Source organism: Trichechus manatus, unplaced genomic scaffold, assembly GCF_000243295.1.
Source record: "Trichechus manatus latirostris isolate Lorelei unplaced genomic scaffold, TriManLat1.0 scaffold00120, whole genome shotgun sequence".
Taxonomy (NCBI): Eukaryota; Metazoa; Chordata; class Mammalia; order Sirenia; family Trichechidae; genus Trichechus; species Trichechus manatus.
The window spans coordinates 7,757,925-7,829,860 of record NW_004444056.1 but is presented as its reverse complement, the minus strand read 5'-3'; the positions used below and the strand labels follow the sequence as shown (position 1 = coordinate 7,829,860).

At 45.2% G+C, this 71,936-nt stretch overlaps 1 protein-coding gene and 2 pseudogenes across 1 annotated transcript; 2 read left to right on the top strand and 1 right to left on the bottom strand.

The window, feature by feature from the left end:
- LOC101349222 (serine/threonine-protein kinase MARK2 pseudogene) overlaps window positions 1–3,074 on the top strand; it is a 4,484-nt pseudogene extending 1,410 nt beyond the window's left edge.
- Window positions 3,075–24,976: 21,902 nt separating this feature from the next.
- Window positions 24,977–28,930, bottom strand: LOC111822018 (serine/threonine-protein kinase MARK2 pseudogene; annotated as a pseudogene).
- LOC101348964 (zinc finger protein 883-like) lies at window positions 28,711–52,045 on the top strand. Its single transcript, XM_023738640.1, has 5 exons — window positions 28,711–28,808; window positions 36,111–36,357; window positions 46,053–46,179; window positions 47,317–47,467; window positions 49,504–52,045. The coding sequence occupies exons 2-5, from the start codon at window positions 36,355–36,357 to the stop codon at window positions 51,023–51,025; spliced, it is 1,803 nt and encodes a 600-aa protein (XP_023594408.1). The 5' UTR covers window positions 28,711–28,808; window positions 36,111–36,354; the 3' UTR covers window positions 51,026–52,045.
- Window positions 52,046–71,936: the final 19,891 nt, after the last annotated feature.

Genomic DNA, 71,936 nt, shown 5'->3' with positions numbered 1-71,936 from the left:
CTAAGCAAAGATGTCACTTTGCACACTAAAGTACACCTGACGAAAGCCATGGTATTTTCAATCGCCTATATGCATGCCAAAGGTTGACAATGAATGAGGAAGACAAAAGAATTGATGCTTTTGAATTCATGGTGTTGGTGAAGAATATTAACTATATCATGGATTGCCAGAAGAACAAACAAATCTGTCTTGGAAGAAGCACAGCCAGAACGCTCTTTAGAAGCTAAGTTGGCAAGACTTGGTCTCACGTACTTTGGACATGTTATCAGGAGGGATCAGCTGCTGGAGAAGGATATCTTGCTTTGTAAAGTAGAAGGTCAGCAAAAAAGAGGAAGACACTCAAGGAGGTGGATTGACGCAGTGGATGCAACAATGGGCTCAAACATAGCAACTATTGTGAGGATGGCACAGGACCGGGCACTGTTTTGTTCTGTTATACGTGAGGTCACTATGAGTTGGAACCGACTCGATGGAACCAAACAACAACAATAATCTTTAAGGGAGCAGATTGCCAGGTCTTCCCCCAACACCAGCCTCTGGATGGGTTTGATCCACCAGCCTTTCTGTTAGCAGCTTAATGTTTAACCAGGAGCCACGAGGGCTCCTTAAACAACGTTTACTGTGGCCTTTATCCCATCTATTAGGCTTGCCGCCCCCTTGGGATCAGGGTACTGTGGGTTTGCATTCTTTAATACCATCTATGATTGTTCGGGAGCCCTGGTGGCACAGTGGTTAAGCGCTTAGCTGCTAACCAAAAGGTCGGCAGTTTGAATCCACCAGCCTCTCCTTGGAAACCCTATGCGGTAGTTCTACTCTGTCCTATAGGCTCGCTCTGAGTTAGAAATGGAAACCCTGGTGGCATAGTGGTTAAGAGCTATGGCTGCTAACCAAAAGGTCAGCAGTTTGAATCCAGCAGGCACTCCTTGGAAACTCTATGGGGCAGTTCTACTCTGTATTACAGGGTTGCTATGAGTCAGCAACGGGTTTGCTTTTGTCGGAATTAACTCAACAGCAACGGGTTTGGTTTTTTTGATTTTTTTATGATTGTTCAAAAGTGAGCTATGGGTCCTGTGTCAACCAGAACATTCTCCTCCATTTCACAATACAGGTGCTCCATGACTTATGACAAGGTTATGTTCCGATGCCTCCATCATATGTCGGTTCTGCCCTAAGTGGAATACCTTTTTTTTTTTTAGTTTTCATTATTATTGCCTTTTATTATCAGTGTCTTTGTAATACAATCTTTATTTGTCAGCGTCAGCGTTAGAACAATGAAGTCAGACTCCTAATGACTGGTTGGTGTAATTCATTAGAGCTGAACATTGCCCAACATTCTATCTGTTACGACTCCCTGCACCCACACCGACACAGATACTACTGTAGACCAGGCCACAGCCTGGTATATGGCACTATTTTGATCAGCAAATCATGACATTGAACATCTGCAAGTGAACATCTGAGAATGATAACATCAGCACATTACCTGCTGCAGCGCTGTGTGTCGTACATATTACTAACAATAAGATGTACAAAAAAGAAAAGGACGGTCATAAGTGTGGTTCATCGTCACTAGAATCCTAAGTCAGGGACTACCTGTATTCTAAACCAGTGAGACTGATCCTAAGGTAGCCACTCTCACAACCTATTTTAATATGGTTCCTCAAGAAGCTAGTGGTAGGAATTCACAAAATAAGATTTGGGACTATCAGCCCAGGTAATAGGAAGTCAGGTTTCTCATTGTCATATTTGTCCTGCACCTTTCTAAATCCCTCCTCACTAGGGAGAATAAAACAGATTTGTTTAGGGTCCTTCACTGTTGAGTAACAACTACCCAACTTGTGAGGGTGCTGCATGAAGAAAAACTTGTTTGACCCCATCGATACTCATTTTATTCCTCCCATTTCTTAATAACTGGTTAAAGGTCTCCACCCTGCTGGGAGGAATTCCTTTCTCTTCCCTTTCTCTTTCCCCTTGTTTTGCCCATTCTCTTACAAATCAGTCCAAACTCCTGTCTTATCTGTTGTTTCAGTATTTGGAAGTAGCTCTGAGGCCAGTGGCTGTAGCTCAGGCTGCACATAATCTAAGCTTGCCCCAGGGTCAAAATCTCCCCCAGTACATTCCTTTGTAGGGACCGTGGGGATAGAGGGTAGCATCAGTCAGAATTCAAGCTTGACCCAGAATCAGGGTTCACCTCAAAATTTTGTTTACTTTCATTAAAATTTACCCATTGGTAGGGGCCCTCAGGTTAGAGGCTGTAGCTCAGATCAGCCTGATCTAAGCTTGGCTGAGCATCAGGGTCAAGATCATTGGCAAGACTAAATAGAACTCCTCCTGCCTTTGGAAACTCTCCGATGAAGTAAGAATAGTGAGGACTTTGAATCATCCTAACATAGTTATTTGAAGAGATCACGAATGAGAAAACTACTTTTTATGGCGTACACTAATGGAGGAGAGTGCTTGATTACCTAGAGGCTCATGGAAATGGGAAAGAAAAAGTGACCCAAGTAAATTCTGCCAGTGTCTGCTGTGCAGTACGGTCACCAGAAGTTTAGTGTGCATAGAGAGTTAAAAGCAGAAAACCTGCCCTTGGATGCTGTTATGACATCAAGGTTGCAGATGTCATCTTCAGAAACGATTTCACCTTTGGCAAAAAGCTGGATACCTTTTGTAGCAGTCTGCATTATTCTGCCCCAGAACTCTTCCAGGGCTAAAGTACAATGAAACCGCAGTGGATATGTGGAGCATGGGAGTCACTGTGTATACACTTGTCAGCAGATGCCTATCTTTTGATGGACGGAACTTCAGGTAGCTGCAGAAGCAGATACTGAATGGAAAATATCATGTTCCCTTCTACACATTCATGGAGTGTGAAAATCTGCACAAAAATGTTTCATCCTCAATCCCAGTAAGAGATGTACTTCAAAGCAAATCATGAAAGCTCCATGGATGAATGTTGGCCATAAAGATTATGAACTAAAGCCTTACATGGAGCTACTCACTGACTACAAGGACCCTGACAAACTGAGTCAATGGCGTCCATGGGTTACACATGGAAGAGATCTGAGCCTCACTGATGGACCAGGGCTCAAACTGCTAGCTCCCTATCTCACCTAGAGGAGGAGAAGACCAGCTGTGTGCACAGTGAGCGTTCTCAACCAGCACAAATCAAGGCAAGAATGTTCTTATTTGGAGGCTGGTTTTGGCCAGGCCTCCATCTAGAATAGCAAATACAACCTAACTATGAGACAGTCCAGGACCTCCAGGGCTTCTGCCTCAGGCTCCCCAGCCCTGCTTTTCCTGCACCAGGAATCCAGTTTGGCCCCAGTGCCACCCACCCAGGCCTCTGGATTGTGCCCCACAAAGAGTATCTATAAGATGCAGCATCCCAGAAGCCCAGAAGTCCAGCATGTCTCTCTGGCTTTCTCCTCAGCCCACCACATCACTGCAGTGGTGGAGGGAGCCCCAGGCAGAACCAATTTTCCCCAGGATGCGTCCAATAGAAACTGCATGCATGCTTGGCACCTTGACAGGTGTGTGACCAGCAGAATTTTCCCTATGGTATGACCCCAACCTCTTCCTCTGGAATGACCCAGGATCTGCAGGGGGCCACTGGAAGTTTCTTCAAGATTATAAGAAAAAATCTGTCTTCAGCTGTGCCAGAAGGAACCTGAATAAACTCAAATGTAAGGACTGATTCTGAAACCTCCAGAGGCCAAGCCGTGTTCCCTAAACATCACATCAGGATCAAGATCAGCTCCCAGTCCCCGCTGCTGTGCATGGCTGGCAAATGAGGCCAGGAGAACTTCGTATAGTGCAGGGCGGTCTCATGCAAACTCCCTGGGCAGTCTCTTAATGGTGTTCAACCAAAGAGGATACCTGGCACCGCCACGGCCTTCAACATCATTGACTGCCTCCAAAACAACCCAGGAACTTAAGCTTTAAAGGCCGCCAAAATTCACCTGGGAGAATACAGCAGAGGCCGGCCAGTCCTTGCTGCCAACCAACCACTTCACCTCCACCTGGGCAAAACTGGACAGGTGTGTTTCCTCTGGGGAAATTCTTCACTCCCTTCCCTTCTCTATGTTTTTTAACTTGTCTGTGGGGGAGGAGAGATGGATCTATAGAAATATAAATATAGAAAATAAATATAAGAATAATCCAAATGAGAACAAATAGAAGTTACTTATTCAAAGCTTGCTATAGCAAGGGCTTCAGCCACCATTGCTTGCATTTGGCAGAGACTCCAAGGCCAGCAGGGATTGGGAAAGCTTTGTAGTGAAAGAATGGAAAGGCTCCAGGTGTGCTCTGGCCTTCTTACTTCCCGCTCCATGGAGATGGTGGAGTCGGATCTATGGGGTTTCCCAGGAGGGTGGCTCAGAGCTGGAACACTCAGTCCAGGATGGTGGAGTTCCCTGTCAAGCCCTCCCCAAGTCAACATCAGCTTCTACTTTCTCTTCTTCTCCCTCCTTCCAAGCAAAGCACCAGAGGTGGCCTTCCCCTAACCTCAGGTTTCTGGACTGGGGACCTGTGCAGCTGCGGACTGGGCAAGGTACAGCCCTGAGCAGGTGGGGCTGGTGGCTGCTCTGGGGCTGCTCATGTGAGGTGGAGGGGCTCTGAACTCCCTCCACACTGAAACCTCTGCCTTCTTTCCATCCCCAGATCTGCGCATTTTCTTCCACAAGCTGTTGTGCAAGGGATATTTGTCCCTCTTCTCCAGAGTCTCTGCCATCGCCTCCCCACAGTCCTTCTGGGTAGAAGAGGGGCCCAATACATGGGTGGGAGTTGGGAGGGGACTCTGGGGCCTAATGACTCCTCCTACTCCCAGGGGGCAGATTGAGCTACTCCACTCCGCAGTGACAGGGACAGTGAGCATTCTCTGTTTTAGGAGAGACTTTGTCTGAAAGACTCACCCCCTCCAATCCTCTCCCCACACCTTGCCCTTCCTTGGCATTGATCTGGGCACCTTGCACAGCAGTGACTTCCTCCCACCCCCACCCAGTGTGTGATCTCTTGGTCCTCCCTTCCTTCCCTTCCTGACACTTTTGCCCCTCAGCTTGCTAACATCATCCTGCTTGGTGTGGGAGAGGGTGGTGATGGGCACTGGACTTGTGGTGGCTGCCGCATTTCATACTTAATTTTTTGAGAAATTGGGGTAGCACATCATACATGGAAGTTGTCTCTACTCTCACCTGGGCTGTGCATTTTTTGACAGGGTTATATATTTTTATTTTTTTAAAATATTGACAGCTTCGCGCTCTCATCACCTTCTCTTTTCCTTCCCCTCAGCAGCAGATGGAGCCCTTGGGTTCCAGAAGGACTCACATAAGTCATCCCCGACTCAGTGGAGTTTCTGGTCAGGCTGGTCAGGAGGACCATGAGGAAGCTTGAGGAGGCCGGACACATGGAGACCCTAGGACAGGAAGCGGGGAAGGGGTCTTGGTCCTCCCTTTCCACCAGGCCTTCCTGACCCCCACAGGAGCCCCCCACCCCCCACAGTCCTGCTCTTAGACCTCAGCCAGACAGTGACATGCTTTGTAGTTTTCTCTGCATTCTGTGAGTTATAGGTATTAATCTCTAATATTACTTCTACAGAAGCCTGTTGCCATGGTACCCAGAAAACCATGTGAAGCAGAGCTCAGAGGAGCCAAGCTCTCTGTGCCTAGGGCTCCCCTCAGCCTCACCATACCCCAGAGCTCCAGTGTGGGAAGGGTGCTTAGTGACCACCTGATCATGCCTCATTTTACATGTGGGGAAACTGAGGCTCAGAGAGGTGAAGGAAGCTACCTAAGGTTCTACAGCTGGTGAGGGACCGGTCAGGAGGCAAGCCCAGGCCTGCCTGACAGACCGTGGGATCCAGCACAGGGCTGGTGCTCAGGGGCGCGCCATGGTATGGCACCAAGCTTTCTCAGCCTGAGCCAGAGAAGCGGAAGGGGCGAGATGAGTCATCGGTTCTGTCGGGTCTCAGCCTCTGAGCTGGTAGTGGAGAGAGCACTGAACTGGGAATCTGGGTCCTGTGTCTACTCTAAGGCGACTACTGCCCTCTGAGTCCCTTTGTACAAACCTTTCTCCCTGTGGCCGCCTTTCCCCCATCTGCTCTAGTGCACTCTGCTTCCTCCCTGAAGGCAGACAGTCGTGCTGGTCACAACTCCCTGGTTTGCCCCCATTATCTGGGATGGGACCTTTGACTCTGCCATCCTGGACACGCTGTTCAGAAACACCAACATCAGGCTGACTGTGTTTACCATCAAAAGGTAAGTCCGGGGGAGGTGGAGGAGGAAAAGGGAGAACTAGAAAGGGTCCTAGAGTGGGCGGGAGGCTCCTTCGTGCCACCCTTTTCCGGTCCAGGTGCTTGCTCACCACGGAGGGAGGAGGCAGAGCAGCTCTGCAGTAGGTGGGCGTGCTGGGATCTCCACGGCACAGGTAGGCCCTTGCTCAAATGGCAGCCCCTCTGCCTGGAGTCAGCAGGCAGCTTACTCTGTGGGGACGTGAGGCCAAGGACGCTTAGGTGTCCCAATCCGCGCCCTGGGATCTTCATCTAAGCACAGCCAATAAGGGGTGCTCCCTATCCCATCCTAACCGAGAGGCAAACTGAGGCTTAGCCAGACATCTGAACCAAACCTGTTGTCCTCCCATCAATTCCTACTCATGGTGACCCCATGTGTGTCAGAGCAGAACTATGCTCCATAGGGTTTTCAATGTCTGATTTTTTGAGAGCAGATCGCCAGGCCTTTCTTAAGGCCTGACAATCTACTTCCAAAAAAAGATCAAGTGCCTCTGGATGGATTGAAATCTCCAACCCTTCAGTTAGCAGCCAAGTGTGGTAACAATTTCACCACCCAGGGACTTTGACCACAGCACACTTTCTCCTAAATATGTCCATGTGCAAATCCTTAACTAGAATTCAGTGTGTGTTTACAGTGTCCCTTCTGTGAAAGTTAAATGTACAATGAAGAGCAATATCTTAATTCTATGTTTGCTGAGTTTTGATAAATGCATACAACTGTGTGTCAGAAATCCCTATCGACTCATAGGAAATCACCATCACCCCCAGAAAGTTCCCCCATGCCCCTTCCCAGTAGGCCCCTGCCCCTACTTCCTCAACGGCAACTACTCTTCTGATTTTTCCCCACCATGAGATGGGTTTTACCTACTGGGATCATAAAGCCTGCACTCTTTGTGTTAGCCTTCTCTCCCTTAGCATAATTATTTTGAGATTCATCATGATTTTGCCTGTATCAGTAGCACTTACTTTTTTTCTGCTGAGTAGTATCCCGTTGTGTGGTATACTACAGCTTGTTTATTCGTTCCCCTTTTGATGGACACCTGGGTTTTTCCAGTTTTGGCTATCATGCGTAAAGCCTCTATGAGTGTTGTTGGACAGGTCTTTTGTGTGGACATGTGATACATTCTTTCTTGGTTAAAGACTTAGGAGTCGAATTGTTCAGTCAAAGATTACATGTGTGTTTAGTTGTATTAAAAAACAAAACCAAACCAAAACCATTGCCAGGTCTTTTTCCAAGTCGACTGTAGCATTTTACATTCCCACCAACAATACCTGGGAATTGTAGTTGTGCACATGCTTACCAACGTTTGATGACCTGAGTTGCCTGTAAACTTGTATACTTGGGTCTGTGTACACGTGTGTGAGTAGGCCTGTGGGGTATATGCCTGGAAGTGGAGTTGGGGGAAGGATATGCATACTCAAGATCTAGATACAGTTTCTCACAGTGGCCTCTAAAAGGGTTAAACCATTGACATTCCCACTAGCAGGACACGAGAGTCCTTTGTCCCCACATCCTCAACCGCACTGAATTTTTCACTTATTCACTTGTTCAGAAGCTATTTATTAAATAGCTGTTATGTACCAGATGATGGGGAAAAGGCAGTCAACCAAACACATAAAGTCCCTGCTCTCATGCAGCTATATTCTAGTGCAAGAAGACAGAAGAACAAGTAAACACAAATACAAAACACACCAGAGGGTGATATGGGCTTTAAAAACATAACGAAGGCTGAATAACGAGATCCAGAGTGACTTGTGTTGGTATTTATTTAAGTATGTGTCTGTTTGCTCTTTTTTCTTTTTTATCAAGTTATAGTTTCCACATAGGGAAACACACACATCTCAGCACGAGAACTTGCTGAATTGTCACATCTGCAGGCTTCTGCGTGAGCACCTGCAGAGGGAGCTATAGAGCACCTGCAGCCCAGGGCTTGAATCAGCAGGTCTTCTCTTGGTGAATTGATTGTGAGCAGAGGAATGAAAGCTGTAGGGGTGAGCTTAGCAGGGAACGGCTTCCAGGCAGGGGGAACAGGAGGAGCAAAGGCCCTGGATCATGTGTAGCATGTGTCCAGATCATCAAGGAGTTGGCTGCCCAGAGCAGGGGGATGGAGGAGAAGGGGAAAGAGGTCAGAGCCGACAGTGTAGGACCTGGTAGACCACTATAGGGCCTCAAATGGCTTTTCTTCTTTTCTTAAGAGACACGAAGCTGTTGGAGGGTCTAGAGCTTTGGAGTAACATTAGATATTAACAACTTTTTGCACTTTTGCAAACCTTATGCATAAATGAAATATCTTGTTCTTGTGAATATTTGTTCACACCAAGCAAATTTGAATGTCCCTGCATATGCCCAGTACAGTTGGGCCACATCGTTTGTAGTGAGTAGAATGGCTACCATTTTATGAGACAGTTTTGTCTAAGTCTCCTTCTTTTGCTGCTGTTCATTCTGTTTAACTCCTGCCCTCTCTTTCCTGGTCTTAGATACATAGTCTTCCTGAAGCTGTTCCTGGAGACTGCAGACAAGTACTTTATGGTGGGACACAAGGTCAACTACTACGTCTTCACTGACTGGCCGGCTGAGGTCCCGCACGTACTCCTGCAGGAAGGCTGGCAGGTGGTGGACCTCGAGGTCTGCGACTACCCCCATGGACAGGGCGTGTCCATGCACCGCATGGAGATGATCAGCAACTTCTCCGAACAGCGCTTCCTCCGTGAGGTGGACTACCTGGTGTATTTAGATGTGGACTTGAAGCTCAGCTCATCGTCTGTGGTCTTAAAAACCTGTGAGCAGCCATCTAAGATACTACACTTGGCTCGCCCCTTCGGCAGCAAGGGAGAATGAAGAAAACAAGATACAAAGGAAAGATTAGTCCAAAGGACTAATGGATCACAACTACCACAGCCTCCACCAGACTGAGTCCAGTACAACTAGATGGTGCCCGGCTACCACCACTGACTGCTCTGACAGGGATTACAACAGAGGGTCCCGGACAGAGCTGGAGAAAAATGTAGGACAACATTCTAACTCAGAAAAAAAGACCAGACACTGGCCTGACAGTGGTTGGAGAAACCCTGAGAGTATGACATCCAGAAACACTATTAGCTCAGTAATGAAGTCACTCCTGAAGTTCAACCTTCATCCAAAGATTAGACAGCCCCATAAAACAAAGCGAGACTAATGGGGCACAACAGTCCAGGGACAAGGAATAGAAGGCAGGAGGGGACAGGAAAGCTGGTAATAGGGAATCCAAGGTTAAGAAGGGACAGTGTTGACATGTTGTGGGGTTGTTAACTATTGTCATAAAGCAACATGTGTACTAACTGTTTAATGAGAAACTATTAGTTCTATAAACCTTCATCTAAAGTACAATCAAAAATAAATACAATTTTAAAAAAGAGTTTATTTTTTAAACTTTGGAGTCATCTGTTTGACTCTGATTGTGCTAGGCGTAAGGGTGTGTGTAGTCATGTATGCGTGCTTTTTATTCTGCTTCTGGTTTGTTGAGGTTCTTGAATCTGTAAATGTGTGTTTTTCACCAAATTTGGGAAGTTTCTGGCCGTTATTTCTTCAAATATTGTTTCTTGACAGGCATCTTGACCCTTCAGACTTTCTCTCTTTACATACCTGGGCTTCTGACCCCTCCCACATCCTTATTTACCAAAACTAGGCTGCTTCCTAAGCCCTCTCTCCCCTCGTTACCCACATCTGGGTGATATTCTGGCCCCATCCACATGCTTACTCTTCACAACTGTGCCTTCTCTCCCAGCCCACCTCCTCACCTCACCCCTCCTTCCTCCTCAGTTCCTAACATTGGGCATTCGACAGCCCCTCAAGGCTCCCAATTACCCAATCCTAGGCCTTCTCCTGGCCCCGCCCACCTTCTCACCCCCGCATAGCGAAACCTTCCCACCTCCTCACTTTCCAAGTTCAAGTTGGGTTGGTTCCTGACTCCTCCCACCTTCTCATTGGCCACACCTTGGCTTTCACCTGCCCCTCCCTTTTCTTCCCCTCCCATACATGGAATGCTCCTGACCCCGCCCACCTCCTCACTTCCCACACCTGTGCCTTCTCCTGACACTTTCCACCTCCTTTCTCTGCAGACCTTTGCTGTCTGTTGACCCCTCCATCTTCTCAACATCCCCGCGCTGCCTCCCAACCCCTCGACCCCTCGCACCTCCTCAACGGGCACATCTGGTCTTGCACTGGACCCTCCCACCTACTCACTCTCTACACAAGTGGCTTCTACTGACTCACTTCCCGCCTTACTCCCGACACCTCAGTGGCTTCCGCACTGCCACACCTGTGCACTCACTGACCCCTCCCACCTCATCACTACCACACCTGATGGTGGTGTCCTGCCCCCCCCCCCCCCCTTCTCACTTCCCCTACTGGGTCTGATCCCTTCCATCTCCTGAGTCAACACACTAGTGCTGCCTCCGGTGCCCTAATGACTCCTTGTTACCCACATGTGGGCCTTCTCGAGGCCTCTCCCACCTCCTCAGCCCCCATAGCTTGTCTGCCTCTTGACCCCTTCCAACTCTCACTCCCCACACCTGGACTGTGTCCTCACCCTTCCCACCTCCTCTTTCCCCATCCCTGGGATTTATCCTGTGGGCAGGCACTCACAGAAACACCTGTCCACAAATTCTCACGGCAGCACTACTCCCTCCATCAGTCAAAAGCTGGATACAGCCCAATGTCTGTCAACAGATGACTGGATGAACAAAGTTTGGTCCCTCTACATAATGAGATACCATAGAGCCTTAAAAGGAATTAGAAACTGACGAGTGTTACAATGTGGATGAACCTCCAACACGTGAAGCTAAGTGAAAGAAGCAGATACAAAAGACCACATATTTCCATTCAGACAAGAAATCCAGAGCAGGTAAACCCATAGACACAGAAAACCAATCAGTGGTTGTCATGTGCTAGGGTGAGGGGGCATGAAGAGGACTGCTTAATGGGAACAGGGTGATGACAATGTCCTGAAGTGGATAGATACTGGTGATGATTGAATAGGATTGTGAAAGTATATTTGTTGTTGTTGTTGTTAAGTGCCATCCAGTTGGTTCGACTCATAGGGACCCTATAGGACAGAGCAGAATTGCCCCATAGGGTTTCCAAGGAGTGGCTGGTAGATTTGAACTGCTGACCTTTTGGTTAGCTGCTGAGTTCATAGGCACTACTCTACTAGGACGTACATAAAGTCACTATTTTACACATTTAAACTCTTAAAACACAACTTTATTAAATGAGAAATCTACCAGCTAAAATAGTATAAACTATAAACAATAAGGTTAAATAGTATAGACTATAAATACTACAAATAAACCACAGCAATAATGACTCAAATGAGAGTAGAAAGGGTCCAGTTCTGGAGCCAATGTTCCCTCACTGAGGATGAGGAGCTGCTGTGGGAGAGATGGGGCAACTGGTGGCCTTGGAGCTGGTTCTAGAGGTGGCCCATGTTCAGAATCCAGCCCTCCAGCAGCCTCTTCTTTTAGTGACAGCGCTGGAACAAGTGATGGAATAGCTGGTGCTCCATGGGGCTCCAATGTTAATACAGAAGGAGGATTGACATCTGGAGGTGGTCAAGGAGCCACTTCTGGAGGTGGTCCAGGATAGGAATCCATCCCTCTAGTGGGCTCTCCATCTGGTGCCAGTGATGAAGCTGTGGATGGAGGGCCTGGTGTTCAGTCTCGCTCCGATGTTGGTTCAGGATCTACCTCACCGGGGGGCAAGAGCGGGTTCTGGACTTGGCCCAGCATAGGAAACTGGCTTCTCAGCAGGCTCTTCATCTGGTGTCTGTACCAGAGCTGAGGATGGAGGAACAGGGGCTACATTGAGCCCCAGGTCTGGTGCACAAGCCTGATCAACATCAGCCGGTGATCCTGGTGCCAGTTCTGGAGGTGGCCCAGGAAAAGAATCTGGCTTTCCAGCATGCTCTTCATCAGGTGCCTGGGCTGGAGCTGGATATGGACGCCCTGGGGCTACACTGATCTCCAGTGTTGCTGCAGGGGCAGGATGGATGTCAGCCAGTGGTCCTGGTGCCGGTGATGGAGGACCTGGTGTTCTATCCAGCTTGGGTGTTGGTTCAGGAGCAGGATCAACTTCACCAGGTGGTACAGGAAACGGTTCTAGAGGTGGCCTAGAAAGAATCCAGCCCTCCAGCAGGCTCTCCATCTGATGTTGATGCTGGTGACCGAAGACTTGATTCTCTATCGAGCTCTGGTATTGGTGTTGAAGTAGGGCCACCTGGAGGTGACTCTAGATCATCAGCTACATTTAGACCTGGTGCAGGCCCTGAGGTTGGAGATAAAAGCAGAAATGATCACCAACATGACTTCCTTTCCTTGTGCCTTCCCAACAATGGAAAACATCCTACTGCCATGAAGAGAAGCCCAAGCCCAAGTTTTCCACCCCAGGAAGTCTTTCCAGACTGCAGTCCACCAGAGGAAGAGCTGAGGTTACTCTGAGCTCTGGCCCATCTCCAGCCTCTGGGGGTCCTCCCTGTGGGACCCACACCTTGTCCCCTTCACAAGCTCACATGCAGGCATGCCCAGTCCTCCTCACCCTCTGGCTCTGCCTCAGTGGGCTCCAGGTGACCCAGCTGGGCACAGAGAAGGTGGGCACGTTGCTCCAGCTCTGAGCCCGGCAGGTTCACCTTCAGGTACTCCACCAGGAGCTTCAGGGAGGGGAAGTACGAGGGCTGGTCAAAATCCTCCAAATATTCATTGAGCCATGTGTTCAGGATGAAAGAGATGGCGCTGGGGATGGGTGGTGAAGAGCAGGGTCAGAGGCCTGGCCTTTCCCACCACACTACACTCGCAGGGCACCCCTGCAAGAGGCCAGGTCCCTAGGTCTGCCCTGTCCTCCCAAAGGCCAGCTACATGCTGCACCATGCCCTCTGGCTGTCGTGGCAGTGGCAGGCCTGGTCACTAAGCAAGGGGCTAGCACAGAGGCTCTGTCCCAGGGAGCTCCCCATCAGTGGTCGGACCAACTCTCGCTCCTCAGGAAGCCTGATTTACGTCCCTTTCTGTCTCCTGACCCCCTCCTCAATGGACAGTAAACCCCCAAGGGCAGGGAGGCTTGTGTCTGTGTGTTCACTTCACAGCCTGGCACACAGTAGTGCTCCACAAATATCTGATGCTGAGGACACGTGGAGTCTGTCCCTGCCCCAGGCTGCACAGATCCTGGGTCCCCTCCACCTGGAGCATGTGCATCAGCGTGCTGCCTGGCTCTCTGCACGCACATGAGGGTCTCTTCTCCCATGGTCACTTTTCTCCCGAGGGGCAGGTGCCCCACATGCAGCTGAGCAGCCATAAGGGGTGTGCAGGATTCAGGAGCAGGTTTCTTCCCCCACCTACTGGTCTGGTCCCTGATCGGGGAGGGGACAACCAGAGATTGGAGGGGAAAGTGGGGATGGAGGGGGAGGATTCCCTCAGGGGCTGGTCTGAGCCCCCAGCCTTCCCTCTGCTCCCCAGAATACCAAGGCTGCACCACAGCTCTGCGTGACTGCTTTCCTCCAGCAGGGGGAGCCGCTGAACTGATTCCTCCAGGGGATCTACATGTGTGGGACCCAGGGTCTACCTACCCTAAATCCAGACACAGGCTCCCTACACTCCCCCACCCTTCCGTGGAGACAGCAGCCCCACCTTCTCCACGCAAAGTCCACTCACTCTTTCAGCTCCTCCTGGGGTTCGCCGTCCCTGGCTGAATGGGGGCAGTTGAATCCATACCTACAGGAGGCGTGAGGACGTCACATCTAATGCACCGTGGACACTACCTGCTTACGATGCCTAGTGTTCCTGTCTGACTCCCCAACTAGAATGAAGGCCCAGGTGTGCCGGGCTTCCTTTCTGCTTTGTTCACTGAACAGTGCTAAGTGCCTAGAAGAGTGTCTGCAACAGTAGGGGCTTCACAGATAATTGTTGAATGAATGAACCCAACCAGCACCTTCCCGGATATCTGAGCGGACCTGGGGCCCCACTGCCAGCCCCCAGGTTTTGCTCTTCCGCCTACACCAAGGACAAGGACCCACTAAATGGAATCTCAACCCTCTTTACAAATGGGAAGTAGGTTTGCTCAAGGGCACACAGTCAGTGAGGAGTGAGGCAAACAGCTTCTTCATGGAGGACAGGAAAACAAGGAATGTGTATACCCCAGCCCCTCCAGCAGCCTTGTCCGCAGAGCTGGACTCTAAGTACACACTTTCCACGGCTTATCCCATGTGGTCCTGACAGTAATCTAGCAGGTTGGGCCTTTACCGCCCCACTTCTCGGAGGAGTAAACTGAGGCTCAAAGTGACCAAGTGACATTCCCCAGACACAAGCGGCTGGGGGTAGAGTCCCTACTGGGCTGTGGAGGGTGGGGAGCTCACCTTTGGAACAACAGGTACAGGACCTGCTGGGAGGTGGTGAAGGTTCTGTATATTCCCAGGAAGACATGGATGAAGGAGAGGTCACCCTCCAGAAAGGCGGGTACGAGGTGCTCTACCAGCTGCTCCAGTGAGCCTGCCTTGAAAGTCCGCACCACACAGGTCTCACACAGGTCCTGGTTTGACCCACAGACACACTAGGGTGGGACAGAGGAGGGACATGCCATCAGAGGCAGTCTCATAAACCCCCAGGAGGGACAGGATCTCAGACCTCTGTGACCTGTGTCAGAAGGTGGGACACGAGTCCCTCCAGCAAAACACAGTAGGATAGATGGGTCAGCACATGAGGACACACCTAAGTGTTCCTGCAGCCCTGTTGAAAGGGCAGCAGAAGGAGTCAGTCCAGGGCCAGCAGCAGTGAAAGGCTGAATCACTGTGGGAACCAGCCTCCCTTCTGGAATGTTCTGCAGCTGAGTCAGGACACTGCTCCTGACCTGGAGAGGTCACAGTGACGTGTTCCCCGAGATAACAAGTTGTAGATAAAGATGTATCATAGCCTGACACCCCACGCCTCAGGGTAGAAGAAGCCAGCTCAGCGTGAGGATGTGTGAGGCTGGGAGAACGTGGGGAAGGACAGTCCAGCTGACTGCTGCCTGGGGCCCTGGGGTTGAGAGTTAAACTCTGAAACAGGAGCAACATGGAAAAAGACACCTGGGCCGATGTGAAGTGAAAACAGTCTGAAATACTCTTTTCTGATATTCCTACAAACATGGGAAAAGTGGCTCTGCACCTGGCCAAGGTGGGGAGTGCAGTGTGGGGAGGCGGGAAGGGTGGTGGCCGATTCCTTTGGGAGGGACCTGGGAAGGAGCTGGGGGTCTCCAGGGCACAGTCTCAGCCCCAGGCCCCCTCTAGTCATCTGGGGCCTCTGGTTGGGTCCCCTACACACTCACCCAGAGCCTGTGCCAGCCTTTTGGGGCCACTTTCTTGGTGTAGACGGAGGAGATGATGCTGTTCTTCTTCTCCATTGTGGATCTTCTGTGGGGGGTTCTGCAGAGACAGAACCTCAGCTTCCTCTCAGCTTCCTCCTTCCCTCTCTGCCCCTTCAGGCCCTTGTGCCCCCTGGGCCTCAGAGGAGCTCCTAGTCCCCCACCTACATCACATGCTGGGCAGGTCAGCTTGGGGCTACACCATCCAGCTCTGTCAAAGTTCAGTGACCAGGGATAGAAATAGCATCCTCTGAGTGTTGCCACAGGATCTGGAAGGAGCTGGGCTGGCACAGGGTCAGCAGTGGCCCAGTCAAGGCCAGCAGCTAGGACCAAGGGGCGCCTGCCCCACCAGGGCTGGCTGGAGCTCAGAGACGTCCAGGTGAGAGTGCCGACTCGGCCTGTGACCCCCTGACCTTCCCTCCCTAATGCCCTGGTGTGAAATGGGGTTCCTGGGCAGACTTAGGTCCCAGCGTCCTATGTGATCGGGGATTGGGGCAAGGAGGTGAAGCAGTCTCCACCTTTGCCACCCCAGCCCCTAGTCTCCAAGGCACCAGACCTGATGGACTAGGCCCACCTACCACCCTAATACAGGTCAGTTCCAGGCCCATGAACCCAGTGATGGTGAGAGGCCATGGGGATGGACCTGGGGAGCTCTCAGTGAGTGCTAGTCATGAAAAAGCAGCAGCAGCACCATTTTCATCCTCCTCCTCATCACCTCTCCCCTCCCAAATCTCCCCAAATCATGTGGCCCCTCCTTCCCTGACCCACACCCACTTCCCTCCCATTTGGATCCTGCATTGTCCAACAACTTTCTGTCTCCTCGGTTCTTTCGTCATTTCCTCCCTGCACCCGTTAGCAGGGACCCCATGAGGACAAGGGCTGGCATGTCCTGGGGGCTGATATGACCTGGGGAGGGGTGTGGGGCTGCCCAGGTGGGGTCACAGTGGTGGCCTGGTCTGGATTGCCATTCTGGGCCACCCTATGTTACCTTCAGTTTCTTTTCAGTAAATGGCCATATCCTTCGAGTATGGGGACCGAAAACATGTCTCGGCCTTTGTGAAAGTGTCCAACTCCTGGATTTCTCAAGTTTCGATATGAGGGAAGATGAGTGACAACGAGAAAACATGTTCCTAGCTCGAGTGTCTCCACTCAAGGGAGCTGGGTATGGGGCTGTCTCTAGGATGTGGGGGCCTGGTTACCAGGGTTCCAAGTTCTATGTACTCCATCACCAAGGAAGTGAGGTCATATCCTGAGTCCCTTGACCTGGGACCGACCTCAGGTAACATCTCCCAAAGGTCCCTCTGGGCTGCTGAATGCTTATCTCTCCTCATGCCACCTCCATAACTGTGCACAGTGACACCAACACAGCCCCCACAGAACCCAGGGAAGGCCTGGGTGCAGCCAGGGCATCAGCTTTGAGCAGACAGAGCTGGGTTCAGACACTGCTCATCCCTCTTAAACAGCACCCTGGACAAATCTTTGTGCTTCTCAGAGCCTCCTCAGTCTCCCCACTACACAGTGGGGATCATTGTAGCATCTTCATCCTAGGGACGTCAGCAGGTGTATGTGAGATAACACCTATAAATCCATAGGTTGGTGTCACATGAAGTGAATGCAAAAACTCAGAGATGGGAGAATTTCAAGCAGGGGTAGGAAGCAGCACGGAGTACACCTCTAAACAGGGCTGGGTTCTGGTGGTGTGAGCTTCGGAAGTCTCTTCCCCTCCTGGCCTCATTTCCTTATCTGTACCAGGAGGGTTTGGAATTAAATGAACATCAGATATTTCCACCCTCTGTCTGGCTTAAAACCCTCCAATAACTTCCATTATTTATAATCTGACCCAGTGTCTCATCTCGGACTAGGGGGTGGGCAGCCTGCACGATGGCTCCCAATGATCCCGCCTTCTGGTCTCCACATCCTGTTTGACTCCTTTCCGCAGTGTGGGCTGGACTCAGGGACTTGCTTCTCAAGAATGATGTCGTTGTTAGGTACCACCAAGTCAACTTCAACTCATACTGAGCTCATTTGAGGCAACATCTCTTAGGACTGTCTTAGGCTTACTCTGTCTCTGTCATCTCTCTCTCTCTCTGTCACCTCTCTCCCCCACTCCAAGAAGCAGCTGTGATATATGACCTGCCCTATGAGGCCCACATGACAATGACCCGAGGACTCTGATCAACAGAGAGGAACGGAGGCCCCCTGTCTGACTGCTCCCAAGATGAAGTCCTGCCCATAACTTGGACTGAGCAGGGGGCAGATCCTCCCCAGTTGAGCCTCAGTTGAGATCACAGCCCCAGCCTCATGAGAGAACTTGGGGCAGAGTCACCAGCTGAGCTGTGCCCACATTCCTGGTCCACAGAGACTGTGAGAACATTAGTTTGTTTTTCTGAGTTGCTAAGTTTTGGGGTGATGTTGTCAAGAGCAGGAGATAGCTCCTCTAGTCCACAAGGTCCTGGGACCCGGACCTGCCCTCCTCCTCCCTGTCTCCTCTCCTCTTCTCTCCAGCTTGATCCAGCCACACAGGCCACTTTCCAACCCCCTCTCTGTTCAAACGTCTGCCTCTGAATCTCTGCAGCTGCCGTGTCTTCTTCCTGGCACAGTGTCCCCAGACTCGTTCAGGGCTGGCCCCTCCTGTCATTCTGGTCACACATAAATGTCACCTCAGTGAGGCCTCTGGACCCCCACCCAGTGGCCCCCAGTCATCTCTCGCTGCACCCTGCTTTATTTTCTCTATGGAATATGCTCTTTTCTTTCCCATGTATTTGTCTCCATGCTTTTGTGCCTCTCCCCTCCACTGTGAGCGCCTGGGGCAGGGACCACGTGGGTCATTTTCACTTCCCACCCAGGACCTAACACAGACCTGGCCCAGGGTGAGAGCTCAGGGCGCAGCTGCTGAATGAATAAATGAGAGGATCTGATTCACTTCCCACTCAGACCAGTTAGGATTGTTGGCATGGATGGTAACATTAGGGGGTGCAACTCCGAGACAGGGGGATGGCTAGAATGACCTTGGGGTGACTGTCCCCTGGTCCAGCTGCTCCAGCAAAGCCCAGAGGGCACCACAGACAGGAGAGGCTGCTGCCTCCTCTTGGTCATCACTAGCACTGCAGCCCCAGACAGGAAAACTCACCACAAAACACACTCCTGTGTTCAGGTGTCGTGGGGGCTGCAGCTCTCCTGGGTCCCCAAGGGGTGAAGAAGCGGGACCAGCAGGTTCACAGGTGGTGTGGGGGACTCAGGAGACTCCCTTGTCCCCTCTTTACCTCCACTGGCCCTGGGGTGTCCAGCTCACTCATGAGGCACCCTCCCCACATTCAGAGCAAAGACGCCAGTTCTTCAGAAGGACCCCAAGTCTCCACCTGGGACTGATCCTGACCCTAGACATGGCCTCATGGTCCACAGCTCTGCACTGCTCTGCCCGACCCCAAGGCCCCAGCTCCTACACCTCAGTGCTCTTGCTGGGGGAATGTTCTGTACCAGGAAGTAGAAAGCATTTTCCCAGGACCTGAGAGCACAGTGGGTCATCGAAAGAGAACAAAGGCCAGCAGACACTTCTCCAAGCATGGAAACCCTGGGGATCACCCACTCCAAGCACCCCAATTTACAAAGGAGGAAAGAGGCCTTCTCTCTTGCAGCCCTCTCCACTGTGGGTGGGGCTCATCCTAGCTTCAGGGGCCCAGAGTGGTGACTGCAGGATGAGGCCCTGTCCTCTCTGGGTTGACCTGGGCATGGCTGGCCCAGGCAGATCCCTGGGAATTTCAGGGTTCCCCTCATTTCATCCCAGCATCTCCCCCCCACCCATGCTGTGGGCTGTGGGCATGTAGCTAGGAGACTGGAAGCCAGTGTCCCAAGACAGCACTGCCTCCACCGTCTCTCTTCTTTCCCAGGGGTCACCTCCATGGTGTCCTCTCCTCCTCTGACCCTAGCCTATGTCCCCACCTTTCAAGTTAGTGTGTGTGGGGGGTGGGAGTGGGGGTGAGAGGAAAACAGCCCCACAAGGGGAGGGGATGAGCAGGGTTCCCCACATCTTAGGGCTCTCAATCTCAAAGCAAATCCCATGAGAGGGGCTGAGCCCTGGCCTAGGAGGCCGGAACCTTCCTCATCCTCTGGACTCTGCCCACCTCTGTGTCCTGGGTTTCCCCTGTCTTTCTCTTGGACTCAGTTTCCCAAGTGTACACTGAGGGTTTGAACCAGGAACTGCTTCAGTGCTCGCTCAGGGAGGATGCGGGGTCATGACTGTCACACTGCGGTGGGTGTCGGTGGAAGGTGGGGTGAGCACAGCATGTGGCCCCCTTAGCGTGAGTGATGTGAGTGAACACTGCCTGGGGCAGTTAGGCCGATGTCCACAGCCCTGTGCTAAGGGGCCCTGTGTGGCCTGGGGCAGCGTGTGTAAGTGACTCGACACCAGTGCCTGCCCAAACAAACTGCTCTGCTCCTGGGAGTTGCATGTGGGCTCACCACTAACTTCACCATCTCTGTGCCTCCCACCTGCATGGGGTCTGGGTTTCTGGGGCTATCCCCCCAGGAGGGCCTCAGGGCACTGGGCTGGGTGGCGTGGGGAGCCTGAGGATCTGGGAGATACTGAGTACCCCCACTGCCTGGGTCTGCTCTCTGGAGCACCACCAGGGGCCCCCGAGCCTGTTACTCCTCACCTTCTGCCCAGGCCTCATCTCTCAGTCCCCCTGAGCCCTTCCCTGGACCAGAACTAGGCCACAAAGTGCTCCTGGGTGATGCTGTCATTGTCGCAGGCCACCTGGAGCAGCTGGGTTTCAGCATTCCATCTCGTCCTGGGCTACGGGGAGGGCAGGGTGCTGAGAGCATGGGTGGGGTGCTGGGTGGGGCAGAGGCCAGGAGCTGGATCTGTGCTCCAGTGGGACCTCCTCCTCCCACTCCCATCCAGGCCCTGCCTGCTGTCAGAGCTGGGAGCAAACAGTCCCTTCTCCAGGAAGTTGTCCTGGATTCCACCCCCATCCCCACTTCCAGTGAGGCGGGTCTCCCCCTCTCTGTGCATCAACTCTCCCCATAATTCTAAGAGGAAGGGTCATGTCAGGGGAGGGGGTCCCAGTTCCACCCCACCCCCCTCAAACAGCATCAAAGCTGCACGCCTTCCTTCTCTTCTGGAAGCTGGTCATTCTCCCAGGAGGCAGACCCCATGTCCCTCAGAGAGGGTCCCCAGGGCCATGACCAAGCCCCCCAAAGCCCGTCCCTCTCATGCTGCACTACCGAGGGAGGCCACCAGGGGGCAGAGCACATGTACACACCTGGACTTGAACAGAGGTGGGGATCTGGGTGCCAGGGCAGGGGGACCGAGGGCAGAGACACAGAAGACTTTTAGATCAACCCTCTCTCCTGTCACTTGGAAGGACTGAGGCCTTGGGCAGGGAGACACTGAAGGCCGTTCACATGGTCCGTGACGCTTACTCCTCCGTAGATGAACATGTCCAACCAGGACCCATGGTGTTCTCTCTCCATTTCTATCTGTCTCTCTGTCTCCCTCTCTCATGATTTTTGTCTCTCTCTGTCTGTCTCTCCCTGTGTCTCTGTCTCTCTCTGCCTTTCTCTTCTCTCCTTCTCTCTCCTCGGACTAAACACACACACACACACACACTTCTCCATCCATCATCCACTTTCCAAGCCCGAATCACGACATCATCCTTAATGTCTCCTTTCCCCTCACCCCTAATGCTCACAGCACTAATGGTCCTCTTGGCTTTGCCTCTACAGTGGATCCCAGGCCATCCCTTCTCTCCGTCTCCACTCTCCACTCTCGTCCTGGTCACCATCTACTCATGCACCACGGAGCACAGCAGTCTCTGGGCTCTTCCTCATAATGGTTCTCTAGTGAGGACTCTCTACTGCTGGTCTCTGGACTGTTCCACCCTTAACCCTCTGTAATCCTTTCTTCACACAGTGGCTAGAAGAAGCTAAAAACTCAAATCAAGTTATGCTTCTACCTAAAACGTTCCAGTAGCTCCCTTTGCACCCTCACTACCATCACCAGAGAGAGGTTCCTCTCTAACCTACTGCTGAGTCTCCTTGTGTCCCAAGAAAAGGCCATCCTTTCTCTGGGCCTGGTTTTAGGCTCTGTAAAATGAGCCAGGCTGCAGGACTGTTGTGTGGGGGTGGGAGGGCAAGTAGCTTCCACCACTTCACCTGCTTTTTTCGGATGGGTAGATCAAGGCTCCATCCAAGACTTCAACACTTAAGTTGCAGTGTCTTGCCTGTGAAGAATGCAGTGAATACATTTCCTATACGGGGTTCCCTCTGCAAATTCACCTGGAATCCTTTTTCTTTTTGAGCTCTAGCCCAAGGAGCCACTTCTTCAGTGGTGATACTTAGCTTTCTGAAACTGTGTGTGCGTGTGTGTGTGTGTGCGTGTGTGTGCAAGGATCCTTGGATCTTTAAAAGACGCTTCTAAAATTATATTTAAAGTTAGAAAAATTTTTAAAATCCTGACTGAAAAGAGCATGATCATAAACACATCTTTTTAAAACACAGGTTTGTGAACATGTTCTGGATGCTGATGCTGTTGGTTCCGTCTCGTAGGCTAACATCCAAGGTAAAATATACTCTGCTGCAAGGTGGATGCTGGATAAGGGTGAATACAAATCCATATTTCTAAAGTCTTCTGTTTCGTGGGCTTTTCGTGCATTTCAACCGGGACTCCTCAGGGATGTGAGGTTTCACTTTGTCACGTGTGGGACAAATGCTCATACAAGGGCCAGGAGGAGCCTCAGCGCTGCCATTTTCTTTGTGTTCACTGGAGCTGGGATGGTTTGAAGGGTCTTCCCTGTGTGGTTTCCTGCAAGAACGTTTCACACTTATGTCCACTGGGTGGGAGTTGTCTAGGTAAACTAGACAGAGGGATCTGTCAGTCTGTAGAGCCAGGCCCCTGGTAACCACCCAGAAGCGCAGTGCCCAGAAAGTGCTCCATGGGTTTGGGGAAGAGTGACCTGCTGACCCTCTTGAGGAGTGGGAACCCCCTGCCCTCTGGGCTTCTCACTAGCACCACACATGAGACTTGACCATCAGTCATGACCGAGGGAGGACTCACATTGAAACATTTATGACAGAAGTTCTAATAGTTTATTCCCTCACCCCAGTGGACTGTCTTGGGCGTCCAGGCACTGAGCATACTGTGGAGACCCCTCGTCCACCTCCATCGAGGATACAGCTGCTTTTCCTTCCTCCTGACCACGGAAGGTTCCTCTCCTAAGTTTCCCTCCCTCGTCATAAAAAAATGCACAGCCCAGATGAGAGTACAGCCAACTTCTGTGTATGACTCCCTACTCCAATTTCTCAAGAAATAGCAGAGAAATAAAGTAAGAAATGCAGCAGCCACCACAAGTCAAGTGCTGGTCACCACCCCCTCCCACACCAAGCAGGATGATGTTAGCAAGCTGAGGGTCAATAGTGTCAGGAAGGGAAGGAAAGCAGGACCAAGAGATCACATAATGGGTGGTGGTGGGAGGAAGTCACTGCTGTGCAAGGTGCCCAGATCAATGCCAAGGAAGGGGAAGGTATGGGGAGAGAAATGGAAGTGGTGAGTCTTTCAGACAAAGGATCTCCTAAAACAGACAATGCTCGCTGTGCCTGTCACTGGGGAGTGGAGTAGCCAGATCTGCCCTCTGGGAGGTGGAGGAGCCATTAGGCCCCGGAGTCGCCTCCCCACTCCCACCCATGTATCAGGCCCCTCTTCTACCCTGGAGGACTGTGGGGAGGCGATGGCAGAGACTCTGGAGGACGGGGACAAATATCCCTTGCACAACAGCTTGTGGAAGAAAATGCGCAGATCTGGGGATGGAGAGAAGGCAGAGGTTTCAGTCTGGAGGGAGTTCAGAGCCCCTCCACCTCACATGAGCAGCCCCAGAGCAGCCACCAGCCCCACCTGCTCAGGGCTGTACCTTGCCCAGTCCACAGCTGCACAGGTCCCCAGTCCAGAAACCTGAGGTTAGGGGAAGGCCCTCTGGTGCTTTGCTTGGAAGGAGGGAGAAGAAGAGAAGGTAGAAGCTGACGTTGACTTGGGGAGGGCTTGACAGGGAACTCCACCATCCTGGACTGAGTGTTCCAGCTCTGAGCCACCCTCCTGGGAAACCCCATAGATCCGACTCCACTGTCTCCATGAAGCAGGAAGTAAGAAGGCCAGAGCACACCTGGAGCCTTTCCATTCTACACTGCAAAGCTTTCCCAATCCCTACTGGCCTTGGAGTCTCTGCCAAATGCAAGAAATGGTGGCTGACGCCCTTGCTATAGCAACTTTGAATAAATAGTTTTTTTTTTTTGCTCTCATTTGGGTTGTCTTTGTATATTTCTACAAAACCATCTCCCCTCCCCCACAGACAAGGTAGAAAAGACAGAGAAGGGAAGGGAGTGAAGAAGTTCCCCAGAGGAAACACACCTATCCAGTCTGAGCAGTTTTGTCCAGGTGGAGGCAAAGCGCTTGGTTGGCAGCAAAAGCCAACTGGCCTCTGTTGTATTCTCCAATGTGACTTCTGGTAGCCTTTAAAGGTTAAGTTCCTTGGTTGTTTCGGAGGTAATGATGTTGAAGGCCATGGAAGTGCCAGGTATCTTCTTCGGTTGAACCCCACTGAGAGACAACCCAGGGAGTTTGCACGTCTCAGCCCTCCACTATATGACATCCTCTTGGCCCCACTTGCCAGCCATGTGTAGCAGCGGGGACTGGGATCTGATCTTCATCCTCAGGTGAAGTCTAGGGAACACGGCCTGGCCTCTGGAGGTTTCAGCATCAGTCCTTACATTCAAGTTCATTCAGGTTCCTTCTGGCACAGCTGAAGACAGATTTCTTCTTATAATCTTGAAGAACCTTCCAGTGGCCCCCTGCAGATCCTGGGTCATTCCAGAGGAAGAGGCTGGGGTCATACCATAGGGAATGTTCTGCTGGTCACACACCTGTCAAGGTGCCAAGCATGCATGCAGTTTCTATTGGAAACTGGGTTCTGCCTGGGGCTCCCTCCACCACTGCAGTGATGTGGTGGGCTGAGGAGAAAGCCAGAGAGACATGCTGGACTTCTGGGCTTCTGGGATGCTGCATCTTATAGATACTGTTTGTAGGGCACAACCTAGATGCCTTGATGGGCAGCACTGGGGCCAAATTGGATTCCTGGTGCAGGAAAAGCAGGGCTGGGGAGTCTGAGGCAGAGAAGCCCTGGAGGTCCTGGACTGTCTCATAGTTAGGTTGTATTTGCTATTCTAGATGGAGGTCTGGCCAAAGCTGGCCTCCAAATAAGGACATTCTTGCCTTGATTTGTGCTGGTTGAGAACTCTTGCTGGGCCCAAGGCTGGTCTTCTCCTCCTCTAGGCGAGACAAGGAGCTAGCAGTTTAAGCCCTGGTCCATCAGTGAGGCCCAGATCTCTTCCATGTGTAACACATGGACACCATCGACTCAGGTTGCCAGGGTCTTTGCAGTCAGTGAGTAGCTCCATGTAAGGCTTTAGTTCATAATCTTTATGGCCCACATTCATCCATGGAGCTTTCATGATTTGCTTTGAAGTACATCTCTTATTGGGATTGAGGATGAGACATTTCTTCAGCAGATTTTCACACTCCATGAACGTATAGAAGGGAATATGATATTTCCCATTCAGCATCTGTTCCTGCAGCTACTTGAAGTTCCGTCCATCAAAAGACAGGCATCTGCTGACACATGTATATACAATGACTCCCATGCTCCACATATCCACTGTGGTTTCATTGTACTTTTAGCCCTGGAAGAGTTCTGGGGCAGAATAATGCAGACTGCTAGAAAAGGTATCCAGCTTTTTGTCAAAGGTGAATTCCTTGCTGAAAACAACATCTGCAATCTTGATGTCATAACAGCATCCAAGAGCAGGTTTTCTGCTTTTATCTCTATGCTCACTAAACTTCTGGTGACCGTACTGCACAGCAGACACTGGCAGAATTTACTTGGGTCACTTTTTCTTTCACATTTCCATGAGCCATTAGGTAATGAATCACACTCCTCCATTAGTGTACTTCATAAAAAGTAGAGTCTCTCATTCTTGATCTCTTCAAATAACTATGTTAGCATGATTCAGTCTTCACTATTCTCACTTCATGGGAGAGTTTCCAAAGGCAGGAGGAGTTCTGTTTGGTCTTGCCAATGATCTTGACCCTGATGCTCAGCCAAGCTTGGATCAGGCTGATCTGAGCTACAGCCTCTAACCTGAGGGCCCCTACCAATGGGTAAATTTTAATGAAAGTAAACAAAAGTTTTGAGGTGAACCCTGATTCTGGGTCAAGCTTGAATTCTGATTGATCCTACCCTCTATCTCTGGGTCCCTACGAAGGAATGTGCTGGGGCAGATTCTGACCCTGGGGCAAGCTTAGATTATGTTCAACCTGAGCTACAACCACTAGTCTCAGAGCTACTTCCAAATACTGAAACAATAGATAAGACAGGAGGTTGGAATGATTCATAAGAGAATGGGCAAAACAAGGGGAAAGAGAAAGGGAAGAGACAGGAATTCATCTCAGCGGGGTGGAGATCTTTAACCAGTTATTAAGAAATGGGAGGAATAAAATGAGTATCGATGGGGTCAAACAAGTTTTTCTCCGTGCAGCACCCTCACAAGTTGGGTAGTTGTTACTCAGCAATGAAGGACCCTAAACAAATCTACTTTATTCTCCTTAGTGTGGAGGGATTCAGAAAGGTGTAGGACAAATACGATGATGAGAAACCTGACTTCCTATTGCCTGGGGTGATAGTCCCAAATCTTATTTTGTGAATTCCTACCACTAGCTTCTTGAGGAACCACATTAAAATAGGTTGTGAGAGTGGCTACCTTAGGATCAGTCCCACTGGTTTAGAATTCAGGTGGTCCCTGACTTAGGATTCTAGTGATGATGAACCACACTTAACACTGTCCTTTTTTTTTTTTTTAACATCTTATTGTTAGTAATATGTACAACATACAGTGTTGTAGCATGTAATGTGCTGTTATTATTCTCAGGTGTTCACTTGCAGATGCTCAACGTTATGATTTACTGATCAAAACACTGCTGTATAGCAGACTGTGGCCTGGTCTACAATGATATCTGTGTTGGTGTGGGTGCAGGGAGTCGTAACAGATAGAATGTTGGGCAATGTTCAACTCTACTGAGCTACACTAGACAGTCATTAGGAGTCTGACTTCATTGTTCCGACACTTACGCTGACAAATCAAGATCGTATTATACAGACACTGATAATAAAAGGCAATACTAACGAAAACTGAAAAAAAAAAAAAAAATGGTATTCCACTTAGGTCAGAACTGACATATGATGGAGTCATCGGAACATAACCTTGTTTTAAGTCGTGGAGCACCTGTATAGTGAAAATGGAGGAGAATGTTTTAGTTGACACAGGACCCATAGCTCACTCCTGAACAATCATAAAAAAATGAAAATTCAAACCCATTGTTGTTGAGTCGATTCCGACTCAAAAAAAAAAGAAAAAGAAAAAGAAAAAATTCAAACCTGTTGCTGACTCATAGCAACCCTATAATACAGGGTAGAAATGCCCCGTAGAGTTTCCAAGAAGCAGCTGGTGGATTCAAACTGCTGACCTTTTGGTTAGCACCCACAGCTTTTAACCACTATGCCACCAGGGTTTCCAATTCTAACTCAGAGCGAAGCTATAGGACAGAGTAGAACTGCTGCATAGGGTTTCCAAGGAGAGGCTGGTGGATTCAAACTGCTGACCTTTTGGTTAGCAGCTGAGCGCTTAACCACTGTGCCACCAGGGCTCCTGAACAATCATAGATGGTATTAAAGAATGCAAACCCACAGTACCCTGATCCCAAGGGGGCAGCAAGCCTAATAGATGGGATGAAGGCCACAGTAAACGTTGTTTAAGGAGCCCTGGTGTCTCCTGGTTAAACGTTCGGCTGCTAACTGAAAGGCTGGTGGATCAAACCCATCCAGAAGCTGGTGTAGGGAGAAGACCTGGCAATCTGCTCCCTTAAAGATTATTGTTGTTGTTTGGTTCCATCGAGTCGGTTCCAACTCATAGTGACCTCACGTATAACAGAACAAAACAGTGCCCGGTCCTGTGCCATCCTCATAATAGTTGCTATGTTTGAGTCCATTGTTGCATCCACTGCGTCAGTCCACCTCATTGAGGGTCTTCCTCTTTTTTGCTGAGCTTGTACTTGACAAAGCAAGATATCCTTCTCCAGGAACTGGTCCCTCGTGATAACATGTCCAAAGTACGTGAGAGCAAGTCTCGCCAACTTAGCTTCTAAAGAGCATTCTGGCTGTGCTTCTACCAAGACAGATTTGTTTGTTCTTCTGGCAATCCATGATATGTTTAATATTCTTCACCAACACCATTAACTCAAAAGCATCAATTCTTTGGTCTTCCTTATTCATTTTCCAGCTTTCACATTCTTATGAGGCGATCGAAAATACCATGGCTTTCGTCAGGTGCAGTTTAGTCTGCAAAGTGACATCTTTGCTTACAGTCTAGGAAACGTGACCAGCTCGGTTGCCAGTTTGAACTCACCAGCCGCTCCTTGGAAACCCTATGGGGTCGTTCTAGACTGTCCTATAGGGTCACTATGAGTCAGAATCAACTCAATTGCATCGGGTCTGGTTTTTTTTTTTTTTTTTTAAATGTCGTATAGGTTCACTGAGAGAATAGACTCCAGGACACCCGAAAACAACCACCTCATGGTAGGAGGAAAACACGTCAGCTTCCAATATATGTGACCCACACACTCTGCTCTTTTAGTTAAATTATTTGAAACGTTAAACAAAAGCAGCACTGGTTCAAAAAGAGGAGAATCGAGTTCCGTTGGAAAGACAGAAACTGAGAGCCCAGACGTGGGCGTGGCGGGAGGGAAGCTCCTACGAAGCCTGCCCTACTCCTTGCCCCACCCTCGCCAGACAAAACCCCGCCCCACCCCTCTCCTTACCGTCCTAGACCCCGCCCCGCCCCCGGAACAGGGCAGCCCCGCCCCCTGCATAGCCAGACCGCGCCAGCGCGCAGTCCCGCCCCGCCCCCTGCACAGGACAGCCCCGCCCCCTGCACAGCCAGACCGCGCCAGCGCGCAGTCCCGCCCCGCCCCCTGTCCAGCGTGGCTCAGCTGCCTGCACAGCCCCGCTCTCCGCACCATTTCCTGTCGACACCGAGAGGCTGGCTGAGAGCGACGATCTCTAGAGGGTGAGTGGATGTCGTCTCTCTAGTTAACACCCGGGCTTCGCGTCCTCTTCACCGCCGCTTTCTCCCCGCTCGGGGTGCGAGAGCCCCTGCGGACGTTCAAGTCTCAGCACCCGCCCCGCCATCGTCCAGGATCCGCGTCCGTTTCCGGTGAAAGCAGCTCCGAGCGGGTCCGTCCGGCCTTCCCGCCTCCGGCCCGGGGACCCGCGCGCCCCCGTTGCTGTCGGAGCCCCCCACCGACCCCTCCCCACCTCGCGCCCCGAAAGGCCCCGCGGGGGCTTGTCGTCTGCGTCCCCGCCGCGTCCCCTGGGCTCGCAGGGCGGCGCCGGCCGCGCCCCACGGCCCCAGGACGCGAGTCAGAAAGTTTCTTTGTCATTTTAAGTCAAATAATCTGTTTCTTCCTTTCATTCCTGAAGCTTATCATTTCTTTAATGTTCTGTTGATATTTACTTAATTTTTACTCCGATTCTTGGGTTTCCTTTTTCCCTCTGTAGGTTTACAGATTCAAATAACCAGTTTATCCCAACTCCCGTTTTTTTTTGAAGGTTCGTGGGTGGCCCAAACGGTGTGCGCAGGTGTTCTAACCTATAGTGGTTAAGAGCTGTGGCTGCTAACCGAAATGTCTGCAGCTCGAGTCCACCAGACGGTCTTTGGAAACCCTATGGGGCAGTTCTGCTGGGTCCTATAGAGTCGCTGTGAGTCGGAAATGCCTTGATGGCAATGGTTGTTTTGTTTTTTACTCACCTAGAAAAAGATGGTTTAAATCCACCCAGTAGCACTGGGGAAGAGAAGCCTATGCTTTTGTGAAGATTATAGCTAAGAAAACCCTATGATAGAGCAGTTCTGTGCTGTGACACGTGGAGTTGTCAGCAATCCAGTTAACGTAGGGAAATGGGTTTTTTCTTTCTTCGTTTTTTAATATTATCTTTGTAAAGATACGTTTATTTCAAGATCACTGCTTTGACCACATTCCCTGGTTTTGAGTACTTTGATTCTTCATGGTGACAGTGACTCTAAATTGGTTGTTTACCAGTTGTCGCATAGGTTATAAAAACTTTTCCTGTAATCAGATTCTAAGTACAGAAACTATCTTTTGCTTTTCGATTTGTTTAGTTTTGCTTCCATTATCTGATTTTTGTTTACTTTCATTTTGATTTCACTGTGCAAGAACTGTGGCCTATCTAATATCCCCCCCCCCGCTTTTTTTTTTGAGCTTGTTTCATAGCTTTATTTCTAATTGAAGACAACACAATATCCAGTAGTATAAATTTTATATACAGTAAGATACCATCTTAATTTGGAATTAGCTGACATTTTCTTTATGACTCAATACATGATCATGTTTGATGAATGTTCAATCAGTGTATCCAAGTGTCTTTGATAAAAGTTTAATTTGTATTCACTAATTTGTTGTTGTTATGTGCCCTGCGGTTGATTCTGACTGGTAGTGATACCATGTGATACCATGTGAACTGCCGCATAGGGTTTTCCAGGCTGTAATCTTTATGGGAGAAGATCAGCAGGTCTTGGGTTTGAACCGCCAACCTTTCCTTTAGCAGCTGAGGGTTTCACCCTGTGCCACCGGGGCTCCTTATTGCACCACCAGGGCTGCTTATTCACTAATTTACATATACTAACTCCTCAGTATGCTTACATTTTATTGCATTATAGACATGGTGATTTCAGTGGGAATTGTTTTTAATTTTTCCCTTCAAGCGTCATGATTAATCAGTTTTTCTTTGAATTTGAATGTTTCTATTTAGTCACGTTTCCAACATACATTTTTATGTGCATACATAGACCTGAATATCCTTTCCTCATGTTTAATTTTCCCTTTTGTTAGTTGTCATCAAGTTAATTCCGTCTTATGGCAACCGTATGTGTTACAGAGTAGAACTGCCCCGTAGGGTAGATTCATACTGGTGACCTTTCGGTTAGTAGCTGAACTCTTAACCAGTATGCTTTTAAATTAGCCAATAGTTGCTAAGCTCAGGAAATAAAGTGTGCTCCTCCCCTTGTACCCTATTAAAGGCTGGCCCAGGTCTATTCATGCTGTCTGTGATTCTCCCCTTTTTCTGGATTCCTGTGAGTCTGTGTTTGGCCTTCAGTCATGCTTAACCTTTAGGCCCTGTGAATGACAAACAGTTAAACTGCAGCTTTGTGTAACAAAAGAAACCCCCACCTAATTTCTACACAGGTGGTCCCTCCAGGTGACCCCCTCTGGGTGGCTGTGTGTTTTCTCCTGAAGTAGGCTCTCATTTACCTCTTCATATTTGTCTCATATTAACACAAGCCCCAGCTCTCTAATCCCATGGTGGGTCTTTCTGGCATGACCAGCTTCCACTCTGTGTCACCTCTTTAGTATAAACTGTCACGTGAGGACCAAGGGGCCCAGCACGAATCACAGAGGCAGTGCTATCACTCTGGAAATTCCAGTGCTTTAGAGGTTACCTCCCAGGAGCCAGGACAAAGGCCAGGACTCTCTTTGGGATTGTTGTTAGTTGCCATTGAGTCCATTCTGCCTCATGGTGACCCCATGTGTGCAGAGGAGAACTGCTCCATAGGATTTTCAAGGCTGTGACCTTTCGTAAGCAGATCAGCAGGCCTGTCTTCTGTGAAGCCTCTGGGTGGGTTTGAACAACAACCTTTTGGCTAGTAGTTGAGCATTTAACTGTTTGTGCTACCCAGCTGCCATAGAGCTCTCTTTAGGTGAGATCTAATTCTTTACTACAGCGGTAGAATTGAAATACGTCCATCGCACTAAAATACTGAAAAACATGAAGAGAAAATGATAGTGAGAATCTGGCCAGGAAATCCATGGTTTAAAGACAGCTGCTCTCAATCTGGTTAACTATACTGTTGGTAGGTGTGTACCTTAGGTTTCTGTAAAAGACATTTGATCATTTCATGAATTAGTTTTACATATTATTCCCAGAGCCTTAAACATTTTTACACTATCATGTTAATAAGGAACCCTGGTGGTGGGATGGTTAAGAACTCAGCTGCTAACCAAAAGGTTGGTGATTTAACCCACCTAGCTGCTCTGTGGGAGAAAGACCTGGCAATCTGCTTCCCTAAAGATTACAGCCTAGAAAACCTTATGGGGCAGTTCTACTCTGTCATATGGGGTTGCTAGGAGTCAGAATCTACTTGACTGCACCTAATGACAACAACATGATTTTAATAGTGTAAACGTAGTAACTAATTATGTATATGCATATGTGCGTGCCTATATAATGACCTTTAAACTAATTCTTTGTTGTTGGTTTTTAACTTGTTTCAAGTTTTCTCAGTTAGGAAACCCTCTGCCAATGTCCTGTCAGTGCTGTCTGTTTTACTTGCCTTTTTGATTCCTTGGGTTCAGTTCTAGAAGCCAACCACCTGCATTCTGCCATTTATTAAGATGTTTGACCCAAGGCAAGTTAGAGTCTGTGACATAGTTTTGTTCCTCTCTCCAGTTAGAACAGATCTTTTCTGTTATGATCAGAAGGTTAGATCCTAACCTTTCTTTAAAGCCTCTTATTGACTCTTTGATCTGTAATGGGATGAATTTTGCTCTGGTTTATCAGAGAAACTATACGTAACTTTGTTGATAGAACATAGTATCTATCACTTGGTTAAAGAAAACCACTTGTTGAATTGTTTTTTCGTTTGTATATTTCCTTTGTCACCCACACAAACGTAACATGCACAGTGAATCTCATATCCTCAGTACCCCTTAAGCAATAACTCCGCATTCTTTCCTTCCCTGAGTCTCTGGTAGCAGCTGATAAACTTTGGTCCCTATGCTTTAATCATAGACTAACATTAGGGATGCATAACTTGGTGAAAATTATCCTATATGGACCCAGCCATAGCCTTACCTCAGTCAAAACTGATTCATATGACTCTTGCCTCCGCTCATATTGTGTGAAAATAAGAACAACCCTCCCCCCCGCCACCACCCCACTGTGGACCCTTGGAGAAATGTGTATTTCATGTTAGCTACCATTGATATACCAGGATTTGTCCCCAGAAGGAGTGTGTGTGCTTGTGTGCTGCTCAGAGGGCTTTGTAAAGGGGCATAATGTTGATGAGCTACAGGAACCTGGTCTGCCTGGGTGAGGTAGAAGTCAGGACCTGCCCTGGGATGGCTTTGCATTTTCCATGGTGAGTCTCTTGAGAGCCCCTGCCTTTCTAGACTCAGTTTCCCTTCCCTTCTTTATGGGAATCATTGAGGCTTTGTTGATCCAGAACTGAAGAGCTTCATAGTGTGGCATCTGGAGTTTGACCTTCCCCTTTCTTCAAATGACCTGCCCTGAGTTGATGGTGGTTCCAGAACTTGAGTGTGCGTAAAACCTGTGGCCAGCATTTCAGACATCCAGTGTCCTGTTTACTCACCTGTGCTTTTGATTTAGTAGCTCATAGAAGAGTGTTTAGAGGTCTGCACCTTTCAAATGATCCCTAAGCATTTAGAAGGAACAGGTCAGTGGCTCTTTTAAAAAAAAAGAACAAAAAACAAAAATATTGTGGTAAAATATAGATAATTTTGCCATTTTCACCATTTTTAAGTGTACAGTTCAGTGACATTAAATACATTAACAGCATTGTGCAACCATTTCCACCATCTGATTCCAAAAGTTTTTCATCACTCGAAACAGAAACTCAGCACCGCTTAAACTATAACTCCCAATTCCTTCCTCCCTGAGTCCCTGGTAGCCACTAACAGAGTTTGGTCCCTGCTTTTCCCTCTTCTACTTACTTCATGTATGTTATATCATTTAGTATTTGTCCTGTTATGTCTCACTGATTTCACTTAGCATAATGTTTCCAGGGTTCATCCATGCTGAAGCATGAACAAAATTTCTCTTTCATGTTATGTGTGTGTGTTTTTTTGTAATCCATTCATCAGTTGATGAACACTTGAGTTGTTACCACCTTTTGGCTGTTAAGAACAATGTTGCAGTGAACATTGGTATACAAATATCTTTTTGAATCCTTGCTTTCACATCCTTTGGGTTCAGACTGCCAGTTTAGGAGTGGAATGTCTGGGTCATATGGTAATTCACTTTTTGAGGAGCTGCCAAACTGTTTTCCACAGTGGTTGTTCTATTTTATATTCTCACCCACAGTGCGTGAGTGTTCCAGTTTCTCTACATCCTCACCAACACTTGTTCTTTTCCAGTTTCTGATGTAGCCATCCTAGTGGGTGTGAAGTGGTATCTCATGTGGTTTTGATTTCATTTCCATAGTGCCTAGATGACCCTGAGCATCTTTTCATATGCTTATTGGGCATTTGGTTATCTTCTTTGGAGAAATGTCTATTTAAGTCCCTTGACTATTTTTTAAAAATTTGGAAGGAAATCGCCAAGCCTTTCTTCCTAGTTTGTCTTAGACTGGAGGCTCCCCTGAAACCTGTTCAGCATCACAGGAACATGCAAGTCCCCACTGACAGACAGGTGGTGGCTGTGCATGAGGTGTATTGGTCTAGAATTGAAGCCAGGTATTCCGCGTGAGGGACACGAATTCTACCTCTGAACAGTTACTGTCCCCATTTTCCATCATACTCCCACTGCCATGGTGTTGATTCCAACTCATAGTGACCCTATATGACAGAGTAGAACTGCCCCATAGGTTTCCAAGGTATAAATCTTTATGTAAGCACACTGCCACGTCTTTCTCCCACAGAGTGGCTGGTGGGTAGGAACCACTGACTTTGATTAGCAGCCGAGCACTTTAACCATTGCGCCATCAGGGCTGCTCCATTAAATAAGGTTAACTGTTTGACCCACAACTTAGTGATAACATAGACAAAGTCACTGGGTCTCATCCTTTCCCATGTAAACAGTGCAAACCTAAGAAGGAGAAAATAGGCTTTGCCTTCATCCTTCAGTCTTCCTCTTTGTCCTACAGCAGCCACCTGCCACAGCGAGAATGCGGGGGTGTGGTGATGGAGGCAGAGTAGGCAGGAAGGAGGAGCCTGGGCCACTGATTACTTCACAGAGCACCTGTCACATACGGCGCTGTAACCTCTGGGCTTCTTGTTATAGGAGGAGGCAAAATGATAAAAGTCATACTTGTTTTGGTTTTCTGGAGTCCCTGGGTTGGCACCTACCTTAGATGATAAGCCTCGCTCAGGCTGGAGGCTAGGAGAGGCGAGCAGAGCCTGGCTGGACCACTGAAGCCAGCCGAGGGGTGGGGGGCTGTGGACAGGGCTGGTGGGCAGGCTGGTACAGGGCATCCATGATAGAATGTTCCTTGCTTCAGTTACAAGCTCCAGAGCAGTGAATGTTTGGATGTGGATACCCCAGGGGTCTTGTGAAAATGTGGATTTTTATCTTGGTTGGGCTTGAGATTCTCTATATCAAACAAGCTCCAAGTTTATGCTGAAAATAACTACTATCGAAATAGAATGTGAGTTAAAACCAGAGAATGCTGTTAGAGAAATTAATAATAGGATGGGTAATGCTTAAAGAGCAGCCACTGGTGTACAGATCATGCGAGAGAGAAGAGAGAGAGAAAACATTTACACAGAGACCAAGAAATAAAACAGTAGGTGTCGGCTGGGTGGGGTGGAGGGGAGGAAAGAAACGGGAACAGACGTGGGGGCCGCTCCTTAGAGAAAAGTGAATGATTTTCTGACTTATTGTTTGATCGATTATTGTCAGGTTGAAAGAATGTTTCCAGATTTCTGGAAAGAAGGATGGTGTCATGGATCGAGTGAAGGGCAAAAAATTTAAAAATTCAGGGGGAAGAAATAAATGCTAGTTGCAGAATGAACAGGAAAAATACTGATCACATTTTACAATGGTATAAACGAAATCAAAGTTTTAAAAAAGCAAAGCACAACAGAAGAGTTTCAGCTGCACATAGTTACAGGTCGGTGATGCATGATGATTCCTTGAGTTGAACTTAAAAACTATATTCTAAAAATTCACTAGGGTTGATATAAGAGTGTGTGGGTTGTTCTGCAAAGGTAAACCCTTAACTTCATAGGTGAACCCTCAGCATAAGCTTTGGACTCCTAACGCCATGGAGGAAGCCAGGTTCACGTATTCTGTGGGCAGGCCTGGATGCCTCTTGTGCTCTGGGATGAGAAGCCCCTCCTTCTGTGACACTGTGGCCAGAGGAAGAGGCCTGTGGAGCTGCATGAAGAATGCAAGTGTGTGCTCTGGAAGGCTGGGGCGGGATCTGCCTTAAGTAAAAAGGCCCTCAGAGTGGAGCATGGCCTTGAGCCTGGGGGGAAGTCCTGTCCAGGGAGAGAGCTGAAGACCAAGAACCTGTTACTTCCTCCTTACTCACCACTGTCTCCTTTTTCCATTTCAGTTCCCAGGTGTGGCAGAGGGAGAGTTAGTCCATCCTAGGCAGCTGTGGGCCAAGGGCAACCTTGCACATCCCTGTAATCACAAGTCAGGATTTTAGCTGCTCTGACTGGTGTGTGGACCAAACATCATTCATCTGCCTCCAGGCTGCCTAGTGGCTCTGCTTCCCCTGCCGTTCCTCTACTTGAAGTGGCTTCCTGGGCTTAGAGAGCACATTCACTTAGACTTTCAGAAGCTGAAGCCAGGAAATGGTGCGTATTACAGAGAACTGGGGTACTGTAACTCTAGGGGGTGAGGCTGTTATGAATTATTGGGGTAGTGTGTGCTCCAGGCCTTGAGGTTCCTCAGTGAGGTAAATAGGTGGCAAAGGAGACCGCGGAACTCAGACCTAAGAGGCATCCTGCTTGCCCTGCTCCACTGTCACTGGGTCCTTCCTCTACACACGTGGATTTTGAAGCCTTGGATGCCTGGGGCCACCTTCTTTCTGTGACTCTGACGCATCATGGGGCGTTAACAACCCAGTTCTGGGCCTTGGTTCTCTGTGTTGAATGACAGAACCTCCTGACCAGAGTCTGAAGACGGAGCAGCTCTGGCTGAGGAGACCGAGCCCCAGATCCTCCAGAGCCATCCTTGTCCCTCTGCACACAGTTTTCGTGGCTTCCCTGAGGTGCTGGTGCCTTTTCTGTGCAGTTCTATAACTGTAGCTCCACCTCTCACACTGCGATGTGGTGGAAAACTGGGTAGAGAATGGGTAGCGAAAGGCCCTGACTGTTAATTGGGTCCTTGGTAGGGCTTGGTCCTCTCATGAACTCACCAGTGAAATGAGTCAAAGGACAGTGAGTACAGCTGGATCATGTGTGGGGTCTTCAGATCCATCCTTTTTGGAGGGATGCTCTTTCTTTGAGGCTTTCTGGTGTTTGGGACGCATGTTGCCCCAGTCTAAGTCTTTGTCCTCCCACCCGTCTCTGCCTAGAGCTGGTAGTGAGTCCGTTTTTTCCTTGCTCTCCACAGTCTCGGATAACCAAAACCAAACCTTTTGCCGTTGATTCCAGCTTATAGTGACCCTACAGGACCGAGTAGAACTGCCCCATATGGTTTCCAGGGAGCGCCTGGTGGATGTGGACTGCCAGCCTTTTGGTTAGCAGCCACTCTGCCACCGGGGTTTCCACAGTCTCAAATGGGAAATCTAAAATGAAAGTGTTCTTTTTTGGTAGACAAGGTCAACATAGGAGATGGTGTATTAACTTCTTGGGTTTACAGTTTCCATCGGAAGAAAATTTCTAGATCAGTTTATGTTTCTGCAGAGAATTTTTCAATTTAATAAACTTCTCAAACACTGAGAAATGCCTATTTTAAGTTATGTAAGAGTAAAAACTCAAAAGTAAAACACATTATTTCTCCTACTTTGTTACGCAAAAGGTAGTTCTGGAATTTACACTTGGTATTTAATTAACAAGTTATTATAACAATAGATACAAAGCTTAAATTTAATTTCTTGTATAACTCCATAATACTGTAATGGATGATCTTGTTTATTGTTTTGACCATACCGCCACAAATGGACACTTGATTGTGTCCAGTATTTTACAGAGCTTGCTCTAGTGAATATAAATGTAAATTTCTAACATCCAGGTATAAAACATTGAGACATAAAAGCCCTTCTGAACTAAGACAAGTTAAATCAAAATGAAGGAGTTTTCACATGAGTTTTTAAAATTATTATATGAAAATTATATTTTCCTGTTTTAAGCCATTGCTTTAAGCTTTTATTGTCAACTGTATCATAAACTAGGAGTGCATAAGCTGTTCGTTGTGTAGTTTAACAGGAATCTAAATTCCTGATAATAAATAGACCTCTCAGTTTTTATGGCCTCCCAGTGTGTCCCACCCTGATGTCATCTACCTGCTGCTTGGAGATGATTGCTATCTGCATTTGAGCAGTTTATTATTATTACAATTATTATTTCTGTTATTATAGCTTTGATGCCCAAGTCTTTTTTTAGGTTTAGGTTCCCATTCAACAGTTTCTATGCAAATTGTTCAGTGACATTGGTTACATTCTTCACAATTTGTGAACATTCTCAATATTTCTGTTCTGGTTGTTCCCTTTCCATCAGTCTAATTTCCCTGCTCCCTTATGTTCTTATCTTTGCTTTCAAATAATTGTTGACCGTTTGGTCTCATATAGCTGATTTTTTTAAAGGAGCACAGTGCTCACAGGTGATACTCTTTATTTTGTGAGCCAATATATTATGTAGCTAAAAGTTGACCTCAGGCTTGTTTCGGTTCAAGACTATCTCAGGGCAACATTCTTGGGGAATCCTCCAGTAAGTCTGTTTTATTTTTGTTGTTGTTTAGTTTTTTGTTTTTTAGGAATTTGAAATTCTGTCCCCCATTTTTCTCCCATTCTATCAGGGTCTATTTGTAACCCTGATCAGAATGGTAGGTAGTGGTAGCTAGTACTATCTCATCTAGTTCTGGTCTCAGGGTAAATGAGGCTGTAGTTCATGTAGACTGTCCTGTGGACTGATTTCTTCTTTGAGTCTTTGGTTTCCTTCTCTCTCTTTTGCTGCAGAGGAGTAGAGAACAGTAGTTGTGTCTTAGATGGCGGCTCACAAGCTTTTCAGACTCCAGTCACTTCTCACCAAACTAGAATAGAGAACGTAAACTTTATGAAATATATTATGCCAGTTGATGGAGATGTCCCACAACAGTATCGTCCTAATCCTTTAAGCCCAGGAAACCAATCCCTTGGGGTGTTTGGTTACATCTAACACGTATGGTTAAATGTGACACCCAAGTCTTAATCCATAGTGTCTATGTTGTTTAGTTTTAGTTCTTTTGAGCTTTCTGTAAATTTATACCTGTGTCTGGGTTCGTCTGTGACTTGTTTTCCTCAGAATGCTTTTGAGTTTAATACATCCCAGTGTCTGTAAGTGTAGTCTACCCATCTTGCTTTGTATGCAGGGTACCATTGTATGAATGGGTCAGAATTTACCTACCCGTTGTAGAGCTTATAAGAGTTGTGTGGTTCAAGTGTAACTCTTGCTCTTGTGAATATTACTGCTCTTATTCTCTTCCTTCTCTTTGCAAACTCTTAAGTGCTCTTGCACAATCATTGTCTAGTGAGGGGAAATCTCTGACTTACACATCATAGCCAAGTTCAAATTTACTAAAACAGCCAATGTATTTTACAGATTTTCCCTCCCACAAAGTATGCATCTGTGTCTTATTTTTTTTCATCTGATTATTGGAACCCTGGTGGACAGTGGTTAAGAGCTCTACTGGTAACCAACAGTTTGGTGGTTCAAATCTACCAGCAGCTCCTTGAAAACACTATGTAGCAGTTCTACTCTGTCATATAGGGTTGCTATGAGTCAGAATTGACTCGATGGCAATGGTTTGTTTTTCTTTGTTTTTCTTTTATCTAATGAAGTAATTTTTACTTTTATAATCAGTGTATAAAATGATATCTTTGATTTTATTGTTGGAGTACCTTACATTACTTCAGTACTGAAAAGGCTGTGCATATTTCCCACTGTTACATCTCTATGACTTCTTAGGGTGACACAGTGGTTAAGAGCTCAGCTGCTAACCAGAAGGTCAGCAGTTTGCATCCACCAGCTGCTCGTTGGAAACTCTATGGGGCAGTTCTACTCTGTTGTATAGGGTCACTATGAGTCGGAACTAACTCGAAGGCATCAGGTTCCGAGTTAGGTTTTTTTTTAATAAACTTTGGAAATATTTCCCCTAGTAAGTAACTTATCTTCTCACTCATTTTTGCTGCACTTTGATGTATTGCTGTGAATTTTAATGTAGTTGAATTTGTCAGTCTTTTCCCTTATGTGTTGATCTTCTTATTTAAGATTTTTTTCTCTATTCTGATGTCATAAGATCACTTGCTTATAATTTCTGAAAGTGTTGTCATTTTACATTCTCATAATTAAAGCTGATCTACCTGGAATTGATTTTTGCATATAGAGTACGTAGCAATAGACTATTCCAGTTAGATATTTGATAAACAACATTTTTCTTCTACTTGATTTCTGACTTACGGAGACACCATGCATTTCAAAGTAGTACTGCACTCTATAGGATTTTCAGTGGGTAATTTATGGGAAGTAGACTGCCAGATTTTTCTTCCAAGGCACCTGTATCTTTCCTTCAACTTTCAGCCTTTTGCTTAATATCTGAGCACTAAATCGTTTACACAACCCAGGGCCTCCAATTAGTTGATTCTGCCCCACATATTAAATTCTGAGTGCTTTCTACCACTGCCCTGCAGAGCTTGTTGTGTCAGCTTTCTATGGATATTGGTGGACCTTTTTTAGGACTGTTTATTTTTGTTGGTCTATTATGTATTCTTGTAATGATGCTATTCTGTCAAATATAGCTCCATTTGTAAAATAAATATATATGAGGACAATTATATATATGATATATGTGGACAAGCCTATACCTTATTCTTTAGAATATTTTGGGTATTTGTGGACATTTACAATTACATATACATTTTTATAGAATTTTTGTGAAGTTCAAGAAAATAAAATTGGTTGAATTTTATGGAAGTACATTGGAACTAATGATCTTTTTGTGGAGGACAGTTGTCTAAGAGCGTGTACTATCTCTCCGTGTATTTCATTCTATTTGTGTGCCATTTAATAATGTTTCATAATTTTTTCATTAGGATCTCTTATTAACTGTAGTCCTTTTTGATACATTTTATTCTGACTAAAAATATATGAATCTTCTAAAAACTAATTTCTCAATTGCTTGTTGCTAGTGTATATAAATGAAATACTAAAAATTATTCTTTCCTTGATATTTATTTTGTAATTTGACTACTCTCAGCACTATAATCATGTGTCCCATCCTTGGGAGTTCTATATATACAATTATTCAACGTGAAAATATAGATTGGGGTGTTTTTTCTTTTTAGCATTCTTCTTTAGCTTTTTTTTTGGGTATATATTGGCTACAACCTCTACGATAACATTGAATAGGAATGGAATAATGGATGTCCTTATTTTTCACTTGCTTTTACTAGAAAAGTGTTGATGATTTCTGCACGTATGTGCTTTGCTGTTCAATTTTTGTATGTGCCCATTTTCATCATTTCTTATCTGATTATGGCCAAAACCCTCTAACATATCTCCCAGCTTTTACATTTGCCCCCACACACAGGTTAAGAGCTGTCATATCATTTTCCATCTCTGATCAGATGCGTAAAGTCGCTCTGCATTTCACTCAGATGAGAAGCCAGAGTCTTTTCAGAAGTCAGGACTTTCTCCAGAACGTAATATGCCCACTGGCTCCAGTCACCTCTCCAAATTCCTCTACTGTTGCTCTCCAGCATCTCATGCTGCTCTGGTCATGCTGGGGTTTGGGTCTCCCTAAAACATATCAGGCACACTCCCACCTGGTGGCCTGTGCTCTGGCGTTTCCTCCTGCTGGAACAGTCTATTCTCAGCTGTCCCTTTGGTAATTCCTTCGCATCTTTCAAGTCTTACCTCTGATCATTGTTTTCAGTGAATTCAATTAATTAAGCTGTTGAGGTCTCAGGGCAAATGCCTGCCCCCAAAACTGGAGGGACACATAGGCACTTTGCTCCTGGGCTTCTGCTCTGGAATGATTCTCTGTATCTGTCTATGTGTCCCACCAGTTTTGGGGGCAGTCCTTTTCCTATGACCTCAAACTCTTGATTCAGTATGTTCAGCTTTTTTCTTGAGGATGAGAGTGATGACTTCCAAGCTCTTTATTTATCTGACCAAAACCTGAAAGTCTTCGTTTGTGTTTTGTATCATTACTGTTGTCTGTTTTATTTTATTTTCATGATAGTATTTATTCATGGTGCTTTTATTCTTCCAGTGCCCCAGTGACCTTTTCATTTTGTGAATAACCAGTGTCTCTTCCCTTTCCCAGCCATGAAGTTCAGTGGCACTCTTTCACTGCTGTACCACTACATTGGAAGTTGTTAAAGTCGATGAGCATCTGAAATATATATAAGTGTCTGCAAAATCATCACGGAGCACTTTCAAGTTTTTAGAATTAAAAATGTATTTATTTTTCCTTACGAAGCCAGATTTCACTAGGTTATGTTTCCTAAAATGTTTATTTTGCTTTTCTCTGCGCTAACTCACTAAACATAAATATGTATCTGTTACTGCTTATCCCCTGACTATGATGCGTTTTTTATAGAACTTTCCACCACGTGACGTTATACTGTTGGTTGCTCTCTTAGTTATCTAGTGCTACTCTAACAGAAATACCACGAGTGGATGGCTTAACAAACAGAAATTTATTCTTTCACAGTTTAGGAGGTTAGAAGTCTGAATTGAGGGCACAAGCTCTAGTGGAAAGCTTTCTGTCTCTGTGGACTCTGTGGGATGGTCCTTGTCATCAGTCTTCCCCTGTCTGGGAGCTTCTCAGTGCAGGGACCCCGGGTCCAAAGGATGTGGTCTGCTCCTGGCTCTTCTTGCTTGGTGGCAGGAGGTCACCTGCACTCACTTTTCTCTTTTATATCTCAGAAGAGATTGACTCAAGGTCCAACCTAATCCTGTAGATTTTGTCCTGCCTCATTAACATAACTGCCTCTAATCCTATCTCATTAACATCTTAGGGGTTAGGATTTACAACACATAGGTAATTTCATCAGATGACAAAATGGAAGACAAGCACACAGTACTGGGAATCTGGGAATCATGGCCCAATTTGACACACATTTTTTGGAGACACGATTCCATCCATATCAGTTGCTGTGGAGTCAGTTCTGCTCATAGCCACCTCATGTGTGCAGAGCTCCATCTGGTTTTCAAGGCTCTGATCTGTCAGAGCAGATTGCCAGACCTATCTTCCAAGGAACCTCTGAGTGGCTTTGAACCACCAGCCTTTTGACTAGCAGTCAAACGCTTACTATTTGCACCACCGAGGGAACTTGACATTTTATTTCGTTTATTAACTAACCACACCCAAAAAAGTTACGATCCATGTGTATCTGGATATTTTTGGTTTGTTCAGTGCTGTATCTGCTTTGCCCATGTGAAGTAGCCTCTTTGTCAGTATTACCTAAATGGTTTTAATAAATGATAGAGCCAGATGTAAGGGTGCGATGCAGTGAATTACTTAATATGGCCTTTCTAGCCATAGTGTTTGTAACTCCAACCAGATGATTGGGTGGGACCATGCTAATAAGGTATATGGAACACTAAACAAGGGGATTGGTCAGCTTTGCCATCCTGCTAGGCTGAAAATGAGTCATACCAGCGGTGCGAAGAGAGGATTTCAACCACCACCAAAGAAGTAGAAGCAGGAGTGGAGTGTGTCCTTTGGACCTGGGATCCCTGTGCTGAGACCCTCCTAGACTCAGAGACAGAGAGTTGTAACACCAAAGATGGCAAGATGGCGAGAAGCAGCAGCAGGGGAATGGCAACGGCAGAGGCAGCAGAACCAGGAGACTGACAGGAGACGGCATGGTGGGCTTTCCAGCCCACAGAGCGAGAAAGCTGAGTGCTTTCAAGCTGGAGGCTTGCAGGCGAAGTAGGGTGCCTCCGGACACTTGGTGGAACTAGATTTGTTGGCCCAGAAAGCTAGAGCTGAGCGCCTTCAGGCCGAGGCTTCCTGGCATACTGCGGTCCCTCAGGGCACTTTCTAGAAGAACTAAAATAGCTTTGTAACACTTGCCCGAGCAGGGCAGAGGACAAGGGGCCAGAGAGAGACGGGCTGGTGGGCACAGCTGAGAAGAGACTGTCTTGATGGAAGAACTGTATCTTGAGCCTTCCTAAGCCTGAATTGTAACCAGTTACTTCTCTAATAAACCCCATTATCATGAGTATTGTCTGAGTTTTGTGTGGCCATTGCAATGAATTACCAAATTCAGAAGAGAAGTAGTGAGTGCCCTGGGAGGGACAGTTGGTATCAGAATTGGTAAAGATGGTGGAGAGAGGAGGCATATCTGACCTCTGCCTCACAGGAATCAGCCTTGGGCTGTTCTTGATTGTCATTCCCCCTTGTGAAGTTACAGGGGGTCAGACGCTGCCTCTGCCATGCCATTATTACAAAGGGCCTGAAGGGAAGTAGTCTTGCCTGAGATACTGGGCTTTGCCAGGAGGAGATACAGGTTGTCTGAATTGAATAGGATGTTTCCTTTGTCTCCTGTCCCCACTACTCAGCAGGCTCTAGATCATCTATGTAATTGAGGAATAACAGCCAGAGTAACAGAAAACTGTAGGTATATGCATAGGAATATACTTGTCAGGAAGTTAGTCTTTGGCATATTGAGCTGCATTCTGATCCTGGCTGAGCAACATACCATTTGGTTAACATTGAGCAAGTGATTAATTTATTGTAACTTCCCTTGCTATAACCCATTTGAAGCAATATCTCCTTAGGAGAGACATGAGGAATAATGAGCTAGTGTGCTGAAAGCTTTTTGTAAATCCCTTGAAATACTGTAGTTGCTTAACAAATGCAACATTTTATCATGAATATGTTGTCGGAATGGAAGTTAGGGTTTTTGATGGCTTTAAATATGTAATCTGCTGCACTGCAGTGGAGGAGACTTTTGAATGTGGCACTGGATCAAAGATTGCTGTGATACTATCATACTAAGATTGATTAGGAATGAACTTGACAGCTCACTTCACCCTGTAGCCTATCTGTTCTACAGTTGCTCAGCTGTTATTTCAGTGAAAGTGTAACACCAGAAGTGCAGTGTAGCTGCCTTTGTGTCCTCACTACATGTGGGATCTAAAGGGTTGATGCTATTTCACAGAGGCCAGTCCTGCAGCCCAGATGATGCCAGTGGTCAGGCCTCAGGTGGTCATGCTTGCATGCCTTTCAAGGTCTGCAAATATGAGAAAATTTTCGAGTGGAGCATCCACAGGGTTGGTGTGTTTTTCAGTCTCTGTTTCCTAGGATGCATTAGTGTAACAGCTAAATCCCTGCGAATCAATGAACTTATTAGAAAATGTGAATCTTAATCTCTTGTTCATGGTTAGCAAACACAAGGGCATGCTATTCTGATGCTTCAAAGGTTAGGATCTTGTCATAACTGTGTGTGTGGGTGTCTGGGTGTGTGTGTGTTGAAGAGAAAGTCACTCGTAATTGGTGTATAATAGCTTTGGGTCTCAAAAGTTTGAAAATTGTGATGATATCTAGATTCTGTTGTTTCCTGTTTCTCAGCTGATCTCTGTTTACCTTAGCAATACCCTTGCCTGTCTCCACGAAGGGACAGAGTGCATGACAGTGCACTTGTAGAGTTTTTGAAAAGTAGGTGAGAAACATGTAAAAATCTGTAATTCCTCAAAATGATATTTTCTTTTTAGCAGATGGTCTTGTCAACCCCTGATCACCTGGAATTCTTTAAGAAAATACAAGCTTAGGGCCTTGAGTTGAGTTTCCCCTTTCTGCAGGCCACTGGGCCCCCCACGGCTGTTGAGGGGCAAAAGGAAAAACTTCTAGTCCTGCAGTGTTTCCCAGTTAACCTTTCATCCTGCTTTCACCCTGTGTTTCATGTTTTGTTAGTCTGCTGGGTCATGTGCGAGGAGATGAACTTTTTTTTACAAGGAAGAGATGATCCAAATGTGGAAATAGGGCTTTCACTGTAGATATTTCTCCAATTGATGCTATGTGTTCTGACTGTTTTAAACCATAAAGGTAAAGAGGAATGAGACTACAATTGGTCACAGTCAGACTGTGGAGAGATAAGTTCATTGTGTTGGGAGATTGTTAAGTCTATGAGACAGGATGCAATTTGTGAGGAAGTAAATGTAGACACTGAAGGGATGAGGCTGATGGCTAACCCCTAGAGTAGACCTTAGTAGAACACAAAACTTGTGTCAAATCCCCATGAAATCTCAGTCCTCAAGGACTGTCAGCCTCACCCTTCTTTTCACACACATTGGAGTATGTGGTGCCTTGCTGAACCAGAATATGTTGGAATTTTTAGGACTCAGTGGCTGTTGAGGATGTGGCTGTGGACTTTACTCAGGAAGAGTGGGCATTGCTGGATTTTTCTCAGAGGCAACTCTACAGAGATGTGATGATGGAAATCTTCAGAAGCCTGGCTTCAGTAGGTATGGATTAAAAACAAAACCCAAACCCATTGCTATTTAGTTGATTTCAACTAATAGTGACCCTATAGGACAGAGTAAAACTGCCTCATAGGGTTCCCAAGGAGTGCCTGGTGGATTTGAACTCCTGACCTTTTGATTAGCAGCCATAGCTCTTCATTTTTAAATTTTTTTGTGACCAAATATATCATTCCCATCGAAGTTCCTCCACTATGTGGGCTGAAGAATGAGAAAACATTGTTAAATAAGACAAGTACATTCATTTGCTCTCTGGAGCATGTATATCTTGGTTTCCCATTAATACAGGGAGCTGTTTGTATTAAACTGAGTTCTCATTTTGATTGTGGTTAAAAGGGTTAAGGCTTTTTAAATGTCGTAAACGTGTTGACTTCACGGGTTTCTTTGGTGCCCAGAGAGAATATTTGTGGTCTGGGACCATGTAAAGAGTCTTACTTTGTTTATTACAAATTTGACATTATTTTCCTATAAATGAATTCACACTTGCCTGTCACCAGTAACCATGAGGACCAAAGTATTGGCTCAGTTGCACGGAAGTGTTCATTGCTCCTGCCTGTCTTCCCTAATGGTATGCCTTTCTCCATGATCACTATGTCAGCTACACTCATTTGTTCTGCCAAAGTAGCAAAAGGAAGACCTGAGGAGAGTGCAGATAGCACTTGTCCAGGACCACTGTGTCAGTTGCACCAGGAGGCGAGAATCGTTTGAAGGACTGGTCCTGCATAGAGGGAATGAGATTTGAAAAAAATCAATTAGAAAACGTCTCTTTTGGGTTGAGGAGTATGTACTTCACAGATACCTTAGCTTGCTTTTCTGAGTTTCATCAGTCCTAACACACCTGGTTCATGGAGAAAGACTCCCCTTTTCCTCTTTTAATGTTCCCTGTGCATTGTGTTCAATACCTTTCTACTTTGCTCTTCTAATTACACCCTATTTATGTCAGCATCACTCTAAATCTTCATGGAAGTATTTCCTAGTAAATTGCTTTCTCAATATTGCCAAAGTATGGAAACAGCAAAATGCATCAGAAGCTTTCTTTGCTTAACAGCTACCTTTTCCCTCTGAGTATTTTGTCTCCATTTTGTTTCATGTTTTGAACCTCACCTTAAATCATTGGGTCAGCTTCTCGAAACCTTATTGATGGAGACAAGCTATCCACTGAAAATATAATAGTACGATTCATGAAAAATGACACCTGGTCCTCAGTAGTAGGAGAAACCTGCGAATTGCATGGCACTGAAGACCAGGATCACAACAAGAAAACACATGTGAGGTGAGTGTCATTTATGCAAGAGACAGCAGTGTTTCAGGAGAGAGTCTTAAGAGGGCATAATGACATTAAAATATTTATATACCTAAGGAGCCCAGGTATGACAAATGGTTAAGGACTCGATCACTAACCAACGATTGGCAATTTGAACCTATCCAGTGGTTCTGTGGGGGAAACACCTGGCAATCTGCTTCTGTAATAATTACAGCCAAGAAAACCCTATGGGGCAGTTCTCCTTTGTCACATGGGGTCACTGTAAACTGCAATTAACTCAACAGCACTTAACAAAAGCTATATGTAGCCATATGTATATGTATGTATATACACACACCTTTGTGTACATATGGGTATATGCACACACACATATATATGTATAGAAACCCATTGTTGTCAAGTATTCCAACTCATAGCGACCATACAGGACAGAGTAGAACTGCCCATAGGGTTTCCAAGTCTGTAATCTTTAAGGAAGCAGACTGCCGCATCTTTTTCCAGCGTAGCCGCTGATGGGTTCAACCTGCCAACCTTTCGGCTAGTTGCCAAGTGCTTAACCACTGCACCAGTAGGGTTCCTGGGTTTTTATGCATGTATATATATATGTGTGTGTGTATGTATGTATGAATGCATGTATGTATGTATATGCATACACACACACATACACCCACTGCTCACTTTTTTGACATGGTTATCTTCCAAAGACCAGATAGTTTGCAAAAATCGGCATTATGTGAAAATGAAGGATTTTTTTTTTGTTTTCAGACCGTCCGTTTTTCCAATTTTTTTCTTATTTGGAAAATATGATCATAGACATAATAACAGCTAAGGTTTAGTAATGTACTCATTACTGTGATGAGTCCATTTATGAATTATTTTTCTGTGAAGGAGGAGGCTTGGAGGAGATAAAGCTGGATAAACCCGGGCTGTGAGCCTGGAGGATCCATGGATTAACCACTTCACCTTTCTCCTGTGCTGGGTCAGAGCTCCCTTCATGGAGCTGCCTCCAGGGCTCCAGTCCCACCCCTACAAGCTCTGCATTCCAGATCCCAGAGCCTACACTGCTCTCCAGGCCTACCGAGTCACCAAGGCTCGGGGCTTTTGTGAGCTCTGAGCCTGGCTACACAAGTCCCACCAAGATGGAGGCTTCACGCCCTGTTCACCTCACTTTGGGATGTCATTAAACTTGCAAGCATTTCTTCCAAACACCATCTCCATTGCAATTTCTTTCCTACCTTTCCACCCCATAGCAATTTTGAGTTGCAGGGCCTCAGGTCGCACAGGAGATAGGAACCCAGAACCAGTACCTGCTGCCAGAGCACTGCTTGTGTGTCCACCTGGAGGCTGTGGCCACAGAGGAGCCTGGCCAGCCAAGCAGCTGGATGTCGCAACTCTGCCAGCAGGAGGGAACAGAGGGCATGTGGTCACTCTGCCCAGGTTCTCTGAGGCCACTCTGAGACCCTCCTCAATAGTATGCAAAATAGATAGTATTTTCTATTGTCGCAAATGTGAAATGGCAGATAATGAGGTAGTTGATAAGTGAGGAGTAGGGATCTCTGTGCGTGTGTGTGTGTGTGTGCGTCTTAAATCTGTTGTTGTCTTGTCTATTCCGACTCTTGGTAGTGCCGCTGGGTGGATTTGAACCACCAGTCTTTTGGTCACATGGGGTCACTAAGATGGAATCAACAGCACTTAACAAGAACAATTATATCTATATATACACACACACAGTCACACAGGTATATGGCAGTACAAACTTTTGTGCCATCCAGGTATCTTACATGTGTATATAAAACCAGCTCTAATATTGGGTGTTCACAGAATTTTCAGAGTACAATATTTTTTCATAAATGTGAGCCAGATTTTAATATTTGAAACATTTCACTTAAACATAATTGTTAGCGAGCACCATACTTTAGAAACACAGTAAAAATAATGGTAGCGTGTCTGATTTAATCTATGAAACATGAAACAATTCAGGGCAAAAAAATACATGTTTAATGTGTATGATAGTAGTGAAATGGTAACAAATTTGTATCCAACAGCATGCTGTCTATTTTTAAAAGAAGGCATTTGTTAGAGAACCTCTGTGAAAATAATGAAGACAATCATTGTGGACAGACCTTCAGCCAGATTCCAAATCCTTCTGTGCTCAGAAGAACTCCTGTGGAAGCATATCCTTTTGAATGCCTTGAGTGTGGAAAATCCTTGATGAATCATTCATCAGTTAAGCATCATATCAGATCTCACTCTGCATGCAATGACTATCAGTGTAAGGAATGTGGAGAAGCCTGCAGTTGTCCCTCTTACTTCAGCACTGTTGTGAGAACTCTTACTGGAGAGAAATCCTATGAATGTAAGGAATGCGGCAAAGGCTTTCGTCGTTCCTCAAACCTCACTGTACATATGAGAATTCACAGTGGAGAGAGGCCTTATATATGTAAGGAATGTGGGAAAGCCTTTAGTCTTTCCTCAAACCTCACTAGACATATAAGAATTCATAGTGGAGAGAGACCTTATGAATGTAAGGAATGCGGCAAAGCCTTTAGTCAGTCCTCGAACCTCACTGCACATATGAGAACTCACTGTAGAGAGAGACCTTATGAATGTATGGAATGTGGCAAAGCCTTTTGTCACTCCTCAGACCTCACTATACATATGAGAACTCACAGTGGTGAGAGGCCTTATGAATGTAAGGAATGTGGAAAAGCCTTTAGTTGGTCCTCAAACCTCACTGCGCATATGAGAACTCACTGTGGAGAGATACCTTATGTATGTATGGAATGCGGCAAAGCCTGTCGTCACTCCTCAGACCTCACTATACATATGAGAACTCACAGTGGTGAGAGACCTTATGAATGTATGGAATGTGGCAAATCCTTTCGTCAGTCCTCACACCTCACTTCACATATAAGAACTCACAGTGGTGAGAGGCCTTATGAATGCAAAGAATGTGGTAAAGCCTTTAGTTACTCCTCACACCTCACTAAACATCTAAGAACTCACAGTGGAGAGAGGCCTTATGAATGTAAGGAATGTGGCAAAGCCTTTAGTGTTTCCTCAAACCTCACTATACATATGAGAACTCACTGTGGAGACAGACCTTATAGATGTATGGAATGTGGTAAAGCCTTTCGTCACTCCTCAGCCCTCACTATACATATGAGAATTCACCGTGGAGAGAGACCTTATGAATGTATGGAATGTGGCAAAGCCTTTTGTCACTCTTCACACCTCACTTCACATATAAGAACTCATAGCGGTGAGAGGCCTTATGAATGTAAGGAATGTGGCAAAGCCTTTAGTCGCTCCTCAAACCTCACTGCACATGTAAGAACTCACAGTGGAGAGAGGCCTTATGAATGTAAGGAATGTGGGAAAGCCTTTAGTCGGTCCTCAGACCTCAGTGCCCATATCAGAACCCACTGTAGAGAGAGACCTTATGAATGTATGGAATGTGGCAAAGCCTTTTTTCAATCCTCAGGCCTCACTAAACATATGAAAACTCACTGTAGTGGGAGTCCTTATGAATGTAAGAAATGCAGCAAAGCCTTTCATCAGTCCTAACACCTCACTGCACATATAAGAATTCACAGTGGAGAGATGCTTTCAGTAAGGAATGTGGGAAAGCATTTAGTTACTCCTCATTCCTCACTGAATACATAAGAAATCACTATGGATAGAAATACTTTGAATATATGGAATGTGGGAAATTCTGTTGGGATTCCTCAAACCCCACTAATCATAAAAATTCGTGGTTTAGAAAGGCTTTATAAATGTAAGGAGTTTGTCCATGTATATGAATTATTATGATGAAACAGCCAATGGTTAATTGCAGAGATTCACTTCACCATTTAAGCTCGTACAAGTAAGGTCAGTTTCCCACCAGAACAACCCAGATCTTCATTGTCCTTTAGAAAAAACGAAAAGTTTTCCAATTGTCCTTAAATTATTATGGTTGTTGGGTTTTTTGAAGTTAGGATCCAAACCATATTTCCACGCTGTCTTTTTATTTCTAGATCTGTTTAATGTGCCTTACACAGAACATTCTCCTGCTTGTCTTGTAAAATATTAAAGTATTCAGCATTCTGATAGTCAAACCTGTGGCAGCCGGAACCTGTGTAAGTCAGAAACTTGTCAGAGAATACAAACTCACTGGGTGTTTATCATGTAGCATTTTTAAAAGAGAGCAAAAGAAAAGTGGTAATCACCCAGTCAAAGGTGGAAAATAATCAAGACCTGGTAAAAGAAGGAACTCCCATCATGTTCCAGCTCTCACAGGCTTTATTGTATTTGTTTTACTATGATCTTGTTTAATTAGTTCTCTGTATTTTTGTAAGGTAGCCGTTGGGTCTTACACAGTTCTAATAGAAATATAATATACATTAAAGAGGTAATTTAAAACATTTTAGTCATTTTAGTCATTGGAAAATGTAAATTTGAAATTTTTAATGAAAAATCTTATTCAACCTAATATGTCCATTTATTGTGAAAGTAAAAATTGTAAACGAAATTAGCTAAAGTAATCAATATAAGTTTGTTTATGAGACATTTTTCATTTCCTTTTTTGTATTCCATCTTCCAGAATCCAGAAGCAAGTTGCATACATTTTATTGTTAAACACTAGATTCCCAACCCCAGGTTACTCAAAGCATACTTTTCTAATAATTGAATGAAGTTTATTGTCATATTTTAAAGTAATAAAAATTAAAGTTTATTCAGTGTCTTAGTTTCACCCACGACATAGATTGTTGATACAACCATATTAGTGTTTTAATGCAAAAGAAGTCACTGGATCTCTTTGTACTTTCCTGTTACAGATCTAGAATCAATCCTTTCTCCCCAAACCTCTGGTTCCTTTAAAAAACCAAGGTCTGTGCAATACATGGCATCGGTGATAAACCAAAAGCTGTTACCACGGAGTCAATTTTGTCTCGGCCTTTCAGTGAGCATATAAAATACGTAGTTTCTTACATCATAAGTTCATACTCTTATTCCTAATACAAATTTAAGGATATATATTTTTTTACATAAATACGTAAATATATATATGTACAAAAAATGGTGCCGGACAATTTTAAATATACAAAATTGTGCTGGACAATGTTAAATAGGAAAACTGGACTTTATTCAGCCTGTTGCGATAGGAAAGAGATCTCAGCATAAGTCTGAGTTTAACTCCAAAGGGTAACGTGAAGCAAGAAGTTTTTTTATGAGTTCTGGGTGTCATGGGGCACTGGAAACTTAACAATTTGAAGTTGGCAACCAAAAATACGGCAAGAAGATGGGTTTTAAGCAAGAATTCTAATGGTTTTCAGAAATACTTGCTCAAGGCTGATTTATTAGCGTGAAACAAGGAACATTTATGGGATAAATGTAAATGGGCGAATCTTGTCACTTTGTTTTATATTTGCATCTCTTTTAATAAAAACCTTTGTTCCTGGTAATATTCAAATAGTTTCAATGTCACACTAATAGTACTGACTAAAAAACTTATTTTGTAAAGTACCAAGTTTTTTCTCCTTTGTTTTTGTACTTACTGGTTATACATTTACATTGAGGAAATTAATACACGTTTACCATGCTTAAACATTGGCTTGAGCACAAACTCTCTTGTGCATGGTTATGTGATCAGTTTGATATTGTTTGCTGCCATTGAGTTGACTCCATCTCATGGTGGCCTTATTTATGTTGTGTGCCATGGAGTCGATTCCAATTCTTAGCAACTCCATGTGACAGAGTAGAATTACCCCATAGAGTTTTCATGGCTGTAATCTTTACAGAAGCAGGTTGCCAGGCTTTCTCCCATGGAGCTGCTGGGTGGGTTTGAACTGTCAACCATTTGGTTAGTAGCCAAGTGCTAAATACTGCGCCTCCAGTGCTCCTTGACCTCCTTCATAACAGGACAAAATGTTGCCCAGTTCTGCACCATCTTCATAATCATTGGTATGTTTGAGTAGTGCCTTCCAACCCAGGGGACTCATCTTTCAGCACTCTATCAGTGTTCTATTGTGATCTATAAGGTTTTCATTGACTGATTTTCTAACGTAGATTACCAGGTCTTTCTTCTTAGGCTGTTGAAGTCTAAGCTCCACTAATGCCTGTCCACCATGGGTGACCCTGCTGGTATTTGAAATACTGGTACTATAGCTTCCTGTATCAGCAACATGCCAGCCGCCACAATATGTCAAAGTCGCAGATGGGCAGTGGCAGTTTGATATGTTACTATATTTAAAGGTTTGCTTTCATTTTGAATTATTCCTTTAACATATAAAACCTTGACATGGTTCAAAACTGAATACTATATGAGAAGATGTATTCAGAAGGCTGACTTCCTCCTGTAGTACCAGTGTTCTGTTAATATCATCTCCAGTTACTAACCATTTCCATTTTGTGTCCTGTGTAACCTTTCAGTGTTTCTCAGAAATATCCCTCCCCCAGAATACATAAATACATACGTGAATGTATGTTGGTTATTATGTTTTCTTCACATAAATGTACTTTTTTCCACAATATACTGGACAGCAATCTACTGAGTTCATAGTATAGAGGAGGTGAAGGCATAGGTGCTGGCAAAGGCTGTGCACATGTACGTTAGAGCGGTTCAACTCATAATGACCCCACGTGTGTCACTAGAACTGTGTTCCATGCAGTTTGCAATTGCCGAAGTTTTGGAAGTAAATTGACAGGACTTTCTTCTGAGGTACCTCTGGGTGTACTTGAACCTCCAAACTTTTAGTTATTGGCTGAGCGTGTTAACCATTTGCACCACCCAGGAACCCAAGTGATCATTAAAACTACCTTTTTCAAATAGTTTTGTTTTCATCCTGGAGTTTCTGATTGACTTTTTTTTTTTTACACTGAGTGTCTTGATCGCATTCTCACAATCTTCTAAGCTCTGAATTGTACTGATGACCCCTCAGCCCTCTGTGTGCTCCTCTCTCTGGGTGCACTGAACAGCCTCCCCTCACAGTTCCCTGTCTGGAATCGGTGGCTCCCACTTAATATGTGCACTTCAGATCTTCCTCCTAAAAGGTGTATGCTGTTTTGTTAGAGCGTGTCTTCAAATCACTTTCTAACATTGGTGTGTGGGAAGTGAACACTGAGTCTTTGAGTGTCTGAGCATATCTGTATTCTGATGGACACATGGAATAAATGCTGCAACCGTTTCCCTTAGAACTTGAGGCTGTGTTAACACTGTGCTGTTGAAGTTCAGTGACACCTGATGCTCAATTCTCTAGGGACCTGCTTGTCTCTACAATCTTTCTGAGTTTGAGGGACTCAAGGATAAAATCTTTATCCATGGGGCTCTGTAAGTTCTCAATGACCTGCCTTAGTTTGAGACTTTATTTTTTTCATTCAACCAGCTCTGCATTCTGGCGGGTCACTGATTGGAACACTCATTTTCCCTTTGGTCCAGGGCATTTTCTATTCTGTTTCCTCTGCTATTTCTTTTCTTCTTTCCTAATAGGATCCCTGGTTGCACAGTGGTTAAGCACTCAGCTGCTAACCAAAAGGTCAGTGGTTCAAACCCACCTGCCGCTCTGTGTGAGAAAGATGTGGCAGTCTGCTTCCATAAAGATTTACAGCCTTGGAAACCACATAGGTGCAGTTCTCCATCATGTAGAGTCACTATGAGAATCATCTTGACAGCAACAGGTTTAGTTTCAGTTTTTGTTTTGGTTCTCCCTGATGCTGCAGTTGATCAGGTGTTGGGCCTTCTGGACTAATCCTTCTTGTTTTCTGTTTGCTCGCTCTCATGTTTTAGGTTTCCTTGTGCTTTCCGTGCACTAGATTTCCTCAATTTTGTCTTCCAGTGCTTGTATGTTTTCTTGCAGAAATTATATGTTTAATTTCCAAAAGCAGCTTCTTCCATTGTTGTGGCTTTTGTTCTTTTTCCTTGGCATCTTGTTCTTGGTCTGATATCAGTTGGAGGTTTTGTTTTGTTTTCTTTTCTTTACTGAATGACAATCTGTGTTCTTGGAGTCGTTTTTTCCCCCAGTATCTGGGCCTTTTGTTTTGCAGACTTTCCTCACCTAGTTGAGGTATCTCATATTTGAGAATGAAGTGACAGGAATACTGGCTTAGATGTGGAGTGAGGGTGAGCCATCCCTTATGATGGACTCTTGTTGCCAGAATGTGCCTCTAGCACACCAATGGCTACCCTCTCATTTTGGGTGTGGTAGGGGAGGAAGAACCTCCTGATGTCTCCCACCTGAGTAGGCATCTGGTGGAGGGAAACTGGGATCTGAGTCTGTGTGTGTGGGTGGGTGGGTGCCACACACCCCTAGGTCACCCACCTTCCTCACTTTTGCCCTCTACCTCATCTAAAGCCTATGAGTTTGACCCTCTCTGGATTCATGCTGGCCATACCTCAGGGCCCAGTGACCATGGAGGCCCTGTGTGGTCCCCCTCTTAAACGACAGTTCCTAACAAGTTATACTCCATGGTAGACTGTGCTGGGAGGGAGGCAGGAGGCACTTCTGCAACTCCTTATAGCCCCGGCCCTCAGCCAGTCCTGATCCCAAAGCTGCCACACCCTGCACCCCAGGTCCCCTAGACTCGTGACAAGCTGGAAAGAGAGAAGGGGGCCACTGAGTCCCAACTTCAGGTCCTTGTGTGTCAGAACCATGGCTCTGCCTTCGACCCCCAGCCAGGAACTGACTGCCTTTGCTCTTAGTCCAGGACTCTGATGCTGGAGGCTTTGTTTCTGTTCAGATTTCCTCTCCCCTGAGGCTTCCAGCCAGCTTCCCTGAAGTAAAAAAAAAAAGCCACTTAAAGAAATTCCCAGTGTCCTCCGAGGCACACCAAGTATGAGGGGCTAATACCTTACACGTCTCTGCAGACGCGCAGGCCCTCACCAAGGCTTGTCAGAGGCTGCTGGACCTAGGGTGTCTAGGTGCTTCCTCTTCCCTCCAGGCTGCACCTTGAGCCCACGGCAGGCCAGGAGGGGACTGTAGGGGGGAGCGTTGGCATCCCTGGGCCAGATCGTGGGGACTTCATCTCAAGCAGTGCTACTGGCATCAGTTGGAGGGACTCAGATAGGAGGGGCCGGGTGCTGGGCTCCAGAGATGTCTCTGAGGTGGCCACAGGCCTCTTACTGAGGATGAGGTTCAATTCTCAGGTGTTCTCTTCTTCCCCAGCCCCTGCCCAACTGCCCTTATCCTTGTGGTGCCTGTGACCTCAGGTGCCCCAATGTAGAAATGAGATGGAGAGGTCTGGTTGCTCAGCCTCCTGGGCCTTGTTTTCCTCATCTGTTAATCTGTTAATCCCATACTCCCCCATTCCCAGCCTACCACATGGATCAAAACTAATCTCAAATAAGAACGTCCCCTGGTTATACAACGCTAACAGCCAACACCATTCTAAATGGAAACAGTTTGAAAGCATTCCCCTTGACAATGGAAACTAGACAAGGATGCCCTTATAATACCATTCTTATTCAACATTGTGCTGGAGGTCCTAGCCAGAGCAATTAGGCTAGAAAAAGAAATAAAGGGCATCCAAATTGGTAGGGAAGAAGTCAAAGTATCTCTATTTGCAGATGATATGATTTTATACACAGAAAACCCCAAAGAATCCACAAGAATACTGGAACTAATAGATTTCAGCAAAGTTTCAGAATACAAGATAAACATACAAAAGTCACTTGGATTGCTCTCCACCAACAAAGAAAACTTCGAAGAGGAAAACAAAATCAATACCATTTACAATAGCCCCCCAGGAAGATAAAATATTCAGAAAAAAATCTAACCAGAGATGTAAAAGACATATACAATGAAAACCAGAAGACACTACTGCAAAAAAACAGAAGAGACCTGCATAAGTGGAAAAACATACCTTGCTCATGGATAGGAAGACTCAATATTGTGAAAAGGTCAACTCTACCCAGAGCCATCTACAGATACAATGCAATCCCGATCCAAATTCCATCAGCATTTTTTAAAGAGATGGAGAAACAAATCAACTTCATATGGAACGGGAAGCGCCCTGCATAAGTAAAGCACTACTGAAGAAGTATACACTACCTGATTTTAGAACCTATTATACCACCACAGTAGTCAAAACAGCCTGGTGCTAGTACAACAGATACATAGACCAATGGAACAGAATTGAGAATCCAGACATAAATTCATACACCTATTAGCAGCTGATATTTGCAAAGGCCCAAAGTCCACTAATTGCAGAAAAGACAGTCTCTTTAACAAATGGTGCCGACATAACTGGATATCCATCTGCAGAAAACTGAAACAAGACCAAACTTCACACCATGCACAAAAACTAAGTCAAAATGGATCAAAGACTTAAATATAAAATTGAAAATGATAAAGATCATGGAAGAAAAAATAGGGACACCGTTAGGAGCACTAATACACGGCATAAACAGAATATGAACCATAACTAACAATGCGCAAACACCAGAAGAGAAACTAGATCACTGGGAGCTCCTAAAAATCAAACACTTACGCTCATCAAAAGACTTCACCAAAAGAGTCAAAAGGCAACCTAAAGACTGGGAAAAAATTTTGGCTACGAGAAATCCGACCAGCGTCTGATCTCTGAAATCTACAAGATACTCTTAAACCTCAACAACAAAAAGACAACCCAATTAAACAATGGGCAAAGGATATGAACTGGCACTTGGCAAAGGAAGACATTCAGGCTGCCAACAGACACATGAAGAAATGCTCATAATCATTAGCCATTAGAGAAATGCAAATGAAAACTACAATGCAGTACCATCTCACCCCAACAAGGCTAGCATTAATTGAAAAACACAAAATAATAAATGTTGGAGAGGTGGTGGAGAGACTGGAACATCTATCCACCGTTGGTGGGAATGTAAAATGGTACAACCAGTTTGGAAATCGATTTCACGCTTCCTTAAAAAGCTAAAAATAGAAGTACCTTACATTCCAGCTGTGCTGCTCCTTGGATTATATGCTAGAGAAATAAAAGCCATCACACAAATAGATATATGCACACCCGTGTTCATTGCAGCACTGTTCACGATAGCAATAAGATGGAAACAACCTAGGTGCCCATCAGTTGATGAATGGATAAATTATGGTGTATTCACACAATGGAATACTACACAATGATTAAAAAAATAGTGATGAAACTGTGAAACATAATGTGGAGGAATCTGGAAGGCATTATGCTGAGTGAATTTAATCAGTCACAGAAAAATATTGTATAAGACCACTATTATAAGAACTCAAAAAAAGGTTTAAACACAGAAGAAAACATTCTTTGATGGTTACGTGGTTGGGGGGGGGGCGAGACGGTTATTCACTAGATAGTAGACAAGAATTATCTTTGGTGAAGGGAAGGACAGCACACACTACGGGGGAAGTCAGCACAACTAGACTAAACCAAAGCTAAGAAGTTTCCTGAGTACAACCAAACACTTCAAGGGACAGAGTAGCAGGGACGGGGCTCTGGGGACCATGCTTTCAGGGGACATCTAGGTCAGTTGGCATAACAGAGTTTACTAAGAAAATGTTCTGCATCCTACTTTGGTGAGTGGGGTCTGGGGTCTTAAAAGCTATCGAGCGGCCATCTAAGATGCATCAATTGGTCCCAGCCCACCTGGAGTAAAGGAGAATGAAGAACTCCAAAGTCACAAGGAAAGTATTAGCCCAAGAGACAGAAAGAGCCACATAAACCATAGACTTCATCAGCCTGAGAACGGAAGAACTAGATGGTGCTTGGCTACCACCAGTGACTGCCCTGATAGGGAATTGAACAGAGAGTCCCTGTCATAGCTGGAGAAAAATGGGGTGCAGAACTCAAAATTCTAGTAAAAAGACCAGACTTAATGGTCTGACTGAGAGAGGAGGAATCCCAGAAAGCATGGCCCCTGGACCCTCTCAATCCAGAATTAAAACTATTCCCGAGACCAACTGTTCAGACAAAGATTAGACTGGACTAGGGGACATAACATGATACTCGTGAAGAGTGTGCTTCTTAGCCCAAGTAGATCCATGAGACTAAATGGGCAGCTGCTGTCTGGAGTTGAGATCAGAAGTCAGAGGGTCAGGAGCTGGTTGAATGGACACAGGATATTGGATGGAAAGGAGTGTGGTTTCACAGTATAGGGAGATCAATTAGAATTGTAAACTTTCACTGAAAGTACAATAAAATTTTAAAAAACATAGGAGTGGAAGGAAATTCTTCAAGATGATTAAGGGCATTTTATGAAAAGCCCACAACTAACATCATAGTGCAGAATTATTGGTTTCATTAAGGTCAGGAACAAGATAGTGATGTTGCCCACTCTCACCACTGCTAGTCAACATCATTCTGAAAATCCTAGCCCGAGCAATTAAGCAAAAACAAAAAAAAAAGGTGGGTTAAATAGAAATTCAGATTGGATGGATGGATGTTCTTTTTTGATGTGTTTATTTACTGCTATAAACTGATCTCTGCTCACTGCTTTTGCTGTGTCCCAAAGGTTCTGGTAGGATGTGTTTTCATTATCATTTGATTCTATGAATTTCTTTTTTCCATCCTTAATTTCTTCTAGAACCCAGTAGTTTTTGAGCAAGGTGTTGTTCAGCTTCCATGTGTTTGATTTTTTTTCCTTTTTCTGTTATTGATTTCTGCTTTTATGGCTTTATGGTCAGAAAAGATGCTTTGTAAAATTTGATGCTTTGGATTCTGTTAAGGCTTGTTTTATGGCCTAATGTGTGGTCTGTTTTGGAGAATGTTCCATGTGCGTTGGAAAAGAAAGTATACTTGGCTGCTGTTGAGTTGAGTGTTTGGTATATGTCCATGAGATCAAGTTGATTGCTTGTAGCATTTAGATCTTCCATGTCTTTATTGAGCTTCTTTCTGGATGTTCTGTCCTTTACCGAAAGTCGTGTGTTGAAGTCTCCTACTATTTTTGTGGAGCTATTTCTCTTTTTAGTGCTTAGAGTTTTTTAAATGTATTTTGGACCCCTGTCATTAGGTGCGTAAATATTATAGTTATGTTCTCCTGGTGTATTGACCCTTTAATGATTGTATAGTGTCCTTCCTTTTCTTTTGTGGTGGATTATACTTTAAAGTCTATTTTGTCAGAGATTAATATTGCCACTCCTACTGTTTTTGAGTGTTGTTTGCTTGACATACAGTTTTCCATCCTTTGAGTTTTAGTTTGTGTCTTTAAGTCTAAGGTGCGTCTCTTGTAGGCAGCATATAGACAGATCGTGTTTTTTAATCCATTCTGCCACTCTTTGTCTCTTTATGGGTGCATTTAGTCCATTTATATTGAGTGTAGTTATTGATAGGTATGAGTTTAGTGCTGTCGTTTTGATGTCTTTTTTGTATGTCATTGACAGTTTCTTTGTTCTGCTTAATTTTCTGTGTTGAGTCATTTTTCTTTATGTATTTTCATCTTTTTCATGGTTGTTGATTTTGTATTTGCTGAGTCTTTATATTTTTCTTGTTTTCTTATTTTGATGAGTAGGATTGTTACCTTTGTGGTTACCTTAATATTTACCCCTATTTTTCTAAGCTTAAACCAGTCTTTTATTTCTTTATTTCACCTTGACTTCCTCTCCATATGAAAAATCTATGTCTACATTTTTTAGTCCCTCTTTTTTTGTTTAATGTTGTCATCTTTTACACATTGACATCTCTGTTTCTCTATTTTCAGTGCTTTAGTTTTGGTTTATTTCTGTGACTTCCGTATCTTGGTTGATAACTGGTTGCTCTGTCCTGTGTTCTAGTCTTCGGTTGTTATCTGATGTTACTGATTTTCTAACTGGAGGACTCTCTTTTGTATTTCTTGTAATTTTGGTTTGGTTTTTGCAAATGCTCTCAACTTTTGTTTATCTGGAAATGCCCCAATTTCGCCACCATATTTGAGAGACAGTTTTACTGGATATATAATTCTTGGCTGGCAGTTTTTTTCTTCAAGGCTTTATATATGTCATCCCATTGCCATCTTGCCTGCATGGTTTCTGCTGAGTAGTCCGAGCTTAGTCTTATTGACTCTCCTTTGTAGATGACTTTTCATTTATCCCTAGCCACTCTTAAAAATTCTCAATCTTTGGATTTGGCAAGTTTGGTTATATGTCTTGGTCACTTTTTTTGGGGATCTACCTTATGTGGGTTTTGATGAGCATCTTGGATGGATATCTTGTCATCTTTCACAATTTCAGGGAAGTTTTCTGCCAACAAATCTTCAACAATTCTCTCTGTATTTTCTGTTATACCCTGCTGTTCTAGTACTCCAATCACTCTTAGGTTATTTCTTTTGATAGAGTCCCACGTACTTCTTAGGGTTTCCTCATTTTTTTTAATCCTTTTATCTGATTTTTCCTTAGATAAGTTGGTGTCAAGTGCTTTATCTTCAGTTACACTAATTCTGACTTTCATTGCCTCAATTCTGCTCCTATGACTTCCTGTTGAGTTGTCTAATTCTGAAATTTTAGTGTTAATCTTCTGGATTTCTGATTGCTGTCTATGGATTCTTGCAGCATGTTGAATTTGTCATTATGCTCTTTTCTAATCTTCTTAATTTCCTCTATTGCTTGGTCTGTATCTTGCATAATCTCTTTTCTGATCTCTTGAATAGTTCTGTATATTAATGTTTTGTATTCTGCCTCTGGTAATTCCAAGAAATTCTCTTCCTCTGGAAAATTTGTTGATTATTTTGGGAGCTTGCTGAAGCCATCATGGATTGCCTCTTTATGTGATTTGATATTAACTGTTGTCTAGAAGCTATCAATAAATCATTATATTTATTTTGTGTTTGCTTACTGTGTCCTACCTTCTTGTTTTGTTTCATTTTGATATGCCCAAATAGGCTGCTCATGTGAGCTAGCCTGATCACCAGCACCCCTGAAGCTCCAATGTCCTGCCACCAGGTGGCTAGATGTGCCACTATGTGAGCCCAGGTGTCCACCCACTCTTCCTGTATGGATTCAGCTTAGGTGTCCAGGTAGTCGGCCACCTAGTGTGTGGTGCAGGCTCTCACCTACAGTCCTAGACAGGCATGGGTGATTGGAATAGACACAGGCATCTAGCTGCAGCAGGGAGTCACATGCTGGGAAAGGCAGGGGGCCGATGGCTGCCCCCGAATGTTTGGGAGGAAAGAATTCCCTGTTCTCTGGCACGTGTAGGTGGGTGGGTTTTGTAGCCAGACTGTGAGCACCCAGTGCTATTGTCTGTAAGGACAGGGGGCACCACTTATTCTTGGGTCCCTGTCACTGGTTGCTAGGCGGTATGGGTGGAGCCACCAGTCCTCAGGTCCCTGATGTGGGTAGGTGAAGACTCTGCTTAATGGGGAGAGCAGTGTCAAATGTCACGAACCTGACATTTCACAGCTGAAAGAGTTGAAATTAGACTTCAGGTATATACCCTGTTGTACTGTGGTAATGAGTGCCTACACTGTTGAAATGGGCCCACACAAGTCTCTGCATGGGTGAAGGCACTTAAAGTCCATGGATCCCTTATGCCTGTGCCTAGGCAAAGGAACTGTGCCTACCCTGAGTTCCTGGCTAAAGGGAGCTGGCAGATTATTTTTCCCCGTTAATTTGTTTCCTCTCCAAGGCTGGTAGAATTTCTCAGAGCGTGTGACAGGTCCTACTTCTGGCCCAGGGGACTCGGCAATCGCTTAAGCCATCCCAGACCCAGTGCAGACCAGGGAGTGGGGAGGTAATTGGGAGAGAGATTTTTTCCCAAAGGGCTGTGTTTCTGACCCATGCAGTAAGCCAGACACAATAACTTACCTTTCACCGATCGAGGACTTCTTCTCACTGCTTCTGGATGCTGCAGTAGACTTTTGCTGCTGGGTCTCTCCTGATGTGGAAAATGCCTTCTGAGTACTGCTGCTTGCCTCACCACACACCATGAGCTGATCCGGCCTGAGGAGCTCTGACTCCCACCGGGTAAGGTCTGTCAACTCCTCGCTGCTTCCAAAATGTCTTTCCCTCCCCCTCTCGCTTAGTCTTATTGCTCAACTTTCCCTTTGATGTTCAGGGCTCCTAGATGGTCATATATAATTGATTTACTTGTTTTTTCAGGTCTTTGTTGTAAGAGGGACCACTGGAAGCTTCTGAAGACTCTGCTGTCTTGGCCCTGCCTATCCTTTCACTCCTATCTTGTTGAGTGGTTTAAAAAAAATCAAATTAGGGAAGAGTGTTAACTTTTGTGGGCTTTTCATAATCATAACTGCTTTATCCTATGGAAGAATTTTCCTTTCACTCCTATCTTGGTAAGGTTTTTTGTTTTGATTTTTTTTCAAATTAGGAAAGAGTATTGAATTTTGCCAAATGACTTTTCTGCACTGTCTTAGTTATCTCGTGCTACTATAACAGAAATACCACAAGTGCACGGCTTTAACAAAGAAAAATTTATTCTCTCAAGTCTAGGAGGCTAGAAGTCCAAATTCAGGGTGCCAGATCCAGGGGAAAGCTTTCTCTCTCTGTCAGCTCTGGGGGAAGGTCCTTGTCAGCAATCTTCCCTGGTTGAGAAGCTTCTCAGCATAGGAATCCCAGGTCCAAAAGACATTTATTCTCCTGGCTCTTGTTTCTTGGTGGTATGAGGTCCACGTCTCTCTGCTCACTTCTCTCTTTTATATCTTGAAAGAGATTGATTTAAGACACAACCTAAACTTATAGATTGAGTCTTGCTTCATTAACATAACTGCCGCTAATCACACCTAATTAACCTGATAGAGGTAGGATTTATAACACAGAAAAATCACATCAGATGAGAAAATGGTGAACAGTCACACAATACTGGGAATCATGGCCTAGCAAAGTTGGCACACAGTTTCGGGGGACACAATCCAATCCATAACATTCCACCCTTTGCCCCCCCAATTCATGTCCTTGCCACATGTAAAACACATTCACCCCCATCATATCATAGCAAAAGCCTTAAATCAACTCCAAGTTCAAATTCCAAATATTCCTCTTCATCTTTGAAATCTAGAATACAAATTATCTGCTCCCAAAGTACAATGGCAGAATGGGCACACGCTAGACATTTCCATTACAAATGGGAAAAATTCAAGGGAAAGAAGGGATACTAGGCACCAAGCAAGTCTACAGAACATATTACATTAGCTCTGAAAGCTTGAAAATAATCCTCTGTTCTTTGAGACTATATAGACAGTGGGCCTGCTCTCCACACTCCAGGTATTGGCCACACTCTACGGATTCTGGGTGGAGGCTCTTTGGCCCTGGGCTACAGATCTGCCTTCCAGGCCCACTGGGACAGCAACCCTGCTCTGTCAGCTTTGGGAAGCCACATTCTCCTAGTCCATCTGAGTGGCCACTCCACCAGTTGAGACCACAGACGTCATTGCCCTACAATTCGAGACTGGGGCAGCTCTGCTTCCTAGGTTCCTTGTCTCTTCAGCTTCTGCTTCCTGGTTCCTTGGCCTCTTGGCCCCTCAGGCCTCATCACCGACGTCTTGCCCTTCTGGGGTAAGTGTTCCAACGCTCTTTAGCTCCACTAATAAGTGCTTGGAGGCACCCCAGTCCACCAGTAAACTTCACCTGGAAGGCACTCAGCTCTCTTCCTCCATGAGTCAGGAAGCCTAGGTCTACCTATAAGTGCCTAGAGGCACCCCACTCCACCAGGAAGCCTCCTGTGCAAAGGCACTCAGCTTTCTTGCTCTGAGGGTCAGGTCCAGAGGTGTCTCACCCTGGTTTTTTGGTTCTGCTGCTGGTTCTCTCCAGCTGTGTCATGGTTAGTGTAACAGCTCTCCTCATTTCTGAGTCCTCAGCAGAATTGTCTTTGATGTCCATAATTCCACCAACAGTCTTTTCAAGGCAAGAGTCTAGGCTTTTACTATTAGGCACTTTAAAACCCTTCTAGCCTCTATCCATTCACAGTTTCAAAACCACTTCCACATTTCAGGGATCTGTTCGAGCAGCACCCAACTCTCTACATACCAAATTCTTAGTTATCTAGTGTTGCTATGACAGAAATACCAGAAGTCGATGGCTTTAACAAAGAAAATTTATTCTCTCACAGACTAGGAGGCTAGAAGTCCGAATTTAGGGTGCCACATCCAGGAGAATGCTTTCTCCCTCTGTCAACTCTGGAGGAAGGTCCTTGTAATCAGTCTTCCCCAGTTGAGGAGCTTCTCGTGCAGGAACCCCAGGTCCAAAGTACCCGCTATTCTCCTGGCTTTTATTTCTTGGTAGTATGAGGTCCCCATCTCGCTCTGCTTGATTCTCTCCTTTATATCTCTAAAGAGATTGACTTAGGGCACAATCTAATCTTGTAGACTGAATCTTGCCTCATTAACATAACTACCAGTAATTCTACCTCATTGACATCATAGGGGTAAGATTTACAACACATAGGAAAATCACATGAGATGACAAAATGGTGGACAGTGACACAATACTGGGAATAATGGACTAGCCATGTGGATGCACATTTTGGGGGGATACAATTCCATCCATAATATGCACCATACTTATGGAGAAGATCATGTAGGTCTTCAAGTTCTTTTCTGGATTGGGTTTGTCTGTTGTGAAGTTATAGGTAAACAGGTAGGGGTAGATGTGGAGAATGTCGAATGTACACCCGAGATCTCAAGAACGGCCTAAGCCATCTTCACCATTTTGCTTGGTAATTAGAGCTGTGGGGTTAGGTCTTAAATATGACCCATCTACAAAGAAGACTAAATCTGAGTTAGCAAGAGGAGCCTGTTGTAAATTACTTCTAGGAGTTAAAAGTTGGTGTGTCTGCTCCACAAGAAAACTACTAGAACTAATAGATTCAGTAAAGTAGCAGGATACAAGTTAAATATACAAAAATCAGTTGGATTCCTATACACTGATGAAGAGAACTATGAAAAAGAAATCAAGAAAGCAGTACCATTTATAATAACCCCTAAAAAAATAAAATAGGAATAAATGTAACCAGAGACATAAAAGATCTATATAAAGAAAACTACGAAACTGCTGCAAGAAATCAAAAGAGACCTACATAAATGGAAGAACATATCGTGCTCCTGGATAGGTAGACACAATGTTGTGAAAATGGCAATTCTACCCAAAACAATCTACAAATACAATGCAATCTCCATCCAAATACCAACATTCTTTATTGGAATGGAAAAACTACTGACTAACTTTATACAGAAAGGAAAGAGGCCCAGGAAAAGTAAAGCACTATTGAAAAAGAAGAATAAAGTAGGAGAAGTTGCACTACCTGACCTCAGAACCTACTATATAGCTATGGTAGTCAAAACAGCCTACTACTGGTACGACAGACACATTGACCAATGGAACAGAATGGAGAACTCAGATGTAAATCCATCCACCTACGATCACCTGATCATTGACAAAGGCCAAATTCCATTAAATGGGGGAAAGACAGTCTTTTTAACAAATGGTGCTGGCAAAATTGGATATCTGTAAAAAAAAAAAAAAAAAAAAAAAAAACAGGAACCATACCTCACACCATACACAAAAACTAATTCAAAATGAATCAAAGACCTAAATATTAAACCAAAAGCTATCAAGATCATAGAGGAAAAAATAGGGTCAATGCTAATGTTGGAGAGGCTGCAGGGAGATTGGAACTCTTGTGCACTGCTGGTGGGAATGTAAAATGGTACAACCATTTTGGAAAATGATATGGCACTTCCTTAAAAAGCTAGAAATGGAAGTAACATACGATTCAGCTATCCCACTCCTAGGAATATATCCTAGAGAAATAAGAGCTATCAGATGAATACACATGTGGACATTCATGTTCATTGCAGCATTATTCACAATATCAAAAAATCAAAACAACCTAAGTGCCCATCAACAGTTTAATGAATTAAAATACTATGGTACATACACACAATGGAATAATATGCAACTACAGAGAATAATGATGAATCTGTGAAGCATCTCACAACATGGATGAATCTGGAGGGCATTATGCTGAGTGAAATAAGTCATTCACAAAAGGACAAATACTGTATGAGACCACTATTATAATAAAAGTTTTACATGCAGAGAGAAACAGTCTTTGATGTTTACAAGGGAGAGGATGGATGGGGAGGGAAAACACTAAATAGACAGTTGATAAGTGGTAACTTTGGTGAAAGGTAAGACAGTACACAATAATAGAGAAGTCAGCACAACTTGACCAAGGCAAGGTCATGGAAGCTTCATAGACACAACCTAAATCCCTGAGGGACCAAATTACTGGGCTGAGGGCTAAGTACCATGGTCTCGGGGGGACATCTAGCTCAATTGGCATAACAGTTTATAAGGAAAATGTTCTCCATCCTACTTTGGTGAGTACTGTCTGGGGTCTTAAAAGCTTGTGAGTGGCCATCTAAAACACTCCACTGGTCCCAACCCGTCCAGAGCAAGGGAGAATGAAGAAAACTAAAGAGACAACAGAAAGATTAGTCCAAAGGACTAATGGACCACAGCTACCACAGCCTCCACAAGACTGAGTCCAGCACAACTAGATGGTGCCCAGTTACAACCACTGACTGCTCTGACAGGCATCACAATAGAGGGTCCCAGACAGAGCTGGAGAAAAATGTAGAACAAAATTCTATCTCACAAAAAAATACCAGACTTAATCTGACAGAGACTGGAGAAACCCCAAGAATGTGGCCCTTGCACACACTTTTAACTCAGTACTGAAGTCACTCCTGAGGTTCCCCCTCCAGCCGAAGATTAGACAGACCCATAAAACAAAATGAGACCAAGTGGGCACACCAGCCCAGGGACGAGAACGAGAATGCAGGAGGGGACAGGAACGCTGGTAATGGGGAACCCAAAGTCAAGAAGGGGAGAGTGTTGACAGGTCGTGGGTTGGCAACCAGTGTCACAAAACAATACGTGTATTGTTTAATGAGGAACTAATTTGCTCTGTTAACCTTCTTCTAAATCACACACACAAGAAAAAGTTGGCCTATCAAATCTAAACAATCATGTAGAGAGTAATCACTATTCTCAGGAAGGGGTAAAAGAGTGGTAGGATTTAAGCATGCCCCTGTGTGTAGCCTGATGTTAAAGGCTACTAAAAGAACGACTTCATAAGAAGTCAGTGGGCTGGCTGAGAGATGCCGGGTTAAGGTGGAATTCAAAATAGCAAATACTGCACGGGGCACAAAAACATCAAGAAAGTTTCCTAAAATTATGTCTGCTTTTGCTTCCACTAACTTTACAGTAGCAGCGACTGCCCTAAGGCAAGGAGGGCAACCACCTCTGGCAACTGAGTCTGTAGTAGCCATCTGGTCTTTGTCATCCTCTGTGCTTCTGTGTGAGGACTCCTAAAGGATTTTCAAATGTTTCATGAACAAAAACAGAAAAGTCTGAATTGTAATTAGGAAATCCTGAAGCTGGTGTATTTACTAATGACTCCTGTAATTTTGTGATGGCTTCTCTGCCTTCTTCAGAAAATTGAAAGGTATCAGGCAGTGAGCTCTTTCAATGTACATATAGTGGTTGAGCTCATAGAGAAATATTGGGACTCCAGGTGCTGCAGTATGTGAAGAGCCTGAGAAATCCCCTCAATTGTTTCTTAGTGGTAGAGATGGGATAAGCTAAAATGCATTCCTTTTGGAATCTATAGTAATCCTCTTTGCTGAAATTATATGACCTAAATATTTGATAGGCTAATGTTAATTTTTCTATAAAGGCTTTGTAATCACCGTTAGTGAAGTACATTAACAAAAGAATGATGTCCTCAAAACAGGCTTGATAAGAATTGTTGTTAGTGTATACCGAACAAACACTCCGAGAAGCTGGACTATATGAAGAAGAATGAGGCATCAGGATTGGAGGAAGACTTAATAACTTGCGATATGTAGATGACACAACATTGCTCGCTGAAACTGAAGAGGACTTGAAACACTGACGAAGATCAAAGACCTAACAGCAACACAAGAACAAGCTGCTGTCGAGTCGGTTCCGACTGATAGCGACCCTATGCACAACAGAACACTGTCCAGTCTTGCACCATGCTGATGGTCATTGTTATGCTTGAGCCCATTGTTCCAGCCACTGTGTCAATCCGTCTTGTTGAGGGTCTTCGTCTTTTTCACTGGCCCTCTACTTTACCAAGCATGATGTCCTTCTCCAGGGACTGATCCCTCCTGATAACATGTCCAAAGTATGTGAGATGAAGTCTCGCCATCCTTGCTTCTAAGAAGCATTCTGGGTGTACTTAATCCAAGACAGATTTGTTCGTTCTTTTGGCAGTCTATGGTATATTCAATATTCTTTGTTGAAACCCTAACTTAAAGGCATCAATTCTTTTTTGGTCTTCCTTATTCATTACCCAGCTATGGCACGCATTTGTGGCGATGGAAAACACCATGGCTTGGGTCATGTGCACCTTAACACTTTAAAGAGGACTCTTGCAGCAGATTTGCCCAATGAAAGGCATCGTTTCTTCATTGCTACTTCATGGGCATTGATTGTGAACCCAAGTAAAATGAAGTCCTTGACAACATCAGTATTTTCTCCATTTATCATGATGTTGCTTATTGGTCCATTTGTGAGGATTTTTGTTTTCTTTATGTTGAGGCGTAATCCATACTGAATGCTGTGGTCTTTGACTTTCATCAGTAAGTGCTTCAAGTCCTCTTCACTTTCAGCAGGCAAGGTTGTGTCATCTGCATAACGCAGGTTGTTAATAAGTCTTCCAATCCTGATGCCACGTTCTTCTTCATATAGTGCAACTTCTCAGATTATTTTGTCAGCATACAGACTGAATAAGTATGATGAAAGATACAACCCTGTCAAATGTTTCCTGACTTATACCACGCAGTATCCACTCCTTCTGTTCCAACGACTGCTTTTTTAGTGTTTTTTTCCCATACAAAAATTTATACATACATTGTTATGTGACTAATTGCCCTCTCCATACTGTGACAGCACACTCCTCCTTTCCACCCCTGATTCCTCATGTCCATTCAACCAGCTCCTAACCCTCTCTGCCTTCCCATCTCACCTCCGGACAGAAGCTGCCCATTTAGTCTCTTGTATCTACTTGAGCTAAGTGGCACACTCCTCATGAGTATCACTTTATGTCCCACAGTCCAGTCCAATCCCTGTCTGAAGAGTTGGCCTCGGAAATTGTTTTAGTTCTGGGCTGATAGAGAATCCAGGAGCCATGATTTCCAGGGTTCTTCCAGTCTCAGACCATTAAGTCTGGTCGTTTCACTAGAATTTGAGTTCTGCACCCCACCTTTGTCCTGCTGCATCTGGGACACTGTTGTGTTCCCTGTCAGGGTGGTCATTGGTGGTAGCCGGGCATCATCTAGTTCTTCTGTTCTCAGGTTCATGAAGTCTCTGGTTTATGTGGCCCTTTCTGTCTCTTGGGCTAATACTTTCCTTGTGTCTTTGGTGTTCTTCATTCTCCTTTACTCCATGTGGTTGGGACCAACTGATGCATCTTAGATGGCTGCTTTCAAGCTTTTAAAACCCCAGACACTACTCACCAAAGTAGGATGCAGAACATTTCTTAATAAACTTTGTTATGCCAATTGACCTAGATGTCCCCTGAAAGCATGGTCCCCAGACCCCTACCCCTGCTACTATGTCCCTGAAAGTGTTTGATTATATTCAGGAAACTTCTTAGCTTTGGTTTAGTCCAGTTGTGCTGACTTCCCCTGTAGTGAGTGCTGTCTTTCCCTTCACCTAAGGTAATTCTTGTCTACTATCTTGTTAGTAAATAACACTCCCCCTCCCTCCCCACCCTCATAACGATCAAAGAATGTTTTCTTCTGTATTTAAACTTTTTATTGAGTTCTTATAATAGTGGTCTTATACAATATTTGTCCTTCTGTGACTGACTAAATTCACTCAGCATAATGACCTTCAGCTTCCTCCACGTTATGTTTCATGGCTTCATCATTGTTCTTTATTGTTGCATAGTATTCCATTGTGTGGATATACCATAATTTATCTATTTGTCCGTTGATGGACACCTAGGTTGTTTCCATCTTTTTGGTACTGTGAACTGTGCTGCAGTGAACATGGGTGTGCGTATATCTAGTCGTGTGACGGCTCTTATTTCTCTAGGATATATTCCAAGTAGCGGGATAGCTGGATGATATGGTACTTCTATTTCTAGCTCTTTAAGGAAGTGCCAAATTGATTTCCAAAGTGGTTATAGCATTTTACATTCCCACCAACAGTGTATAAGTATTCCAGTCTCTCCACAACCTCACCAGCATTTATTGTTTTGTGTTTTTTGGATTAATGCTAGCCTTGCTGGGGTGAGATGATACCTCATTGTAGTTTTGGTCTGCATTTCTCTAATGGCTAATGATTGTGAGCATTTCTTCATATGTCTGTTAGCTGCCTGAATATCTTCTTTGGTGAAGTGTCTGTTCGTATCCTTTGCCCGTTTTTTAATTGGGTTATTTGTCTTTTTGCTGTTGAGGTTTTGCAGTATCTTGTAGATTTTAGAGATTAGATGCTGATCGGATTTGTTTTAGCCAAAAATTTTTCCCAGTCTGTAGGTTGTCTTTTGACTCTTTTGGTGAAGTCTTTTG

What these genes read in the sequence shown, in the direction of transcription:
- LOC101348964 (XM_023738640.1), top strand. An exon ending in CAGAAGCCTGGCTTCAGTAG is followed by an intron (nt 46,180 to 47,316) that starts GTATGGATTAAA and finishes TCATTGGGTCAG; the next exon opens with CTTCTCGAAACCTTATTGAT. An exon ending in AACAAGAAAACACATGTGAG is followed by an intron (nt 47,468 to 49,503) that starts GTGAGTGTCATT and finishes TGTATCCAACAG; the next exon opens with CATGCTGTCTATTTTTAAAA.